The sequence below is a fragment of the Elephas maximus genome, chromosome 18 (genome assembly GCF_024166365.1).
Source record: "Elephas maximus indicus isolate mEleMax1 chromosome 18, mEleMax1 primary haplotype, whole genome shotgun sequence".
NCBI classification, from domain to species: domain Eukaryota; kingdom Metazoa; phylum Chordata; class Mammalia; order Proboscidea; family Elephantidae; genus Elephas; species Elephas maximus.
The window spans coordinates 73,892,046-73,964,134 of NC_064836.1; positions in this window are offsets into that span (position 1 = coordinate 73,892,046).

The following is a 72,089-nucleotide window of genomic DNA, read 5'->3' on the forward strand; positions in this document are numbered from 1 at the left end:
ATTAAAGGTATCAGGATATTATCAACAAAATGAGTACTGTTTGGTTCAAAATAATGCCCTAGGTACCATGTGTTTCTTTCGAATTTTCTGCAATTGCTCAAAACATTTAGTGTACTATTTTTTGGAAATTACTATTATAGTTGGAAGCATGTTCTTTTCAATATTTTAAATTATGATAAACCTATTTTTTGTCTCGTATTCGATTAGTGATAGCAGCAAAAAGTCACTAAGAAATTTTACTGATTACTCTGGGTGGTCAAACTGGGTAATTTTTTTGGTTAATTTTTTTTTTTTTAATAACTTAAGAATAATAAGGCTTTTTTTTTTAGGGATCCTGATAAGATGTCTAATTTCAGTTGGTAAATAAACTTTTTCATTTACTGAAGTCTTGCTTTTTATAAGACATAGTGATAGATAATTTAGGAGTAGATAAAGTGTCTTCTTTCTATGACTTCTTTTGAGAGAGTACCCAGAGTGTTTTGAAAAAATGAGAAAGGTAAAAATGTTGTATATGTTCCCATGTGGCTGATTACTTTAAATCCAGTTCTTGGTATGTGTAAATTGGGGCATGTTTGTTTGAGAAATAAGTGGTTACGTATATAACGTTACCTTTCAAATATACCACTAACACTTGAGGATATTCCATACAAAATGAATTCATTACAGGCCAATCCATGGAGATTTGTATACTGAAACTCGCTGCTATTTACAGATGTAAATAAAGACACAAAGTGTGAAAAATGTGTACAGTAATGTATATTTAATAATTGCTTATAAAGAGCGAAATGGTAGAAAAAGCATAAACATTTTATAATATAAATGGATGAATATCTCATTGCACAACCAAAGTATGCAGCCAGAATTAGAAAGAAGTCCATGAAAAGGGTGGCATGATATAGAGTTTTAAATAGGATAATAAAGTTATAGAATATATTTTTGGAAAAAAAAATTCTACATAGAGTAAATGTGTGGAAAGTATTTGCTGTTGTTAGGCGCCATCGAGTTGGTTCCGACTCGTAGCAACCTTATATACAACAGAAGGAAACATTGCCTGGTCCTGCACCATCCTCACAGTTGTTGCTGTGTTTGAGCCCATTGTTGCAGCCACTGCGTTAGTCCATCTTGTTGAGGGTCTTCCTCTTTTTCGATGATCCTCTACTCTACCAAGTATGATGTCTTTTTACAGGCACTGGTCCCTCCTGATAACATGTCCAAACTATGCAAGATGAAGCCTCACCATCCTCTCTCCTAAGGAGCATTCTGGCTGTACTTCTTCCTTGCAGATTTGTTCATCCTTCTTGCAGTCCACTGTATGTTCAATATTCTTTGCCAACACCACAACTGCAATGTATCAACTCTTCGGTTTTCCTTATTCATTGTTCAACATTCACATGCAGAAGAGGCCATTGAAAATGCCCTGGCTTGTCTCAGGTGCACTGTCATGGGTTGAATCATGTCCCCCAAAAATATGTGTCAACTTGGCTAGGCCACGATTCCCGGCATTGTATGGTTGTCCTCCATTTTGTGATTTGATGTAATTTTCCTACGTGTTGTAAATCCTAATCTCTGCCTGTGGTTAATGAGGAAGATTAGATTTTGTTAAAAGAGATTACGATGGGATGCAATACCCTTACTAAAGTCAGAGCCCTGATCTGATGTAAGGGGTGTTTTTCTGGGGTGTGAGCTGCGTCACCTTTTATTTTACAAGTGATAAAAGGAGAGAGATGGGAGCAGAGGGAAGGGATCGCCTTTGGATCTGGGGTCCCTGGGCTGAGAAGCTCCTAGACCAGGGGAAGACTGATGACAAAGACCTTCGCCCAGGACTGGCAGAGAGGGAAAGCCTTTTCCAGAAACTGGTGCCCTGAATTTGGACTTCTAGCACCCTACAGTGAGAAAGAATAAGTTTCTTTTGTTAAAACCATCCACCTGTGGTATTTCTGTTATAGCAGCACTGGATAACTAGACAGGCACCTTAGTCCTCAAAATGACATCTATGCTTTTTAACACTTTAAAGAGGTCTTTTGCAGTAGATTTGACCAATGCAAAATGTCATTCGATTTCAACAGCATACTGTTAACACCGGTTACTTCAAGAGGGTGAAATTGAAAAATGGAGTAAAGAGTTAAATTTTTCTTGATATTTCCGAAAATTATTTTAAGTTCAAGGATGTGAATCATATATGATTGACAAGAGACTTAAAAAGTTATATTTTAAAAAACTTGAAGTAAAGATAAATGCAGAAAAGAAAATGGCATTCTTCCCATAGAGAACACACACAGCATGATTTCTGAGGATTCTTCAAAGTGAAGAATGAAATTATCAGATTGATGGACTTAAAAAACCATAGCTATTGGTTTTTTAATTGAGAACATGCTCCAAACATAATGCAAAACACTTTATATGTATTTTATTTTTTATTTTCTCCACAATCTCATCTTGATAAAATTGATATTTATAGAATTAAGTAACTTTCAAAATAATATACAGAACTAAATGCTAAAGCCAGGATTTTCAATCTTTTGAGTCAAGGAGATGTATTCTTAACCACTGTACATATTGCCTTCAAGTTTTTCCAAAAAGCCCGTTGTATTTCCTTCCAAGATTCTTTCTCTTGCTCTCTCTCTCTCCCCTCCCTTTTTTCCTTGTACTTGGAATAGAAACCCTTAGTTGAGATATCTTTCTTGCTGTCCTGTTGCATTGCAAAACTGTTTCATTAAAAGGTGCCTAATTTTATTATATCTAGCTTGGCATTTCTAGAATATTTTTGCAATTTAGCACTGGATTTAAAATTTTATTCTTTGCTTCGTTTTTACCATACTCAAATACATGGATTCATAGGATAAATTTGTCTATGTTGTTGCTGTTAGTTGCTATCAAGTTGCTCTGACTCATGGTGACCTCATGAACAATAGAACAAAGCACTGCCCAGTCCCACACCATCCTCATAATCACCAGCATGCCTGAGTCCATTGTAGCCTTCCCACCTAAGGGCTCAACGTTCTGTTGTGATCTATGGGTTTCCACTCACTAATTTTTGGATGTAGATAACAGGCCTTTCTTCCTAACTGGTCCACCATGGGCGACCCTTTTGGTATTTGAAATACTAGTGGTTTATTTTCCAGCATCACAGCAACACACAAGCCACCGCAGTACAATAAACCAACAGATGGGTGGTGGAAAATTGTCTGTAAGGTACCTTCATTTTTGTGTATCCACATACACACGTGCAGTATAGTCTATGCATTTCTCATTCAATCAGATTCATTTTTAAATTTTTACTTATTTGTTTTCAAATATCATTTCTGATTCAATCAGCAAAAGCAAAAGTCCACCCCAAGAATTTTATCTATTGCAACAGACAGTTTTCATAGATGATTACACCTTTGTTTTGTTTTATAATCTTTCAATTCACTTGACTTTTAGAGGAAAAGGTGTAAATAAATATACATTACTCTTTTACCAGTCTTTGAACTAGCAAAACTTTTGAGTGGCTCTAATGCAGAAAATCTATGTATACTCCTTGAATATAGTCATAACTATATACTTATATTGATTCCTACCCTCTAACATTTACAAAATAGAGAAGCCAAGGAAAATTAAATAGCAGTATACATCTTTACTACTTTTACTCCCAATAGCAAATAGTATTAATAAAAAGAGAGCCACCTCCTTAGTGTGAATCTCTAAAAGTTGATTTTTTTCTGGATTATATTAGTGGGATATAACTTATAAAGTCATTGTGTGTTTCTAAGTGTTTGTTATCAATAAATCTTTTCTATGACACAGCATTTCTCAGCAGGAACAGGTGCTAAAGTCTAGACTACTAATATGTGGGTTTGGAAGTAAACCAGTTGAGTAATATACAAGGGGGAAGTATACTGAATGACTCAATTAAACAGTAATTGGATTTTTGTCATTTTTCATAAGTTTTTATCATGCAGAAAATTTCAAATATTCTCTTTTCTGGCATGAACTTTACATTGGTTCCTTCATTCTTTTTGTCCCAACTACCTTGTAATTTTCTTTTCCAACTTTATTATTTAGTAAAGTTTGGTTAAATTGATTTAAATAGATTTATGTTGAGTTGAAGTATTATGTATCTCCAACAGAAAAACATGCAGTTATGTTTCTATGACCCTTCATAAGGTTAAATGATTGAAAGGGGAGGAAAATGAATCCATCCTTGGATCTTTTGACACGGCAATTTTGAACATAATGGAAAATAAATGTTAAGTGTTAGTAACTTGCTTGGTTAAAGAAAACAACAAGACTCCCTTCCTTTGACCCATCTCTTTCAGCGTAGCACAACATGCTGCTGAGTTACCTTGACCTCTGTGGTATGTGGACATGAGGAACAACTGACTCAGAATGAAGGAAGGCATTTCAGCAATGAACTGAAACATGTTTATTCCAGGAGAAGAGAGACCAGAGATAGAACTATCCATAAGACTATTTCTATATACACTTAAGGGAAATAGAAAATTGGCTATAATTTCGGTTTTAGGTTCTTAATTGCCAGTGTAGTCTACTTCTTATGGTTTTGAGAATGTAACTTTTGTTTAAAAAATTTCTGAGAAAATTATTCTTATACAAATATTTTTCAACCCTCCCCCCGCCCCACAGATTTAGACTGCAATTTGATGCTTCTCAAAGTGAGAGATGGGTTATACAAACTGATAGTTCAGAAATAATCTTCTTATATTTGGATTTCAAGTTAGAGAGGCCGAGAAACAATAAATGATCCATTTTTTTGTAATAAAAAAAAAGTAATAGGATATATATATGAGGAGTTTTGGCTGAGATAACCACCACAAAGTTTTATTTTGTCTTTTTGGCCCAGGGAAATAATAAACTGATTATTCTACAAAAGTTTCTATTCAAAATACAAATGTTGATAATACAAAAATTATTTTGGATATATGAATCATTATTATATATTTTTAATTTAAACTCTGACTTGTTCCTGAAATAATTAGAATTTACATCTTCTTGTTGTTGTTAGGTGCCTTCGAGCCAATTCTGACTCATAGTGATCCTATATGACAGAGTAGAACTGCTCCATAAGGGTTCTTAGGCTATAATCTTTATAGGAACAGATCTCCAGGTTTTCCTCCTGCAGAGTGGTTGGTAGGTTCAAACTGCTCACCAGTCAGCAGCCAAGTGCTTAACCATTGTGCCATCATTATATACCATAAAAAATCCATCGCTGTCATGGTGATTCCAACTCATAGCGACCCTATATGACAGAGTAGAACTGCCCCATTGAGTTTCCAAAGAGCAGCTGGTGAATTTGAACTGCCAACTCTTTTGGTTAGTAGTCGTAGCTCTTAACCACTATACCACCAGAGTTTCCATCATTATATATATATATATATATATATATATATATATGAACTGCAACAAGATTACAAAGATATTTCTTCAGTGAAGGGCAACGATCACAGGTTGTTACACTCATGTCATCCTGATGGTCTGACTTGAGATCAGTTAGTACAGAGGTCCAATTGTACGGTAGCATGAGCTGTGAATGAAGCTGATATCTGTACTTGGCACTAAGGTCTTTATTTACTAGCATAGAGAAAATTTTTTAATTTAATTTATATATAAAAAAACTCTTACTGACTTCTTTACTACTTGTGAATTTTTTCTTAAAAATGAAGGAGCTCAATGCCTGTTGGCTAAATTGAATTCATATGTATTGGATGGGTGATACTCCAAATATATGAATAATAGAAGCAAATGAACAACCAGAGTTTCATAGGGATTGTGGATATCCATTAAACAGAAATCACTGAAGCCCTTAAGAACTGGCATTGTTGAGTGGGCATTGTGAGGACTAAATCAAAGGAGAGAATAAAAATGGATGCAGTTGGTCCAAAAGCAAGTCTTGGTGGTCTTGTGGTACGTTGGACTGGGGAGAGTTTAACTTGAATACCAGCAAGGAGTTTATGTGTGTATGTTTGCTTATCGAGGTAAGATATTTATCCAACAAAATGAACAGGTCTTATGCATTCATTTCAATGAGATTTTTATAATTGCACTATATAACCACCACCTAATACAAGAAATGGAATATTCCCATCACTCCATAAACTTTGCTTGTACCCTTTATCGTCACCCTTCTCTCCTCAGAGGCAATCACTATTTCACATAAGTAGAATTACACATTTTGTACTTTTTCGTGTCTGACTTATTTCTTTCAACATAATGTTTTTGAGATTCGTCCTTGTTCTTTGCTGCCTGTCGGTCGTTCCTCTTTAACGCTGAGTATCAGCAGTCGTATGACGACATCACAATTGGTTTATCTCCTCTCCCTTAATTGTTTCTAGTTTGGGCTACTGTAGGGAGGGCTGCTGTAGGTGTTTTTTACCGGTCTTTTGCGGACATATTTTTTCCACTTCTTGGTTAAGCCCTTGGGGGTGGAATTGCTGTGTCACCAGGTCGGCAAGAAACGGCCAAACAACTCTCCAAATCTCTTCCACTCTACATTCTCATCAGCAATGTATAAAAGTTCCAGCGGTGTATCTTTCGTCCCTGATGTCCTTTTTTTCTCAGAAATTGTGTAGAGCTTTTTGAAAAATGTCCAGATCTAACACACTAAAATCTCTCTAAGAACGCAAACAGCACTTCTCTTCGACTCTGTCTTATTTCAAAAGTGTGACACAATTGAAGTCACTGGGAAACTTAACCTTCTCAACCTTCTCTTCTGTACCATTTACCATTAGACCACATTGTGAAATGGTTCATAACAGCAGCCAAGGTATTACCAGAGGAATCTGCATGAATAAACTCACCCAAAATGTCTAGTATAGAAATGTAGGAGCTGATAGACTCTCTGAGGTGGACGAGCGTGACAATAATGACTATTTGGATGCACATGTGAGACCACCCCTGATGATGCCTTCTACTAACAGGGACTGAGCTCATCTGGGATTTCAGAAATTCTACAAAAGAAGGCTGAACCATTAAAAACAAAAATCATCATTGCTGCCTGTTAGAATGCTAAGTAAGCAAATATTTAATATCTAGTTGGATGTGGGATTCTGCCTGATAGAGAGACAGACACGTGCTTTACGTACAGCCTGAAATGCTCTGTAAGCACTTGACTGTCAGAAAACAATGGAAAGGAAAATGATCCTGCTTCATAAAAAAGAGGTCACTTATTTATGACTTTCTTTAATATCTGTTTCTAAATAGTTATAGTGGTTAGGTGGTGGTAGAATGAGTGTTAGGGTTAACACTTCAGTTGACAACTGTGTATTTTGCTGAAATAAAATGCTTTGTGATGGTCTTTGGCTAATTAGCTAGCATAGAGTAAATTAAAATAAACTATGTTTTTATCACAAAAATTATATCTCTTGAAATTTCTAATAACTAATCTAGAAAAAGTCACTTACTCCAAATTATTTATGCAGAAAATTTTTTTTACAGATTAAGTAAGTTATTGCTTTTGCAAAGCAGTTATTTCAAAGATTTTTAATTTTCAGTGATATAAAATGCAGACAACCTTGTATTTATGCATTTTTTTTCTCAAAAGTTCATTTGCAAGTTGGCTAATTAAGACTCTGGGTATATTTTTACATAAATTAAATGCCTCTGTGGTTATTAGGTCAAACTCAAAAATCTATATATTATCATCCGTTGAAGTAGAGTAAAATAAGAAGATGCCTGGGTTGGAAAAAATCACAGGGTCATTTTGAGTCAGAACTGACTCAACAGCAATGGTTTTATAATACCACTTCTAACATTGTGATTATCATGAAAATAACTCTAAGCTCAAATTTAGATTTCAGAAATACATTTGCCATATCCTGACAGTAGTCATTCAGATTCTCATGGATTTCTTGTACCAACTTGTTTTGCTACTGTGGCATCTCTGGTAACTGAAATGACATCCAGGTGCTATATGGCCTAAGCTATGAAGAAATAAAGGCTGTATCAGTCACCCATTAATTCATATGTATTATTGGAAGAGATAATATCTTGCAAGCCAAAGTAACATCCTTATTAAACTAACTGTACAAGTTAAAAATGCATTCGAAAGTTCAGGAAGGGCCTGCATGAATGCCTGAACTGGAATAGAGAAGATATGTAGTTAATACAAGTAAAACAATCATTTAACTTCAGTCAAGCAGAGCTTGAAACTCTTTCTGTTGCTCTCACTTTCTCTCCCTCTCTCTCTTCCTTCTTCCCCCCTCTTCTTCTTTGTCTTAGTCTTCTTCTCTTCCTACTGCTATTTGTCTTCATCTGTTCATATTTGTTGTTACGTGCTGTCTATTCTGACTCACAGATCCCATTCCCAAAATTCTTGGCAGCGAGAACAGCTTGAGAACCTCATCCAAGTTTGCTAATGGAAAATAAATGGATTACAACCACTTACTCCCTACTTCTTTCACTCAGCTCAAGATTCAAAGTCCCAGAAAGAAAGTCTAACTGGTCAAGTTAAGGCCACTTCTCCCAAAAGACATAGAGAGAGAAAGATCTGGAGGGAAGACAACTGTCGTCAGGAAATGTCAGTAGGGGAGGTATAATTGTAGTTCTCCAAGAGGTAATCTAATATTATTAGGAAGAAGAACAGAGCCTCTCTTCCTCACCCTCTTCTCCTTCACTCCCCGCTGCCATTATGGACACAAAGGTTCTGGGCAGGAGCAGCTCATGGGACAGTGCACGCAGGTATGCATGGAGTTCATGGGTAATGCCAGCTGCTCCATCATCCGCAACTTGAAAAGCCCCATATGCGAGGTTGACATACTCCGTTGAAGTCGGAGCAGGAGACTTGGAGGCTGTGCTGAAGCTGCTGCTGGCACCTGGATATTTGAAATGACCACTTGGTCCATGGGGATGAGCTGTTAAATAAAGCATTCATAATGTGTATAAATAATAAATAAATAAATAAATAGATGGATATTAGGGTCCTCAAACAAACAAAAAAATTCACAAAACACAGTTTCTCTTCAAGAACTAAAGATAAGCAACGTTCAATTAGCACGCACATGGGTTTTTTGAATGCATATATATTATCTGTAGTAAAAAAGACAAATTATAAAAATAGCAAAAATGAACATAAATGTACCAGGCATTGGGCAAGTATTTTGTGTGTTGGTTAAGAGCGTGAGCTTTTTTCATCAACCTGGCCTGGTATAAATCCTGGCCCCATCACTTGACAGTTTTGATTACCTTTTGGCCCTTAGGTTCATTAACATTAAGTGAAAAAAACTTCCTTTCTCAAATGATTATTGTTCATAATGAACTTGATAATATATGAAAGTATTTTGCACAGTGCCTGGCACAGAGTCATCTTTTAATAGATGATAGTGGGTATATTGTTGTTATTATCTTACAACCATTCTCTATTTCTCACTACCTGAGTAATATGTTACTGTTATTTTTATAAGAAAGTTGACTGAATATTATTAAGTAAATTTTATAATTTCCAGGCCAGGGAGAAGAACAATCAACTGCTCCATTTTCCTTAATCTTCTCAGAAAAGTGTTATCTACCCAATAGATCCCTAGGAAACATCTAATTTCCCTTCAGGGTAATATTTCTGATCACTTCCATCAATCAACAGACAAGGATTTTTTGAGCACATACAATGCTGAAGGGAATGAATAAATACAAAATTAGCAAGTGGACATAAGCAGAATGGATATTATTTATTCAGAATACCAGAGTTCTTTTTTTGTCTTCATTTTTGCTTTTTTTTCAGGATTTGTGTTGTGGAGAACTTTGGATTTATTCTTCATAAAGATATTTTATTAAGATAGTCATGTCCTCTTATCCTAGTATGCAGGCAGGTAAGAGATTCTGCTAAGAAAACTGAAACTGCGAATTTCAGGGTATTAAAAGCTCTCTGGAAACCTGTTTAAGGAAACCCTGAACTAAAGATCCTTACTCACTAAGAAAGTATTTACTACATTACTTTTCTCTCTAGGCTCTTAGAATTGCACATTAAGTTGTAGAAAAAAAAAAAAAAAAGATTGTTATGAAGTGTTTTAAAAAATATACTTCCTATGAATTTTTAAAGTGAAAGGAATTCTTTATCAGCAACTTGACACTTTTTCTTTAATCTTGACTATTTTTCAAATAGTTTGTAAACATAGTTCATGGCTTGTTTTTTTTCTCCCAGCGTAGCAAGATCTTTGTTGGCCAAATCGTATTAGTTAACTATCAGGCAATAGTTCAAAGAGATGCAAGGCCACTCTTTGATTTATTAAAGGGTCTGTTGTGCATACTTTATTATGAAATTATATTGTGATATTAGAAACTATTATCAATCCTTAACAGGGCCTGTAAATTAAGTGAAAAAAATACTTTAATAGTGGTGCCACAACAAACTTAAAATACACAAAATAAGTGAAAATAACTGCATTTCCCTATAGTCCTCTAACTTTCATAGCCCTTTTAACATTTATAAATCCTCTCTATCAGAATCAGCCTCTTGGCCTGCCATTCAATGGACGTTACCAAAGGTCTGTAACATCCTACTTCAGCGTTTGTTTACTGATGAACGATTGTTTCCATGTTAATGATAGTCTCCCTTTGTGCATGCAGGTCCATTGCAGCACGTTGGAATACGTGAAGGAAATCTATGCTTATAAAAATTGCCTGGTGCTTAGACAGTAGTCGACTTACTTTAAATCTTTGTACAATATAAAAAATCAGTACGGGACAGATCAAGATGATAAATTATCTATTTTGACCATTTTAAAGATTCTCTAAGGAAAGTGCTCCTTTCATAAATGCCAACTATGCTAAAATGCAAAACATCAGCCTAATAAAAGAGTGCATATGGCCATTCAATTAGATTATCCTCTCCCTCTTAAAGGAGAACTGCAACTAATGGGCCTAATTGCCTCTGAGAGCTTGGGAGAATTTTGTTTCCCCCCACATGTGTTAGATTTCATTTGAGCAACAAGAGCTTTCTGTGATAATGCCCTTGCACTTTAATTAGAGAGCTGAAATCTGATTTTAATGCTCACACAGCCCACCAAAATGGAAATTATATATATTTGTGAAGAAACACCAGCAGAATTGTGCTAAACTCTACTGCTAAAATATAACATGTACTAGGCTTAATGATCTGTAATCCATCAGAAAGGCTACATACCTGGCAACAATGCTGAACAGATGTAGAAAGACTAGAGGAGACTGTCTTGCTGAAAAGCTCCAAAGATTTTGCTCAGGCAGTATATATACAACCTCCTACTGGTGGATGTGCTACTTTCTAAAAATTGTGCCAAACATTCTGAATTTTGCATGAAAAAATGAATTGTGGAGTCTGTCTTCAGAGTGGAACCAGGTTTTCCCTCCCCAAAGTTTAAATTGAGTCTGGTGTTTATAATATATGTAAGTAATGGTTTGTAGAATTGTGTTATCAGATGAATCTAGGGAACAAAGCAATTTCAGGAAACACACCCAAAATAAAAAGCCCTTTGATGTGTTATCACTGAAAAAAATCAGAATATATGTATAAATAGACATGCAAATTAAACACATGTAACTTGCAGAGATGTGTGGATGTGTGTTTCATTATTATCTGACGGACATATCAAACTCACTGGAAGTATGTGGTCACTGGATGTGGGTGGGAAGTACAGGAAGTAGGATGACTGCTCTGCTTAAGTTTTGCTCCCTTCCGTAACCCCATATTCTTATTATACATGAATGGTGAGGTGAAGATACCCAAAATACAAGTGGCCAAAACTTCACTTGCCTGCTCCATGGCAAGACGCTGTTGAAGGAACTACCTTGATGGTTTCACTGCATCTGGTGATAATCCAAGCCTCTGTCACTAATATCTAGGCTACGTGCTAATTTACCATGATGGGAATGCCCTACAAGTGAAGAGCTGGCAAGAAAGAAAGTGAAAGGAAATTTTCACTAAGGAAATTCCATTTTTTAGTTTTTGTAATTAGCATTTTGTAATTACTATGAGTGCTCTAACAAAGTCTGTTTACCCTCAAGAATCAATACATCCCACACAGGTGGTTCTAAGTTTCTATAAGTAAGGGGCTCACTATTTCTGTTCTTGTTGTATATGTTGGTTTTACCTTTCGCTGCCATTCCATAACAGTAAAAAGAAGAAGGGAAACAAAAGAATTGATGATAAAGGGAGGAATGGAGAAGAAGGCATAAGGGTAGACAATAAAGGGAAGGAAAGAGAATAATTTGGAATTAGTAAGGGATATAAGAGGAAAGACCTGGCAACCTGCTCCCTAAATATTACAGCCTTGGAAACCCTATGGGGTAGTCCTACTCTGTCGTATAGGGTTGCCGTGAGTCTGAATCTACAGCACACAACAACAACAACAACATTAGAGAAATGTCACATTTGTGATCTCATTCTATTTGCCTTGCTTCCAGTTTGAGGATACCATATATGACCAGTATGGTTAAAGTGCTTGGCAGCTTACAGAAAAGTTGGCAGCTCAAGTCCACCCCGGCATACCTCGAAAGAAAGGCCTGGTGATCTACTTCTGAAAAATCAGCCATTGAAAACCCTATGGAGCATAGTTCTACTCTGACACTTCTGGGGTCAGCAATGAGTTGGAGTCAACTCAAAGGCAACTTGTTTACTTTGAATGACATTAAGTCCTGAAAACAACAAACACAAAAAATCAGGTGTGTCAGAAACGGGCTTTGGGTATAAGAAAAATCCATTTAAATTTGGAAGAAATCCTAAGGATGTGAAAGTTCAGAGATCTACAGAAGGCCTTCTCAAGTACTAGGCAATCTTCCCAAGTCCTATTTAGTGTAATCTCCCTCCTTACAATGCTTACTTAGTTTTTAATTTTGTTCAGGGAGAAGAGCAAAAGCAAAACAGAATTCTCTAGTCCTCATTAAGCCCAAATCCTTAATCAGAATGTTCCTCCTGTGGTCTGGCACAGAGCTGGTTTAACAGTGCTGTTGTGATAATAGTGTAACCTTCTGGCAGGGTAACTTTTTTTTTAGACCCTTGAAATGTGTTTGTTGAAACATCTCAGTAGTACTGTCAATTCCTGGAATATTATAAATATATTTTTTATATTATGGACTTCTTCCTTCAGTACTATTAGTTCTTGATCATATGCTACTTTCTGAAATGGTTGAATGACGACCAGTTCTTTTTGGTACAGTGATTGTGTATTCCTTCCATCTTCCCTTGGTGCTTCCTGCATCCTTGAGTATTTTCCCAATAGAATCCTTCAGTATTGCAACTTGAGAGTTGAATTTTCTTCTTTAGTTCTTTCAGCTTGAGAAATGCCAAACATATTCTTCCCTTTTGGTTTTTTATCTCCAGATCTTTCCACATTTCATTATAATATTTTACTTTGTCTTCTAGAGCTGCCCTTTTAAATCTTTTGTTCAGCTCTTTCATTTCATCATTTCTTCCCTTCACTTTAGCTACTGGACTTTCAAGAGCAAATTTCAGAGCCTCTCCTGACATCCATTTTGTTTTTTCCTGTCTTTTTAATGATCTTTTGCTTTCTTCATGTATGATTCCCTTGATGTCAACCCACAACTTGTCTGGTGTTGGATCAGTAGTGTTAAATGCATCAAATCTGTTCTTGAGATGGTCTTTAAATTCAGGAGGAATATACTTAAAGTTGTATTTTGGCTCTCGTGGACTCGTTCTAATTTTCGTCAGCTTCAACATGAACCTGCATATGAACAATGGACAGTTTGTTCCACAGTTGGCACCTGGCCTTGTTTTGACTGATGATATCCAGTTTCTCCATTGTCTCTTTCTATAGATGTAGTTGATTTGATTCCTGCATATTTCATCTGGCCAGGTCTAGTCACTGTTTATGTTGTTGAAAAAAGTTATTTGCCATGAAGAAGTTGTTGGTCTTGTAAAATTCTATCATGTGATCTCTTGCATCATTTCTAACACCAAGGTCATATTTTTCTACTACTGATCCTTCTTTTTTGTTTCCAACTTTCACATTCCAGTCACCAGTAATTATCAATGCATCTTGATTTTATGTTTGATCAATTTCAGACTGTGTAAGTTGGTAAAAATCTTCATTTTCCTCATCTTTGGCATTAGTGGTTGGTGCGCAAATTTGAATAATAATCATATTAAGTGGATATTACTCTTATTATTGACAGCATTGTACTTCAGGAGATCCTGAAATGTTCTTTTTGACCATGAATGTGATGTCATTCCTCTTCAATTTGTCATTCTTGGCATGTTAGGCCATATGACTATCCAATTCAAAATGGCCAAAACCAGCTCACTAATGCCCAGGATATCCATGTTTTTGCATTCCATTTCATTTTTGATGACTTCCAGTTTTCCTAGATTCATACTTTGCACATTCCATGTTCTGGTTATTAATGAATGTTTGCAGCTATTTCTTCTCATTTTGAGTCATGCCACCTCAGCTATTGAAGGTCCCTAAAGCTTGACTCCATCCACATCAAAATCAACTCTTCTTTGAAGAGGCAGCTGTTCCCCAGTTATATTTTGAGTGCCTTCCAAACTGAGGGGCTCATCTCCTGACATTATACCAGACAATGTTCCACTGCTGTTCAGGAAGTTTTCACTGGCCAGTTTTTTCAGAAGTCCACCACCAGTTCCTTCTTCCTTGTCTGTCTTAGTCTGGAAGCTCCACCGAAACCTCCCCACCATGAGTGACCAAGCTGGTATTTGAAATACCAGTGGCATAGCTTCTAGCATCAGAGCAACATGGAAGCTATCACAGTACAACAAACTGACAGACGCATGGGGACTGAGATGTTGTAATAAATGGTTGCAATACTGTAGGTGTTCAGTTGTCTATCTCAAGAAATTTGAAAGACAGCTTCCTGGCCATCCAACTAGAAGAGATCCATATTTGTGTCCATTCCAAATAAAGGTAATCCAAACTGAATGCAGACATTATCAAACAATATCATTAATATCACACACAAGTAAAATTTTGCTGAAGATCACTCAAAAGTGGCTGCAGCAGAACATCAGCAGGGAACTGCCAGAAGTTCTTGATGGATATGGATGAGGTTGTGGAAAGAATGATATCATTGCTGGTGTCATATGGATCTTGGCTGAAAGCAGAAAATATCAGAAAGATATTTACCTGTGTTTTATCGGCTATGCAAAGACCTTTGGCTGTGTGGACCACAACAAATTATGGACAACACTATGAAGAATGGGAATTCCAGAACACTTAATTGTGCTCATGAGAAACCTGTACATAAAAGAGGAGGCAGTCATTAGAACGTAACAAGAGAATACAGTGCGGTTTTTAAGTTAGGAAAGGTGTGTGTCGGGTTTGTATCCTTTCACCATACTTACGCACTCTGTAAATTGAGAAAGTAATCCAAGAAGCTGGACTATATGAAGAAGACCAAGACATCATGATTGGAGAAAGGCTTATAAATGATCTGCAATAAGCAGATGACACCACCTTGCTTGCTGAAAGTGAAGAGGACTTGAAGCACTTCCTGAGGAAATCAAAGACTACAGCCTTCAATATGAATCACAGCTTAATATAAAGAAAACAAAAATCCTCGCAAGTGGACCAGTAAGCAACTTCATGATAAACAGAGAAAAGACTGAACTTGTCAAAGATTTCATTTTATTTGAATCCACAATCAACACCCATGGAAGCAGCAGTCAAGAAATGAAAGGACATATCGCATTGGGCAAATCTGTTGCAAAAGACCTCTTTGAAGTGTTAAAAAGCAAAAATGTCAGCTTGGGTACTAAGGACTGACTGACCCAAGCTGTGGTGTTTCCAGCTGCCTTATGTGCATATGACAGCTGGACCACGAATAAGGAAGGCCAAAAATAGTCGACACCTTTGCATTATGCTGTTGGCAAAGAACACCGAATATACTATGGATTGCTAGAATCTGTCTTGGAAGAAGATAGACAGAATGTTCCTTAGAAGAGAATGGCGAAACTTGGTCTCATATACTTTCGACAGGTTTCCAGAAGGGACCGGTCCACAGAGAAGGAAATCATGCTTGGTAAAGCAGATTGTCAGTGAAAAAGAGGAAAACCTTCAACAAGGAGGATTGACACGGTGGCTGCAGCAACGGTCTCAAGCATAACAACGATCCTGAGGGTGGCTCAGGACCAGACACTGTTTTGTTCTGTTGTACACAGTGTTGCTATGAGTTAGAGCAGACTCTATGACACCTAATAACAACAACAGCAACTGCGTTTAGATGTTTGTAAAATTCTGCTTCTGGCCAGTCACTGCCTATGGATCATTTTAAAATGATTTCTATTCAATACCCTACCTGCACGATGTGCTCACTGATTACTTTCACAAACATCTCCAGCAATTTCTACTATTAAAACAGAAACCCTTCTTTCTCTTTCTCTTTCTCCCTCTTTCCCTGTGTGTCTTTCTTTTGGCTTGATCTCCCTGCACTTGAGACTTTGTTTACAGTCTTCCTCCCATCCTGATCTCTTCTTTTTCTCATTAAAATCCAAACTACCTTCTTGACCAAATTTATGTCCCACTTCTCCATGATGTTATCTTCTATGTTGTTAGTTGACCTGGAGTGGATTCTAACTACTGACGATCTCATGTGTGCTGAGAACTGCTCCATAGAGTTTACAAGGTTGTGACCTGTCTTCTGAGGCTCCTCTGGGATGGTTTGAACCACCGACTTTTTGATTAGTAGTCAAGTGCTTAACCATTCGCACCTCCCAGGGACTCCATCTTCTGACTATACTCTCCAATAATCATTTTCCAAGCTCCTACTATACTTTCTTACTGGCCACTGGCAAAGCACTTGCATATTGGTGTTAAACTTCCCATGGATGAGTGTCTTACTTCCCTAAAGAAATGTACGTTTTTGAGATCAATGATCTTAACTCTACATATTTTTTATAATTTATAGAATCTGGCAAGGTATGATATACAAAACATGTACTTATTAATTATCAAATGAGCGAATATAGATTTTAGCATTCTTTTTGTTTGGATCCTGCAGATAAATATTGCAGGCTAAAAATTAACTATAACTCCTAAATGGAATTTAAGCATGTAATAAGTACTAAAAATCCATACTACTTTATAAGTGCATGTGAGTTGCTGTATGTTATAAAATAAGGTAAGAATAAATGATAACATTTCAAATGCAAAATGAAACTTCTGAATTCTATTCCTGGTGTGATGTTGAAATCAATAAAAGGAAAATTCATGATGCTTTTGGCTGGATTACAACACTTTGCATGAAGTTCACTACCAAAATTAAAAAATAATAATAAAATAAAGTAAAATAGTAGGTTGGCCAGTACAGTAGTTAATGATATCAGTCCCAGAATGCAAACTGTTATTCCTAAGGAAAATATGCATTCCTAAATATATTTAAATAAAAACATGCATTCCGTTTATGGGAATGAGTATTATGGCAATGGATGTTAGTGTTGGTTGCACAACATGATTGATTGGTTTCATTGAATTGTACAAGTGAAAAATGTTGAATTAGAAGATATTGTATTACCTATATTTTTAGAACAATAAAAACGTGCATTCTTACTTTTCTAAAGAAAACCAATGAACCCATGTAATATTTGCAAATTGGCAAAGCCTCAGATTAACTCTTCCAAGGTCTGAAAGTTCCCAATTCAACTGCTAAAATAACAGAATTCTGTTTTTAATGCCAGTATCACAGAAACCAGAGCCCTGGTGGTGCACTGGCTAAGAGCTCAGCTGCTAACCAGAAGGTCGGCAGTTCGAATCTACAAGCTGCTCCTTGGAAATCATATGGAGAAGTTTTATTCTGTCCTATAGGGTCACTGGGTTTTACAGAGTCACTAGGAAACCCTGGTGGCATGGTGGTTAAGTGCAACTAACCGAATGGTTGGCCGTTCAAAACCATCAGGCACTCCTTGGAAACTCTGTGGGGCAGTTCTACTCTGTCCTATAGGGTTGCTATGAGTTGGAATCGACTCAATGGCAATGGGTACTTTTGGTTTTATAGGGTCACTAAGGGTCAGCATCAATTCGAGGACAATATTTTTTGGTTTTTTGTTTTTTAATCAGATAAACTGTACTTTGAGATACATTTTACAAACACAGTTGTAGGAGAAATTATCTTTTCTTATTATAGTTGATGTAAGAATGGCTTCTCCTATGTATAAGAAAAATGCAGCTAGACCATTTTTCTCTTCCTAATAGAAACTTTAAAAAGATCTCTTTGTTTCTCTTAATCACAAATACAATCTGGAACGGAAGCCAAGAATAAACTTAATCTCTTGGTGAGTTTCAAGTATTTGACGATTATATAGGTTGCTTCATCAAGTAGACATTGATCGTTAGCATTAGGCAGGAGTATATAAACACTTATAAATATTGTATGCAGAAGGGAAGCTGCGCTTAGATGGGTGATTAATAGTCCTGTTGCTGGTAATCTATTCTATCTCTTTTGCATGGAAAAAGCAATTAGAAACACATTTCCGACGATCCCAGCCAGACTTTAGATGCTTCATAGCGGAAAATTAAAATTTTAGACATCACTAAGAGTATAATAAATACACTGTACCTTCAGTCACCACATGATAGTAGTACTTGGGGGACTTGGGCAAGCTAATAAAACCACAATTTGGCTTATTTTTCTTCTTTTTGATAACCTATTTTTGTAAAATTATGAAATTGTATATTACGATAGCGGATTTGTGTGTGTCTGTGTATAAGTGTGTGTGTGTGTGATTAGAAACGTTAAGTGTAAATGCACAAGAAATGGCAATTTTGAGAACTGTACTATAAAAAAATCATATGCATACAGGTCAGGAGTGTAAAACAACAGTCTGGAAATGAATTTTACTATCAAACTTCCAAAGTCTTATTACAACCTTTGAGTAAAATTGATTTTTTTAAATATGAAAAAGTGCCTTTATTACATTCCGGGAGTTTTTTGGTCTATCCACTACAGATTAGATATTATAAATCAGGGAACTCATTTTGGGCTAAAAACTGCCATATCAGGTTTCTGTCTGGAAGAGAATTACGGTTGTACTGTTATCACCGTCACTTACACTCAGGAAATGCTCACATTCTAGGAAAACTTTAAAAAATCCGTTTAAGGTGAGCAAAGCATATCGAGCTAAGCTCCTGTTATTAAGAAATGATTACATCATTCACAGGCATTTCCTTTTCTTCCTTTTTAATTGCTGTAAACACAAAGGGAATTTTTACAGCCAAGGATTGAGCCTACCTAGGACAAAGGTCTGACTTCAATTTCTCCATGGTTACATGTTACGTGCTCACTATACCTGTGAAATGAAAAAATTAGACAATTGTTTTAGAATTACTAGGTCGGTCCTTGTATGGTATTGTATACCAAAAACACAAGACACAGTTTCATATATTAACTTCTAAATTTTAATTTCAAAATTCCTATTAACATAATGTACAAGTAGAACTCACTGATAACATAATATGACAAAAAACTCATTCAGTACTTCTTTCCTTGCTGGAGCCCTGGTGGCATAGTGGTTAAGAGGTCAGGCTGCTAAACAAAAGGTCGGCAGTTCGAATCCATCAGCCACTCCTTGGAAACTCTGTGGGACAGTTCTACTCTGTCCTATAGTGTCCCTATGAGTCGGAATCTGTTTGATGGCAATGAGTTTGTTTCCTTCCTATTCTTTTTCTCGGTTACTCCCAACCCATAAACAAGGTTTTAAATTGGATAAAGGTGAGTTTTGAGGCTCAGAATAATGGATATTTGAAGGGAATGGATGCCAATTCAACTTGTTGATAGAACTTGGACATGTGTTTTATTATGTGTTGTGATCACTGTATCTGTCCCTTGGAATCCTAATACCCCCCCATATTAGGTTCTGTGTTTGTGATAACAAGAGTGATTTTGGAGAAAGAAAGGCAACACTGACAAGAAAGAGAGAGGGAGCAGGAAGTATTCTTATTTTTAATAAAACCATGGCACTTTCAAAAACACATCTGATGCATACTTCCCCATAGTTAAAATCTGCATTCAATTGTGGCTATTACAGTATTCCCACCTGGGAATAAAATAGTCCTAAATTAAGTAATTTTTTTCTGTTACTTGTAGAGTATAATTTCTCCTTAGTCTATGATAAATTTGAAACAAATAGCTGTAAATTTTATGACTGATAAGGAGGGTTTATCAGGTAAACCAGAGAATATGAATCTTTATGGAACTGATTTCCTGGTAACTAATTTTAACTTGGAAACCGTGGTGGTGTAGTGGTTAAGAGCTACTACGGCTGCTAGCTAAAATGTGGGCAGTTCAAAGCCACCAGGTGCTCCTTGGAAAGCCTACGGAGCAGTTCTACTCTGCCCTGTAGGGTTGCTATGAGTCAGAATCAACTCGGCAGTAGTGGGTTTTCCCTGGTTTTAATATTCATAGCAAGATCCAAGACTAAATAATACAGCTTTTGGATGATTTGCTATAAATGATTTTCAAGCCTAAGGAGCTAGCCAATCTAATGCTTCAGTAGGGCCAAAAAGCTCAACTCAATGGCGGTCATCAATTCTCATCGGAAAACAGGTTACTAAGATAGGCTTCCTTTGAAAAAAAAACACCTCTTCTCCTCTCCAGACAAAGGTTTGAGAGAGCCAGAGATATGGCTTTGGTATTGTGTCTGCGACAGTTTTGTGGCAGAGCAGTATTCCTTAATTGCCATCTAGCTGGGAGAAAGCTTTATCAGACAGACACATTTGTTGTTCCCACTGTAACTGGTGTTCTGCAGTATCACCCTCCAAGTCGACTGCGTGACTGTTTTTCGTGCTATGTGAATAACGCCCCAGTGAAATGACTACTGGCTATTTTGAGTATAGGAAGAAGATAATATTGATTCTGTGACAATATAATGTTTGCTAAGAATTTAATTATTATTATTTGCTTATGAAAAGTAGAATCAATACATAAATGGGTGATTTCATGTATCTGTTTTGCGATATACAATAGCTGTAGAAGCCACTTTTAGAAAATTATGGTAAAACATTATGTGGCCAAAGTTTTAATCACAATTCTCAGATGTGCAGAGAAACATACTGCCTACCTTGCCAAGCCACATTCCTCTGCATGCTTTCCTTATGTCATTTTAAAAATGACTTCCTTTCTGAATTTTTAAGGAAAGCAAAGCTTTGAGCCACTCCATCTCTGAGAATGATTCTATCCTTAGTGGTTTCCAATCCCTCTAGTGTTATTTTTCTGAATGGATTTGTTTTTGTTTAGTGATGTTTAGAGTGTACAAACCAAACTGCATGTGAAATATCACCCACCTGCAAAAGCTCTCAAAGGGCACTAAATGAGGTAACCATGCCACGTAAGAATAATTGTTTCTGGGGTAAGAGGATGGGACTATATAAAAACAATAATTTCTGGGTAAACCTGAAATGACTCATTTGACGTATTTCAAGAGGCAAACTGAGGAGTTTAAAAATAGGCTTGTTCAACAACAGAAAAGGGAAAAAAAAGTTAATACAGCTTGTTCTACTTAGATTGGTCCTACATAATCAGCCCTGTATACCAGCCTTCCCTGTTTCACTATCCTCCTTCCTTCAGTTTTTTCTCATCTCAAAAATTTCTCCATGTAAACCTCTCCTTTTAAAAACATGTGACAATACTTCCAAGTTCACTGTGCTCTCTTTCCTTTACATTTCTATGGAAATTATTTAGATGTTTAATTTTGCATTTGCCTGATAATAATTCCACAGTGTTTATTACCATAATTCTTTCTCTGTAATCTATGTCATATAAACAGAGAGAACTATTTGTAAATGCCATTAAACATTTTTTAATTATCAATATCTGTATTACCCAGACAAAAAATAATCATTACTACTAATTTTAAAGCTCCTGTGTGAAATGTCTATTCATGTCTTTTGCCCAGTTTTCTGTTAACCTTTCTTCCATTGATTTGTAGAAATTAATTTTATATTCCAAATAGACTACTTCCTCAATAATGAGAATGAGGAAATGTATGTCACATAAAATCTACTGTTATTTCATCAAACATGGCCTTTGCCCAATATTTCTAGTCTCAGATACTCAGAGTGTGATTAGATGTGGTTTGAGCTGATTCACTCTATTCTTCATGTTTATACACATATATATATTTTATCTCTTCATTTGAGTAATTTCTATAGAACTATGTTTCACTTTAGTAATTCTTTCCAAAACTGTGTCTAATTGGTTTTAAGTTGAAATTTTGATTATTATTAAAATTTGTGATTTTAATATAAGTGGTATATTTTTCATTTTAAGAAGTTTAATTTGTGTTAATTTTCAAAATAGTTAAAAATTTTTTTGATTGTCTAATGTCCAATCTAATGTTTAATGGTTACAACCTCAAACACACCAACGATTGTGAGGATATTGCAGGATCAGGCAACATTTTGTTTTTATATATGAGATCCTATGAGTAGGAGCCAGCTCCATGGCGCCTAAAAACAGTAACAACAATGTCCACCATACCTCTGTCCCTTTTATGAATAAATATTTTTATTTCATGTTTTTATCTGATGATTTCAATATCTGCAGTGTGGGAACCTGATTCTTTAGTTTGATTTTTCTGCTAGTGCTTATTCATTGGTACGTGAGCCTTGATGGGTTTCATTATTTTGAATAGGGGCTAGTCTTTGGAATTTTGTCAGTAGGAAGAATTTGGGGCCTTTGTTTAAAATATTTTCCTCCAAATAGCAATTCTATTTGTTTTCTCCAAATTTCTTCCAGCAAACAAACATGTGGCCACATTAGACTACATTTTGGTCTCCTGGTGTGAAGGCAATGATTAGCACGATTCAGAACACAAGCTTGTGTGGTTGTGAGCTTGTGGTGAAGAAAGATTGTTTTTCTTTCCTTTCTTTGTTTTCTTCCTGATCAGTCCCAAATAAGGCCAAATCAGGCACAAATCCTCCTGGAGGGTGAATTTGTTTATTCTTTGTTTTCCTAATTTACCTACTGATTGTATTATCCTTTAAGGGTTCTGGCTTGATGTGGAGAATTCGGAGCCGATATTCTTTCTTTTCAGGCCTCAATTTTTATCCATTTCCCTCATACACTGTGATGGTTAAAAATGTGTGTCAACTTGGCTGGGCCATTATTCCCAGTGTTTATATGTGATTACCGCCGTGATGGGATCTGCTGTGAGTAGCCAGTCAGTTGAATGGGAGTTTCCTTGGGCGTATGGCCTGCATCCGAATATAAGTGGATGTTCTGGCTTTTGCCTGCTCTAGATCTTGAAGCTGCTTCCTGTTGGAATGTCATGGATTGAATTAAAAACCAAAAAACCAAACCCAGTGCCATCTAGTTGATTCTGACTCACAGCGACCGTATAGAACAGAGTAGAACTGCCCCATAGAGTTTCCAAGGAGCACCTGGCAGATTTGAACTGCCGACCCTTTGGTTAGCAGCCATAGCACTTAACCACTGTGCCACCAGGGTTTCCAAATGATTGAATTACGTCTTCTCAAAAATGTGTGTATAAATTGGGCTGGGCCATGATTTCTGGTATTGTGTGATTTTCCTAAATTGGATTGTGCCTTGAGGCAACCTCTTGAGACATAAAAGAAACAAGCGAGCAGAGAGACAAGAGTACCTCATATCGCCAACAAAGAGGCACTGGGAGCAGAGCAAGTTCTTTGGACCTTCAGTCCCTTTGCAGAGAAGCTCCTAGTCCAGGGGGGAGATTGGTGAGAAGGCTGACAGAGAGAGAAAGCCTTCACCTGGAGCTGACACCCTGAATTTGGACTTTTAGCGTATCTTACTGTGAAGAAATAAATTTCTCCTTGTTAAAGCCATCCAATTGTAGGTATTTCTGTTATAACAGCAGTAGTAACCAAGACAGCCATGATCACATAATATGTGATCACTCCCATGATGGGATCTGCTGTGGGCAGCCAATCAGTTGAGTGAGAGTTTCCTTGGGCTAGTGGTCTGCATTCAAATATAAGTGGACATTCTGGCTTTTGTCTGCTCTGGATCTTGCAGTTGCCTCCTATTTGACCTCCGATACTTGGGACTTGAGCTAGCAGCTTATCTGCTGATACTGGGAATCGTCAATCTTCACAGCCTGTGAGTATGAGCCCTGCTCTCCAACCTGTCGATCTTGAGTTCACCAGCCCCTGCAGCTACGTGAATCAGGGGAAGCCTCTATCCTGATCTGCAGACTTGGGATATTCTAGCCTCTATAATTTTGTGAGCCATTTCCTTGATATAAATCTCTATGTAGATGTATACACTTTAGTGGTTTTGCTTCTCTAGACATACATGATCTTGTTAATCTCTGGTATCTGGTCTCTAAAGACTGACAGATGACCTTCAGCCAAATGCTGATTTTATTACCAGCTAATACTTGTTTATTAGTGCTTCCTCCTCTTTCTGGCTTCTATTTCCCTTACTATATTTCCAGTGAAGGCATTATTTAATATACATATATTAAATATTACAGGATTTTTGTGTTTAGGTGCAAGGAGTGGTTTCTCTTTTTTGCCTCTACCCCATTTTAGAATTTTTTTCCCCCTCAAGGAAGTTATTAACTTCTTTAAGATACAAATATTGTCATATTTTTCATTGGAATTCATTTTATATCTTGGTTAATGTTACACATTGAGAAGATGCTAAATAACCTTTCTAAGATGGATTATTAATACTTATTCAGCGGACTGGAAATCTACTGAGTAATGTAGCTGAGCTGCACTCTACATTCAGGTGTTTTAGAGATATATATGAAGTCAATGCAATCTCTTTGTTGAGCATTTATTATCTTTAAGGTATTGTGTCATGTGCTGTGATCAAAAGGGACAGCACCTGGATTCAACTATTTAAAGATATTTTTATTTGAATCAGAAACCCTAAAAAGGTGAAGAGAAAATGTCTTAATTATTTCAGTATTAAGTTTTTATTTATTTTTGTTGCCTGCCATGATCCCTGACACTAGGAAGAACTTAAAAATTGTATATATGCCAAACCTAATTGGGGTAGCATACCCAATTGAAATATACTCATACTATTTTTTATTTTTTATTGACTAGTAAAAAACCTCAAATAGATGTTTTAATTTATTTCCAAGTTAAATTTAACAGAGTGCTTTGCCTCTTTGGAGTTGATGTAAAGATTTCAATGTTTGAGAAGGTTTGAGGATGTTGGTGGATTCAAACAGTTGCTCACAGAATGAAAAACCAGCTTGCCTTAATCTACCAAGATAAGAAACACTAATGTAAGAGTTTGAATGCGACTTGCTCACCTGAATCAGAGGAGAAAGCTGCTAAGATATGACTTTGGAAGTATGATTACAGCACAATATGTTGCAAAGTCAAGTTAACCTCTTTAGTAAAACTCAGCAAAACGGTCATGTGAAGGGCACATTTATCTTTTCACAGTGAAATCATGAGTTGAACAAGCTTCAATCTTTGAATATGGATTCTTTACTTTTTAAATAAATTTATTATTTTAGCATTGCCAGAATGGTACATAAATGGACTCACAAAGTAATTAGCCTTTTTTGACTGACTTCCTTCACTTAGCAATATACAGTATATTTAAGGTTCATCCATGTTGTTGTGTTAATTAATAACTAATTCATTTTTAACATTGAATAATATTCCACCGTATGAATGTAGCACTTTTTGCATTCACCTAACAAAGGACATCTTGATTGCTTCAGTTTTTGATGATTATGAATAAAGCTCTTATAAAATTCATGCTCAGGTTTTTGTGCAGCATAAGTTTTCAAATTAGTTGGATAAATGCCTAGAAAAGCAAATGCTGGATTGCATGGTAAGACTATATTTAGCTTTATAACAAGCTACCAAGATATCTTCCAAAGTGGCTGTATCATTTTGAGTTACCACCAGTAATGAATGAAAATCCCTGTCACTATACAACCTGGCCGGCAATTGGTACTGTCAGGTTTTTTTTTATTAGTAGTATTAATTTTAATTATTCTAATAGTTTTAATTTGTGATTCCTTAATGACAAAGACATCGAAAATATTTAATATGCTTATTTTCCATCTGTGTATCTTCTTTCATGAGGTATCTGTTCAAATATTTTGCTTATTCGTTAGCTGGGTTGTTTCTTTCCTTGTTGATGAGTTTTAGGAGTTCTTTGAGTATTCTGGATACAAATCCTTTCCCAGATATGTGATTTGTAAATCTTTTATTCCAGTCTGTAGCTTGTTTTATCGTTCTCTAGCTGCATCTTTTGCAGAGCAAATGTTTTAAATTAAGTACAGTCTAACTCTTGAACTTTCTTGCATATATCATGTTTTTCATGTTGTATCTAAAAACTCATCACCAGCTCCAAGACCACATAGATATATTACTATGTTTTCTCCTAGAAATTTTAAACTTTGTATTTTTCATTGAGGTCTTTAACCAATTTGTGTTAATTTTTGTGTAAGGTATGAGGTTTTGTCTAAGTTTCATTTATTTTTCTTTCTTTATTCCTTCTTCCATCCCAGCCTCCCTTCCTCATCCTCTCCCTCCCTCTCTTCGTTCCTTCCTTCCCTTCCATTCATTAATATGTCTACTTTTTTCACAAATACTATGTTGTACTCAGTCTTGAAATCAGATAATGTGAGTCTTTCAATATTGTTGTTTTTTTTTCATAATTGTGTTTGCTATCTTAGTTCCTTTGATTTTTAACATAAATTATAGTATTTCTTTACCAATATCCACAAAAATTGCTGAGGTATTGATTGAATCGTGTTAAATTCACAGATCAATTCAGGAAGAATTTACATCTTAACAGTATTGAATCTTTCAACCCATAAACATGGAAGATATCTCTATTTCTTTAGAGATTTGATTTGTTTCATCAGTGTTTTGTAGTATTCTGCATATAGAACCGATTCATATTTTGTTAGAGTTAACCTGTGTATGCCATATTTTGGTACTATTGTAAATAATAGTGTTTTCAAAATATCAAATTCTAATTTTTTATTGCTCTAGGTATTGCTGGCCTTATAAAATGAGGTGGAAAGTCTTCCCCTCTGCTTCTATTTTCTTCTATTATTTCAAGTATACTGAGGAGAATGGTATTATTTCTTCATTAAATGGGTCATATAATTCCTCAGTGAAAATGTCTGGGACTGCTATTTTCTTTCAAGATTTTTTAACTGCTAATATTTTTTTTAATATGAGTGCAGAAATTATCGAACAATATCATTAATATTACACACAAGTAAAATTTGCTGAAGATCATTCAGAAGTGGCTGCAGCAGTATATCAACAGGGTACTTTCAGAAATTCAAGCCAGATACAGGAGAGGATGTAGAGCCAGGAATATCATTGCTGATGTCAGATGGATCCTGGCTGAAAGCAGGGACTACCAGAAAGATGTTTACCTGTGTTTTATTGATTATGCAAAGGCATTTGACTATGTTGGATCATAACAAATTTTGGATAACATATTGAAGAATGGGAATTCCAGAAAACTTAATCGTGCTCCTGAAGAGTATGTATGTAGAACAAGAGACAGCTGTTCGAACAGAACAAGGGGATACTGTATGGTTTAAAGGCAGGAAAGTTGTACATCAGGGCTGTATCTTTTCACTATCAATATTCAATATTCAATCTATATGCTGAGCAAATAAGCCACGAAGCATCAGGATTGGAGGATGACTCATTAACAGCCTGTGATATGCAGATGACACAACTTTACTATTCTGGAATTCCCATTCTTTGCAATGTTACTCATAATTTTTATGATTCACACAGTTGAATGCCTTTGCATAGTCAATGAAGAACAGGTAAACATCTTTCTGGTATTTTCTCCTTTCAGCCAGGATCCACTTGACATTGGCAATGATATCCCTCGTTCCACACCCTCTTCCGAATCTGGCTTGAATTTCTGGCAGTTCCCTGCTGATGTACTGCTGCAGCCGCTTTTGAATGATCTTCAGCAAGATTTTACTTGTGTATGATATTAATTAATATTGCTCCATAATTTCCGCATCCTGTTGGATCACCTTCCTTTGGGATAGGCATAAATATGAACCTCTTCCAGGCAGTTGGACACGTAGCTGTCTTCCACATTTTTTGGCATAAGCGAGTGATCGCTTCCAATACTGCGTGTTTTTGGTGAAACATCTCAATCGATATTCCATCAATTCATGTGTAGTGCTACTGCTACTTTATACGAGAGCATCCACAACTTCTTCCTGCCCTCCATTACGGCATTGCTGTCATTTTCATTTCCTTCTTCTATTTGCTGTGATCACACAATGCATTGCTATTATATTATTATTATTGCTTTAAATGGTTATCTTTTAGATCAACTAAAATAAGACAAACAAAATTTTTTACCCTCACTTTATTACTTCACTAATGTTCTTCCTTTGTAAAAAATGTAAATATAGATCCAAGTTTCTGTCTTACATTGTTTTTCTTCTCCCTGAAGAACTTCTTTTAACAGTTCTTGAAGAGCAGATCTGCTGGAGATAAATTCTTTCATTATTTATTTGTCTTTATTTCTCCTTCTTTATGATTTTGTTATTGTTGTTATGATCCATAATTTTTCTTATAATTTATTTTATTTTTTGTTGTTGTAGTGGAGAACTGGTGGTGCAGTGGTTAAAAGCTCAGCTGCTAACCAAAAGGTCAGCAGTTCAAATCCATCAGCCATTCCTTGGAAACCTGATGGGGCAGTTCTACTCTGTACTATATGGTCATCATGAATTGGAATCAACTTGATGGCAATGGGTTAGTTGAGAATATACACAGCAGAAAACACTCCAATTCAACAATATTTACATGTGCAACTTAAAGACATTGATTATATTCGAGTTGTGTATCCATTCTGGCCCTCCCCTTCCCAGTTGCTACTCCCATATTAACATAATCTCACTGCTCCCAAAGTTTCCTATCTAATCTTTCGACTTGCTGTTGTCAATTTGAACCCATGTAAATAGTTCTTAAGTAGTTCTTAGAAGAACACAATGCACAAGGCAGACTTTCTTTACTAGTTAAACTAAACTACTGTTCACTTTTAAGAAGACTTCAGGGGATATTTTTGGTTTAAGGTTTAAAGATTGAAGGTTATCTCAGAGCAAGAGTTTCCAGGGTTCATTCAGCCTCCATGGTTACAGAGAAACTGGATTCCTTGATAATACAAAATTCTGTTCTACATTTTCTCCCTTTTGATAAGGATTCTTCTATAGAATCTTTGGTCAGAATATTTAGTAATGGCAATGGGGCACCATCCAGTTCTTCTGGTCTCATGGCAAAGAAAGCAGTTGTTCATGGAGGAAATTAGCCACACATTCCATATCTTCCTCCTTTTCCTAACTGTCCTTCTTTCTCTGTTACTCTAGGTGAATAGAGGTAAATTATTGCATCTAGGATGGCTGCTTGCAAGCTTTTAAGACCCCATGCACTACACAATGAACTAGGAGACAGAACAGAGGTACTGTACATGTTGTTAGGCCAATTAACAGGGGATGTTCCATGAAAGCATGACACTAAACCTACAAACCAAGAAACTAAATCCCATGAGGTGTTTGTACATAAGCAGCCTCAGCAGCTGCTCTTCTTTTTATGTTGTTTTAAATACATCTATCACACAACTTTTGTCAATTCAACTTTTTACAGGTGTGCAACTTATTGACAGCAAGTACATTAATCAGCTGTGTAACCTTGCCCTTAATCAATGAATTTTTTATCACCGTGTACTGACACTCAGTGCTCCATAATCAATAACTCCCTCTCCTTTCCCTTCCCACTCACCCCTGGTAACCACTAATAAACTTTGGTCTCTATGCATTTGCCTCTTCTTATCTTTTTCTTATAAGTGAGGTCATTTCATTTAAGTGATGTCCTTTTGTGAATAACTTATTTCATTCAGCATAATATCTCCAGGCTCCATCCATGTTGTATCGTGCATCAAGACTTCATTTCTTTTTCTGGTGAGTAGTATTCCATTGTATGTATGTATTACATTTTGTTTATCCATTCGTCCATTGATCGAAATTTAGGATGTTTCTACCTTTTGGCTATTATGAATAATGCTGTAATGAACATCAGTGTACATGTCTATTTGTGTTGCTGCTGTCAAGTCCCTTAGCTATATTCCTTGCAGTGGAATTGTTGAGTCATATGGTATTCTTATTTTTAGTTTTTTGAGGAACCAGCACACTGTTTTCCACAATGGCTGTACCATTTTTCACTCCCACCAGTAATGAACCATGGTTCCAATTGACCCACATTCTCATCAACATTTAGTATTTTCTGATTTTTTTTTTTAATCTAAGCCATCATGATGGTAGTGAAATGGTATTATTTCATTGTGGTTTTGATTTCCCTCTCTTTAATGGCTAATGATGTTGAGCATCTTTTCATGTGCTTGCTGGCCATTTGAATGTCCTCTTTGGTGAAATGTCTATCCAAGTTCTTTGCCCATTTTTTAATTAAGTTATTTGTCTTTTTGCTGTTAAATTTTTTAACTTTTTATATATTTTTTGGTTATTAGACTATTATCAGATATATGGTTTCCAAAGATTCTCCCAGTCAATAGCTTGTCTTTTCACTTTTTTGGTAAAGTCTTTTGATGAACAAGTTTTTAATTTTTATGATGCCTCATTTATTTTGTCTTTTACTCTTTTTGCTTTTGTTACCATATTAGATAATTCATGTTTAAAAGCCAGGCCCAACAGCCTTGTCCCTGCATTTTCTTCTAAGAATTTTGTGGTTTTAGTGTTCACATTTATGTCCTTAATTCATTTTGAATTTGTTTTTGTGTATGGTGTGAGGCACGGATCCTGTTTCATTTTTTTGCACATGAAATCCAATTTCCCCAACACCATCTATTGAAGAGGGTCTTCTTTCCCCATCCAATGGACTTAGCACACTTTTCAAAAATCAGTTGACCATAAATGTGTGGGTTTATTTCTGGACTCTGAATTCTATTCCATTCGTGTATATGCCTATTATTATACCAGTACAAGGGCTGTTTTGAGTACTGCAGCTGTACATGGTTTAAAATCAGAAAGTATGAGACCTCCTACTTAGTCGTTCTCCTTCAGTGTTGCTTTAGCTATGTGGGCCTTCTTGTCACTCCATATAAAGCTGAGGTTTGGTTTTTCTATTTCTGTAAAGAAGCTTATTGGGATTTTGATTGGGGTTGTGTTGAATCTATAGATCGCTTTGGGTAGTATTGATACATTAACAATATTAAGTCTTCCAACCCATGAACACAGAGATTTTCTATTTAAGTCTTCTTTAATCTCTTTCAGCCATGTTTTATAATCTTCATTATATAATTCTTTCAAATCATAGTTAAATGTATTCCTACGTATTTTATTCTCTTAGATGCTATTGTAAATGGAAACATTTCCCTAATTTCCTTTTAAGATTTCTCATGGCTGGGGTATAGAAACCCAACTGATTTTTCTTTGTTGATTTTGTGTCCTGCAACTTTTCTAAATTCTTCTATTAGCTCTAGAAGCTTTCTTGTGGAACCTTGTTATCTGTATAAAGAGATAATTTTACTTCTTTTTCAATCTGGGTACCTTCCTTTTTTGTGTGTGTTATTGCATTGGCTAAGGCTTCTAATACAATACTGAATAGAAGTGGTGAGAGTGGACACCCTTGTCTTGTTCCCAAATTCAAGGGGAAAGCTCAAATCTTTCCCGACTTAGTATAAATGTTGGCTGTTAGTTTTTCATATAGGTCCTTGATCATATTGTAGAACTGCCTCATAGGGTTTCCAAGGAGCACCTGGTGGATTTGAACTTCCCACCTTTTGGCTAGCAGCCGTAGTAGCTCTTAACCACTACATCACCAGGGTTTTAGCTGTTCTCTTCTTGCTGTTTGTTCGTTTGCTTTGCTTTGTTCTTTATTTCTCTTTGTGTTTCAGTTTGGTAAGTTTCTATTGGCCTATCTGCAGGTTTACTGATTTTTTCCAATTGTATTGACTATACTCATGAGTCCACTAGAGGCATCCTTCATTTCTGTTATTGTGGGGTTTTTTCCGGCATTTTCTTTTCAATCTTTTTAGAGTTTCCATGTTTCTGCTGATATTACTCATCTGATGTTGTCTATTTTTTTCCCATTAAAGCCCTTAACATATTAACCATATGTCATTTTTAATTCCATGTCTGATAATTCCAAAATCTGTTTATATCTTATTCTGGTTGTGATGTTAGCTTTGTCTCTTTAGACTGTAATTTTCCTTGTCTTTTAGTGTGCCTTGAAATTTTTTTTTTTTTTTTTTAAGCCAGAGATGTTGTATCAGGTAATAAACACTGAGGTAAAGAAGCCTCAAGTGTGAGAATTTATGTCAGTTTTGCTGGGAATTTGTCTGTTTAATAGTCGTTATAACTATAGATACCAGAAGCTTCAAATTCCTTTAGTGTTCTTGTTTTTGTCTACGGTCTTAGTTTGGGGACTTTTATTTTTTCTGAAAATCAGAGAGAGTTCATGTCTTGTGCTCTTTCAGGTTTAATCTGCAATTATTATATTGGAGTCTTATTGTTGTGGCTAAATGGTTTAGGGGAGTGAAGCATTGAATAATCTTTTCATCAAGCCTCAGTCTTTGGGTTTTTTTTTTTTTTCATTTCAAGAATGTAGAATCCAGGGATATAACTTTGTATTTCACAGTCTTTTACTCAATTCCCTATGTGCAGTTTTCCCAGTCCTTAAATCCCTATACTCTGTTGACTCACCCCTACCCTCCCAGCCCTGGCTTAGACTAGACAGGAAAGCTGGAGCTAGGAAAGAATGTCCTTCCCTCAGCTGATATAAAGTTTCAAAATTGTCCTCAGGGAGTTCCTTCTCCTGGAGACTAGATGTTTGTTAGGAGGTGGGTAAATAAGATAAAGTTTAGTCACCCAATTGGTGGACATTGTAATTTACCACCTAAACTTCCTTTAATTATAAGCCATGATTTCGAAGGTACTGAGAGTGCCATCAGTAGATAACCTTATTATATGTCAGAGCTTCAAGGATTGCCTTTGAGGAAGAGATGCTTCCTGGGCTTGCCACATCCAGTGATACCCAATGACTGCTTAATTCAGGAAGATAAAGTCTTGGCCCACTTGGCCCCTCAGGACTTCTATGAATCCCAATCTAGATCCACAGCTAGACTTTCATGGGCCTGCCTCACAGATTGACTCCTCCCTCTGCACAATCCTGTTTTCCTTCTCTTCTTTTCAAAAGATTTGATCCCAGGGTTGTTCTTTAATAAACATCCTTCACTTTGTTCTCTGTCTCAGATTCTGCTTCCAGGGGAAACCAATTTGCTACATACAAGGTGGAGAATCTAGTAGGAAAGTTTGTGTATATCTTGGTGTAACAGGGACCCCAAAGTGTAAACAAGGAATAAATCCAGGATGCAAAAGGGAATTAAAAAATAAACAAATAAATAAAACAAGGCAAAAATAACAGCAAAATCCTTTGAAAATTTTCACCACAAACTAGCTGTCTTAGTCACCTAGTGCTGTTGTAACAGAAATATCACAGATGTGTGGCTTTAAAGAAGAGTGATTTATTTTTCTTTATAGTTTGGAAGGCTAAAAGTCCAAATCAGGGGTTTGGCCATATTGATTTCTACTTTGTAGCTAGTCGAGGATTTCCTTGTTCCTTGACTTGTAGACAACCCTCATATAGTGTCTCTCTTCTCCTGTTTGTGCAAGCTTGTCTCTGTGTCTATATTGCTCTTTACGTAACTAAAAAAGGTTAGGTTTAAAATCCATCCTACACTGGTATGACCTTGACTGAGTGGTTATATTGGATTACATTATAGAAAGTGATTACATTACATCCACAGGGATAAAAAAAGATAGGGGACAGAATTTCAGTACATATTTTAGGGGACACAGATCAATCCACAACACTGACCCTCGTAAAGTTTTGTTATATAAAGCCATTTAATATGTGAAAACCAAAAATTCAATCCTACTGTTTCATGTAGTTTTAACTCATTTATTTCCACAGATATATAACACATCATTGTGTGAATATGCTACATATTTTAAATACATTTACTGGTGTATAGGCATTTAGCATGTTTCTATTAACATGTTTATTATGTATAATTTTATATTTATAACATTAACATATTTCTTAATGTACATGTCAAAAGAGGCAAATCATTGGGTTTGAGACAGTTTTAAAAGTAGGAGGTGTAATTAGTATAGTTGCACACTGAGACTGTCCCAGGGCAACTTGACTGTATGATCACTCTAGTTGTTATGCTTTGTATTTTCAGTAATTTACTGCTATATATCAAACCACCCCCAAATTTTTCTGATTTAAAACAATAGCTACTTTATTTGCTCCTGGTTCTGTGGGCCAGCAGTTTGGCCTGGGCCCAGCTGAACAGCTCCTTTGCTGGTCTTTTCTGGGGTCACGCATGTGGTTCCATCACTTGGTGGCTCAACCAGGGCTGGCTGGTATAAGAAGTCCCTCCAATCTGGTAGTTGGGGCTTACAGTTGTCTGAGTCTATCTCTATGTGATCTCTCATCCTCAAGGACAATAGGTATTTTAAATAATTGTCTAGGAATGACAAAGAAGGACAAGGTCCAATATGTGCCTGGGTTTTAAGGTTCTTATTTTGTTACTGCTAAAGTCCCAGTAACACTGGTGGTGTAGTGGTTAAGTGCTACGGCTTCTAACCAAAGGGTTGGCAGTTCAAATCCACCAAGCGCTCCTTCGAAGCTCTATGGGGCAGTTCTACTCTGTCCTATAGAATTGCTATGAGTCGGAATCAACTCAACAGCACTAGCTTTTTTTTTTTTAATGTCCCGATGGCCAAAACAAGTCACATGGACAAACACAGCTACAGGGGTAACAAAGTAACTCCAGCTCTTGGTAAGAGAAGGGGCAAAGCCACATGGCAAAGGTAAGTGTACACAGGAGAGAGAGGTATTTGCAGCCATTAAACAATCTAGCCCAGTATATGAATGTTAAACTTTATAAGATAATGTCTAAAAGATTACTAGGTGTATTTTTAAACTATTTAAAATTGCTCTAGCAGTGTATAAGAGATTCCATTATTTCACTGATCTACCCTATCCAACATTTGGAAATGTCTGAATGCTTAATTTTTGCAGATTGAAAGGGTGTTATACGAAGTCTCATTTTAGTATCAATTTGCATTCCCTGATTACATATTCTGAACATCACTTTATTTATTTACTGTACATGCATTTTTTCTTTTATAAGATGCCCTTTTAGATATATTGAATCTTTTGCATTTTTGCCTTAATTGTTTATAGCTCCCATATTCTGGAAACGATTTTGCTAGTAATAGTGTTTTGAATATTTTCTTCAAGTATGTGGCTTAATTTTTGAGCTCCATTAAGTTGTCCTTTGATGAAAAGATGGGCTTAATCTTAATGTAATCTACTATTTCAAATATTACTTTTTTAAGAAAAGTATGCACTCATATTTTAACAGTTTCAGATTTCAACATTTAAATCCTTAATTTATCTGGCATTAATTATCTTTCTTCCTCTCTCCCTCCTATGAGATTTATCACTATATCAGGGGAAGAGCATAGCATAGTGCAGATAGCATTGACTGTGGAGTAAGTCAAGTTGGGTTCCAATCATATTTTCTCCATTTACTTAATTTCCAATGCAACTTTGCATAAGTTGTTTACCAATTCTGAGCCTTTCTTTCCTGTGAAAGATAATTAAAATATTTACTTCCACATTACAGTGTTGCTGTTAAAATTAAGTTTTGCAACAAATACTTTTGGAAAAAATTTGAAGGAGATCTTTGTGTTTGTAATATTTCTCTTTTGAGATTTAATTCTTAGGTTGACTATATAGCATTATTGACATATGCTGTTATTTCAGAGAAACAACAGAACCATTCCACGAGAAAATTGATTTTTGATGTTATTTGAGATAAAATCATCCATTGATTGACTGTATTTTTCACTTTTCAACTGAAGATGGACAGTTCAACCTAATCTAAGATTCTCAGAGTGTGTATCATCAAAGACATTTACATCTCTGAATTTGCAGCTGTGATTCTTATTTATATCATTTTTATGTTTCTGGGAATGATTATCAGCAGGAATGAAAAAAATGACACTGCAGCATGAGCTGTGTATAAGAATGCCTGTCATGGCAATTGCTTATTCAAAAATATTTGAAAATCTGACTTATGCAGAATCCAAATAAGAGGATCTTAGAGTACCTTAAATATTTTAATGCCTAAAACAGGCCAAGTTCTTGCAGAATTCTAAACATACTCAATGAAATGCTTTTGCAAATGAAATTAATTTGAAATCATATTTTCTTCATTTCATGAGACAGAATAAAGCAGAATTACATTTCTTTAACTATTCTGTCAAGTACGTATGAAGGCTATTTGGCAAGAACTTTAGTGATACTAATAATACTGCCTTAAATTTCTGAAATGTTCTTAAGATTTTGACCTACTGTATCTGTATGCATGGAAATTACTGAAATTTTAATTTGTTTCATCTGGTCTCTTATAGGCTATGAAGTGTACTGTTAATCCTTTAAAGATAAGGGCCATAATAACTATTATATAATGTCCTCTTGGATAGTGGTTCCTGAACCTGTCTCTCTATCACAATCCCGGGAAAAGGGGGGTGTTTGTTAAAATATAGATTGTTGGTTCTTCTTCATGGTGATAATAATAATTCCTTAACCTTGGAAGAGTAATCAGAAATGTGTTTTATACATCAACATTTCAGGCGTTTCCGTTGTAGGCAATCTGTACACTGGATTTGAGAATCTCTTCTCTAACACATCTTGAATTGTTCTGATTTGAAGTCAGCTACCAAATAAGGTCATCAGACATAGAGATTTTTCAGAAGTTTACAGCACACTGATTGTAACACAATGGTAGGAAAACATTCCTTCCAGTTATCAGGCTCACATTTATCATTGGCAAATGCTGGCTTGATTTTATTTCACTTTCTTTGATAAAAAAACAATTCCTGGTTTATCTATTCAATAAAGGGTTAAGGGTTACTTTCATCTTTAACTGAGCTGGGAAGCTGTTTTCATATCACATGCTTTTTTATCTCTCTAAATAAAATCAATATTCCACAGGTAAATCCCAAAGTCTTAGTTAAGTCATAGTATCTAATATATGAAGTAATACAAGTAACCTAAGGCCTACTGACCACTTAAGGCCCATGAAGCTTCACAATTTGTCCCATGATAATTCCAATACAATACCAGAGGAAACGTGGTCTGAGAGATGAGGTGACTTTCTTTGTGTCATGCATTGGGTTACAGGCAGATGAAGGCTTAGCCAGTAGGCATTCATAGATTTGATTTACCTGGCACGGAATTCTGAGAAACGGGATATAATGAAAATATTGTGATGTTGGTCAAATTGGTACAAGTATCCTGGATGGCATGACTGAAGAAAGGCTGAGGCTTTAGTCTGCAACGGTGTAAGAGTTTGTGTGAGCCATGCTGCTGACTTTCCAATGGCTGCTCTTCTTCGAGGTGGGATGGGAGATGAATCTTTCCTGGGTCCAAAACGAATGGGGGTAGGAAAAAAAGGAAGGCCAAAGAAGGGAGAATCAGGTTCTGACTTGAGCCTAAATGTGGGAACAGAGAAAGAATTTCCAGAGCTCCAGTATAATCCAGAGGGCCCTGAAATGGGAGCTGTCTCTCTTCTCTGAGTACTGGGGAAAATGCGTGTTTTTGTTTGTTGCTATTGAGTTACCTCTGACCCGTGGTGACCTCATGTATAACACAACAAAATATTGCACAGTGCTGCACCATCCTCCAGTCCTTAGTACGTTTAATCGCATTGTTGCTGTCATTATGTCAGTCCGTCTAATGGAGGGTCTCCTTCTTTTTTGCTGACCCTTTACTTTACCAAGCATGATGTCTTTCTCCATTGTTCGGTCCCTCCTGATGACATGTCCAAAGTAAGCAAGACAAAGTCTTGCCATCCTTGCTTCTAAGGGACATTCTTGTTTTATGCCTTCTAAGACTGATTTGTTTGTTTACCCGGCAGACCATGGCATATTCTGTATTCTTGACCAATGTCACAATTCAAGTGTATCAACTCTTTTTCTGTAGTCCTTTTCCACTGTGCAACTTTTTTGTGCATATGAGACAACTGAAAAGAACATGGCTTGGGTCAAACATACCTTAGTCATCAAAGTGACCTTTTTGCTTTTTAACACTTTAATGAAGTCTTTTGAAGCTGATATACCCAGTGCAATACTTCGTTTGATTTTTTTGACTACTGTTTTCATGGGCATTAATCACTGATCCAAGAAGAAAGAAATCCTTAGCAACTTCAAATTCTTTGCTACTTATCATGATGTTATTTATTGGTCCAGCTTTGAGGTTTTTTTTTTTTTTTTTGAGCCCTGGTGACATAGTGGCTAAGAGCTTGGCTGTTAACCAAAAAGTCAGCAGTTCGAATTCATCAGCTGCTCCTTGGAAACTATATGGGACAGTTCTACTCTGCTCTATAGTGTTGCTATGAGCCAGAATTGACTCGACGGCAACCAGTTTGGTTTTCTACGTTCAAGTGTAATACATATTGAAGGCTGTAGTCTTTGATCTTCATCAGTAAGTGCTTCAACTTATCTTCTTTGTTTGCAAGCAAGGTTGTGCCATCTGAATATCACAGACTGTTAATGAGTCTTCATCCAATCCTAATGCCTCATCCTTTGTCATACATTCCAGTTTCTCAGATTATTTTTTCCGGCATACAGATTTAATAAGTAAGGTGAATGGATACAACCTGCTGGACATTTTCTTTTTTATTTTAAGCCACACAGTATCCATATGTTCTGTTCAAATGACTGCTTCTTGCTCTGTGTACAGGCTTCACATAGCACAACTAAGTATTTTGAAATTCCCATTCCTCTTAATATTATTCATAATTTGTTATGATTCACTTAGTTGAATGCCTTTGCATAGTCAGGAAAACACAGGTAAACATATTTCTGGGATTCTCTGCTTTCATCCAGGACCCATCTGATATCAGCAATGGTATCCCTCGTTCTATGTCCTCTTCTGAATCTGACGTATACGTCTGGAAGTTCCTTTTGGTGTTTGACTGCAGCTATATTTTTTAATTTTCTTCAGCAAAATTTTGCTAGCATGTGATATTAATGACATTGTTTGATAATGCCTGCATTCAATTTGATTGCCCTTCTTTGGGATGGGCACGAATTTGAGTCTCCTCCAGTCAGTTGACCAGGCAGCTGTCTTCCAAATTTCTTATCATAGATGAGAAGGCATAGAAATATCATAATTCTAAATATTAATAAATGCATTTGTTGTAATGTTTATAACAAAATTAAATGATTAAAATAGGACAACTTAATTTAACCAGAAGTATATACAATAGTAAGTGTCACGGTAAAGGCATATTTCACAATGAAATAGCAAAAGGAATAAGCTTCAAAATTGACATTTAACATCAAAATTTTTTCAAAGGCATAGCATTAAAATTGAACACTGTGGTATGTTCCTGTCATAGAGCTCCTGACATTTTACCCAGCGAGATAAAACCAGCCAGTGAAAGCGAAATACTACAAGAATACTGAAGCACAGTCGTGGATATTGCATTTCCTGATTTTAAAAATCTAAAGCTTATTTGAACATAATGGTATTTCAAGAATTAATTTTACCTAGTGTAAAAACTGTGTTCCTAGCTGGCATGGAAGACAGTATCTCTGAGACTGCTGACAACGTCCAGGCCCTCTGTATAGAAAAAAACAAACCCATTCCCATCGGTCAATGGCTACTCATAATAACACTATAAGACAGAGAAGAACTGTGCCATAGGGTTTCCCAGGAGCAGCTAGTGGTTTTGAACTGCTGACCTTTCGGTTAGAAACCCAACGCTTAACCACTGTACCACCAAGGTCCCATCCTGTACAATGGCACGGTGTTATTCTTGTGCGAAATGTTAGGAATCACTTTACTTTCTGGGAATACTTTTACCTCTTCATTTAAAAAAAAGGACTTTTCATATTCTTAGAGTGATAATTTTATACAGAGATGCATCATGATGACTTAGATACAATGAAATGATAAAACAAATCTAGGAGTAATTGGTCATGTAAAAGCATTTTCTTCAGCTCCATTGGAGCAAAATAGCTTTTAAAGCCCTGTTATGTACCTACTAGCATCCTTTTATAGGCTATATCAGATTGCCCAAGAGACCTTGGGTTATGTCTTCATAAGTAAAAGGACACGAAAAGCTGAACAGGTTTTAGGATTTTTTCAGTAACACGATACAAAGCATAGATTTGGTTGCTGTTGTCTCTATAATGTTTCACCACACCTGGTGAGTTCCTCAGATACACACTCAAGCATATTCTTCTCTTTGTATAAACTTGACCCACGTTTCAAGGTCAAATATTTACTTAATCATTTATAATAGCCCTTTTCCATCTCATTCTAGAATTCTAGGATGACAAAATACAAAGTATTTCAATTCCTTAATTGTCTAAAAACAGGCCACTTCATCTTTATGCCTGGACATTAATGAGTTGTCTACATTCCTGTGGGAAGCCTTCCTACCACATCAACAGCCAACTCTTCTCATTTAAGGAAGATCAGTAGCTGCACACATTTTTCTTTTATGCAGTCCAGCTTACAACTCATTTTTAATATATTTAAAAGTACATAAGCAAATCCTACATGATGTTTTTATTACTGTTATAATATCTCAAGTTTAATTTTTGGCAGTAAATATAGTCTAGTGCAAACTTAGAAGCAAAAAAAAAAGAAAAAAGAAACGAGTTTGAGTATACTTTTTGATTTATACGGTAGTTTTTCTTTCTTCCAGAGTGAATTCCATCTTTGTTAAAAAAAAAAATCTTTGTTAAAGATACCCGTATATGTGACAAATCTTATGTAGTTTGACTTTCAAATGACCTCAAGAGGTTATATTCAGTTTATAAAAGATGCCAAAGTTTCAAGTTGTATTTTTGAAAGGTTTCATGGTGTTGTCGTTGGTACATTGGTGGATTTAATTGACCCAGCCTAATAACATATTTTTTCAAAAGCTCCTCTTTAATCGTAGCATATCGAAGAAACAGGTTGGTTCTTTTACCTTTGGAGACAGGTTTAATTATTAATGCAGATATTTGGAATCTGCTAGATAAAGGAGAAAAACTGGTTAACAGCCAGAACTCTGACATTGACACAAACATGGGTTACAAATTTTGCACTGGATCTTAAAAGTTGGGTAATAGGATAAAGATACTAATTCTCTGCGCATCTTGGTTTCCTTACATGTTAATCAGAGATGAAAATAGTCCTCTCCTCTCATACAGTTGCTGTAAGAATAATTGTAATAGTACAAACAGACTACCGATGAGTCCTTAGCTCATAATAAGCATGTCCTAATTGTTGTTTCCTGTTACTAGACACTTCCCTGGTCCATGAAAGGAACTGGTGGGAAGTGATGGAGAGGACAATATCCATGGTAAAATACAGAGGACTTGTATCCTATAAAGACGAGCGGAAGTCTAAGCCATCAGGGCTACCCAGAACTCACACCAGAGGACACCCTGGAATTATCTTGGGAATGTACAATGATGACTCCTAAACTTTGTAGGTAAACTCAGAAGCTGTGCCTCCTATAGGTTTCTTTTTCTGGCTCATGATTCTGGCACCGTGGAGATTCACTAGAAAATTAAATAGTGATGTTGGTTTGGGTTTTCAAAAGGTAATCACTGCCAAAACCCGGTAAAATATACACGTGTAAGATTCCTAATGATAATGGGGAATAGTGATAATGGAGTTCCTAGAGCTGTATAAGCTGCTTCATCTATAAATGTAGGACACTAGTATTTGCCTTTTTGGGGGGTGTCTCCTTTCATCTCTCATTTTTTGAGTTACAATGAAAGCCTATGGGGAAACCCCCAAAAGGCTTTGAAAAAAAGCAATGCAAAATTCAAAATATTATTACTGCCACTGCACTTCCCTATGGAGAATACTCAAAGCAAACACAGAAACAGTAAGAACTGTGGTATTACATGTGTACATTTCAAAGAACTGACCATTGTCGTTGATGTCATACTCTAAAACACTTTACTCTTCTTAATTTTATGTCCAAGAAAACTATGGATTTTTGACATGTTTCCATTTTGGTAGCTCATTTTGACCATTATGTACTTTAGTAATCCAATCAGCAAAGCTCTTAATTTCTGACTGTGTTTGGAAGCTGCTCTGGCCAAGGATTAGAGATCTAGCAGGGTGGCGCCCACTTTCTCTTGGCATCTAGTAAAAAATGGCTTATTAAGTGAACACTCACAGCGTGCTCAGGCCGAATCCTTAGTGCTGTGGGAAAGCCATGTGATTTACTTACTACACCCACCATCCAGCATATTGTATTATTTGTAAAAGGTGTCATGCCATGACTGTTTCACATCACATCACAGTAAAACTTGCTGCTGTCCGTAAGTTATCAGTTCAGGATATTTTAAAAAATAAATTGTTAAAGCATATTTGAATTTCAGTGTGGTTTTAAAACATTTTATTATGTAGTAAAATTGGTTATGTGAAGCATTTACATTAGAAATCAAATAAGTAAAAACATTTTATGGAAATGAATGAGAAGCCTGCGCCGTTGATTTCAATGAGACTTGACATGAGAGGAATAGTACGCCATCACGTTGCTTACTGTTGTGCAGAAGGGATCTGAAGGAAGTCTGTTAAGTTTGCGAGGCCATCTTTCATTTTGTGCTTACTGCTGCTGCCATGCATTTTGACCATTATGGTCATAGTGCTTGGTAGGCAGAAGTATTCTGCAAAACCTCAGAAGCCCTTTTCCTAAAACAGCATATCTTCTTTTCAAATCTTCGAGGGTGCTTTCACAGGACTGTATACTGAAAAAGGATTGGTACACCAACTTCTTTATTTGCTCCAAAAAACAAAATAAGCTTTGAAAATTATTTTTTATTTTATATGTTAATGGTTTATATTATATTTTCTGATTCACTTATGCTTTTCATTAAAATGTCACCTCTTAAGATAAAACTGACATCTATATTCATGAAATAAAGTTCATGAATATAGATGTTAAATTTGATAATAATAATTCCCTGTTTGATGGAAGTACATCCTACACCTTTTCTTACTACATCCATTTATTTCCTATTAGGATTTAATATGTGGGACTTTCGGGTATGGGCATTTGTATGGATGAAAGTCTCTATCAACTATCGAATAGTAATTGTGGATAGAAGAAAAATGGACCTTAAGAATATTAGCTAATACATTTTTCCCATTTTAAAAATTTATATTTTCACTTTGTTTTTGCTTTTTTTGCTATACAAAAATATGTTAATTTTAATACATACAGATCACCTACAATTACATTAAGAGAAGACCAAAACATAAAAAAAAGACAAGAAATAGGTGAGCAGCAGGCAGCCCATAAAAAACAAAATAAAAATCATGTTTAAAATAATAAAATTATGCTCATTCTCACGTGTAATACAAAAAATTCAAAACAAAACTATATTCGAACATCATATATTTAAACATATATGTGGTATTGAAAAATTCCTCCAATTTTAATAACTCACATTGTTGCCCAGACGGTGGGAAAGCAGTCATGCTTGTACATTGTTGGTGAGCAATCTGAACACTAGGGACATATAACCACTTTTCAAGACACTTTGGCAATATTGAACACAATTATAAATATTTCTATCCTTTGAGCCTGCAGTTGCATTACTTGGATTTAGCCCATACATACATTTCACACATGAGTAAAATGACTCAGGTAAAAGATGTTCATTTCAGCATTGCCTAAATAGCAACAGATTTGAAACAACCTACGTGTATGTCATTAGGAGCCTGTTTAAATAAATTCTGTTAAGTAGAAGCATAAGAACTTTTTTTGTGTGACCGTGGAAGGATCTCAGGATTTCTTGTAGAGTGCACAAGAATATTCGTTGATATTTATATGCTTACAACATGATTATGGAAGCATAAACAAGAGGCTAATAAATAACAGTGGGTACCCATGTGGAGTGACAAACAGGTGGTTGTGAGAAGGAAACTTTTCAATGTACAACCTTTTGTAGTTCTCGGTTTTGGAACCATGTGAATGTGTTATCTCTACAAAAATTTATTATGAAATTAAAATTAAAGGATAGAAGTGGAACACAAATTAGCTGGGGTATTCTCACTTCCAGATATGTGTTTTCTCAAGATATAAAGTCGATACTGATACCTGCATAAAATCATAGCCTTATAAATCATACCCAGAAAATGTATTAAAACACAGACTACTGTGACGATAGATTTCTCATAAATTGCAGACTTTGGCTGCTGGGATTCATATGCTGGGATATGAACATTCCATCTCTGTGTCTATGTGTGTGCTCTTCATTTTGTCTGAATTTTTCTTCTGCCTGTTTTTCTATACAAGGACCATGACTCATTTCCAAGGTCCAGTTCCAACATTATTTTTAAAAATTTTAAGCAGACACCCATAGTAAAATTAGTTTCTTACTTAAGAACTCTGATCATATATCTATTACAATACTTAAAATCTTTTATGGTATTTTTTTTTTTTCTTGTACTTTCTCCTAATATCCTGTGAACAACTTGAGGTCCTACATTATATCTTATATATTTTGTATTCCCAGCATCTGGCAATGTCTGGCACATAGTAGGAGCCCAATAAATGTTCTTAGAGTAATTGAATAATAAATAAAATACATAAGTAAATCAAAATGAGTGCATGCATATAAATTATTTTAAAGAAAAATTTATCAATATAAAATAAATTGCTTTTTTCATTAATTATGTAAATGAGTGAAAATGCTAATAAAGGGGGTAAGGCAGCAATGTTTACTTTTGAACGACGTGCTGAGGCCTTTATACTATTCCAGTTTTATAGATTCATTAACGAAGTGAAAAAAAAAATAAGTTAACTTCCCCCAAGTAAGCTGATCCAAATGTTGCAGAATTAGGGATGTGCGTGCGGTTCCGTGTTTCCTCAGACTCTGCATTCTGTGCACCACAATTCACAGATAGAATAAATCAAAAGGATGATAAAAATGACCGAAGAGGAATGTAGACCATAGGAACTACCTAAGGCTGCATCTACATTCATTTGTTCTACAAACTGGGAACCATTGGACCAATGAGAAGAGGAAGTAGGCGGCCGTAAGCACAATATCCTTCAGTTACGTTCAGCTGCTGCTTATAAGCGCTCTTAACGTTCATGGGGAGCCTTGAGGGCGCAGTGCTTCAGAGTTTGGCTGCTAACCAAACGGTTGGCAGTTCAAATCTACCAGCCGCTTCTTGGAAATCCTACAGAGCAGTTCCACTCTGTCCTATAGGGTTGCTAAGAGTCAGAATCAACACAACAACATTTTTTTTTTTTTTTTTTAATGTTCATGAAGGATGTAGTGGATGGCAGGATGAGACCAAAACCATGATTTTTATTTCAGGTTATTTTTCATGAGAGAAAAGGAAACATTGGGAATGGTAGCTAAGACAGATTGTGGACTCTCCTTGTGAATAAGTCTTTTTAAGAGTGTAGGGTTTTCTGCTGGCTGAGATGATTTGGGTTTGCTTTTGTCAAATGCTACGGTAGTGAGCCATTAAAATTTTGCTTTGTTATTCCTTAATTCAATCAGCATTCTGAGTGCTAAATAAATGCTTTTTGTCTTTATGTTACTTTTCCCTTTTTACCTCTATTTTTTATGTTTTCTTAGTAAGATACAAAAACGATAATATTGTTTATGTATTGCTTTGGATGTTTTTTGGCACATCCAATTAAATGTTTCTTCACTGTTTAATTGGGTTGTATTTGCTCAAATTAATTTTTATATTAATACATATCAGTGAAAAGCCATTGTGCGTTGTCGCAAACAAAATAATAACACGAAATAACTAAAAGCCCAAGATACTAGGCTCAAACTTGACTAGAAAACAAGACACTCCTGCTTACTGCATCCAGTTAAGCTGATATATTCAAATATGTTGCTTGATTTTTCTCTCCATGAATCTTAGATTTAACACAACTGAAAATAGAAAATAATGAGAAACAGCTAGCAAGTGCTAATTAATATATTTATTTTATGTTCTTAAAATTGGCAATATCATTGTGCCTTTAATTACAAGAATTACATGAAGATTCATTGATACCATAGCTCATAGGAAGGAGTAAAACTGCTGCATAAGTTTCCAGGGAGTGGCTGGTGGATTTGAACTGTTGACCTTTTAGTTAGCAGCCAAGCTCTTAACCCCTGTGCCACCAGGGATCCATTTATTAAATATCTGGATATAATTGAAGATAAGATCTACAGAGACATTTATGACTTTTGTGAGTTTCAGAAGCTTGACATGTGTTTACATTAGAAGTCATGGACTCTGACTTTGCGAAGCAGAGATACTTTTCAGATAAAACCTTCTAGACACATTAAAATAGATCGCTCAGAGATATTTGAGATGATCAGCCAACATATTCTACATTCTTAGAAAGGCTTATTTCCTGCTGAAAATTATCCTTTTGATCATATGAATTTATCAGAAGTCAAGGAAAGAGAAGAAAAAATTGTTTATTTATTTCAATGCTATCATCTAATGTTCATTCTTAAAAATCTGGCCACGGATCCCTTAGTAGCGAAGCCTTAGCTTGATATACCCAGTGACAACTGGAGCAGGAAAAGTAATGGATAAACTTATGTGGGAGACAAAATAGAAATTATTTCTATTTCCATGGTACATATTTTTGAAGGAGCTCAAGGCATGTGATGAAAAAGATCTGGCACACACTATACACAAATTAATTTCCTCTCAGAGACCGTGTGAAAGAACCAGGAAGGCAAAGTATTCCCCGGCACAGTGTGTAGTGTGCTGAGGAAGTGCTGTAGGTCATTTGTTAACCTGAAATCAGATCCTGATACAATGCAGTGGTTAGGCGGTATTTCTCTGTTGATCCAAAACTCACTCATTTTTCACGGCTTGTTCAAACCTCTTCTTGCATGAAGTTCTCTTGAAAATGCTTCAACTCAAATTGCTTCTTTCTCAGAAATCCTGTAGATTTTTAGCCAGTCTTATATTATAGGCCTCACTAACTGACAGGTCCTTGATTGAAGGAAAACTCCAGTTAAACAGCTTTTGTTACAATTGTTATTTTGGGACTTTTTTTTTTTTTTTAAAGATACAGCATGTTTTTTATTACTATAAGGTCAGGGATTTTGTTAAGTGCAATCAATGATGAATAACCTCTTAAAATAACTTGTACACATCCTGGGCATTTAAGAGGAATTAGGATTGAGATCAAGAGAGAAAGAGAGAGAGAAAAAATAGAAACCATCACTGTCATTGTAGTTGGCTTCATCAAAAGTTCTGGTATTGGCTTCAGAATAAATTAAGCCCAATGCTTCAATACACTTGAGGAACACTAAGGAATTACGGGAAAAATCAGTTTGGTCCAGATGTTCAAAGGCAATTACATGGGGCAGCATGAATATAAATTTATAATCAAAAAGTAAAGAGCAAGCATACTTTTGCATTCTCTCTGCAACTCTGATTGACTGCCCTCCCTGCTTTTTTTGCCTATTCTTTCCATAGAAAGAATAAACAAGTGAAAGATATGGATACTTCATAGCTCTCCTCCATAAGATAGCATCCCTATCTTTTAAAATAATATGTGAGAAATGGGGGAAAGCAGAGTATTGAGGAGTCTATTGGATATATTTTGAAATAATGTACACCCAGCATTCAGATTTTGACCTCTGACTACAATTCCTCTCGAAAGGGAACCAGCATTGCTTGGATGAATGCCAGACTTTAGATCTGACACAGAAAAGATACAAAACAATACTGGGGCAGCATTTTTTTTTTAAATCTTGTGACAGAAAGTAAATAAGCTTTTAAAAATACAAAAAAATAATAATAAAATTAAAAAAAAAGAAAAGAAAATGAAAAAAGCCTAACAGGCTGTATCAAGAAGAAGGGGCTTCTAATGGCCAAAGGTGAAGGTATCAAAAAGAATAGATGATGCATTTAATTTAAACATATTGAATATCAATTAAGTTGTCAACGATAGCACTCAATAAAAAAGAGGAAGCCAACAAATAGACTTCAAACTTAACTCTTTAGACTTTTTTGAAACTAGTGGAGGTTTCAATAATTTGCTGTGATATTTGGATAGTTAAATTATTAAGCATGAATCCTTCAAAAACTGTATTTTAGGTTAATCCAATTGCCAGAGTTGAAGAAAATACCCTCCTTCCAGAGGAATTCTAGCAAATAAATGTGTATGGAATTCTATAGTTATAAAATCACTATTTTGAAGCCTCTAATAAAAGTTTTCTTTTCAAGGTGGGGCCAAGATGGTAGAATACCCAGATGCTTCCAGTGATCCCTCCTACAACAAAGACCAAAAAAACAAGTGAAATGATTATATTTATGACAAGCTTGGAGCCCTGAACATCAAAGGCAAAGTTAGAAAATGTACTGAGTGGCAGGGAGTGGGAAAGTTGTTTCAGAAGTGGAGTGGAGTTGCCAGGTCTGAATCACTGGGAGCCCTCAGGCACCATTTCCAGGAGCGGTTGCAGTGGGCTGGTAGGACCACACAGGCACAGTTTCCACAGGGAGAAGCAACCAGCCGCACAGCCTACACTCCTCTGGAACCAGAGAAGAAGAGGGCTCTCAGCAAAAGCTAAGTACTTGTGTATATTTTACCATGCCCCACCCCCCACCCCCAAGCCTGCTTCAGAAGATATTCATTTCCCTGGGTCTAAGATAGGACCTGTTAAGCACCTGGAGCCATTCTCCCGGCCATGGAGAAGGTATAAATTCACAACTGGAAGAAAAGATAATTTCCCAGCTCCACTAACCTGGACAGCTCCGGACAAAAGCGGCTCCTGTTCATTCATAAACAGTCCATGGGCTTTGAATACCTTTCCCCCTGCATGGACCTGTGTGGGTCTATCTCATGAAAATAGGCCCTTGCTGATAGACAGTGACCGTTTAAACAATGTGGTAAAGAGGTGGGTATTTGATGTTTGACATGGCTTGGCCTATTAAACAGGGTACTCATCTACCCACATCAGGGGCCTAAGGACTAGTGTCACCACTCAGGTCACCAGCCACCTGTGACAGGGGTTCAAGGATAACTGGTACCTCCCAGTCCTTACAACCAAAAGCATTGGGTGTCCATGGTCCATCTGTAGAACCCACTCACCTGTACACTCTAGAGAAGAGGAACTTCCTTTCCTCAGAGTTACTTGAGGGATGATTCTCAGCCCCCTGCCTTGTTCAGAGCATGATCCCCTGCTGCAATCAGATACCGGTACCTACACCAAACACCCCTGCCCCTCTAAGACTGTAGGACAGAGCCTGTACCACACACTTGATGACCAGCAAGCTGGGCACCTGAGCTGAATACATACAACAAAAGTGAATGGACTCCTAGACTGAAATACCTGATAACAGCTCTAACCATCTGGCGACAGGAAGTCAGAGCTTCAAAGGCGAAAATAATCAAGCTAGCTCACTCAAGCAACCCATTTCAAAAGAAAACAAAGCAAAAAGCTAGGATACAGTAAACAAACATAAAATAAACTAATACAATAACTTATAGATGCCTTGGAGACAACAGTCAATATCAAATCACATAAAGAAACACAACATGATCACTTCAACAAGCTCTCAGAACAAAGAATCAAGGGATCTTCTAGATGAAAGTGGCTTCCTGGAATTACCAGATGCAGAATACAAAAGGTTAATCTACAGAACCCTTCAAGACATCAGGAAGAAGATCAGGAAATATGCAGAACAACTCAAGGAACACACAGATAAAACAGCCAAAGAAATTAAAAAGGTTATTCAAGAACGTAATGAAAAATTTAATAAGCTGCAAGAATCCATAGGGAGAGAGCAATTAGAAATTCAGAAGATTAACAACAAAATTACAGAATTAGATAACTCAGTAGAAAGTCAGAGGAGCAGAACTGAGGAAGCAGAAGGCAGAATTGGTGAACTTGAAGATAAAGCACTTGGCACCAATATATTTGAAGAAAAATCAGACAAGAGAATTTTTAAAAAATGACGAAAACTTAAGAATCATGTGGGACTCTATCAAGAGAAATAATCTATTAGTGATTGGAGTCCCAGAGCAGGGAGGGATAACAGAAAATACAGAGAGAATTGTTCAAGATTTGTTGGCAGAAAACTTCGCTGATATCATGAAATATGAGAAGATATCTATCCAAGATGCTCATCAAAATCCACATAAGGTAGATTTTAAAAGAAAGTCACCAAGACATATTATAATCAAACTTGCCAAAACCAAAGATAAAGAGAGAATTTTAAGAGCATCTAGGAATAAATGAAAAGTCACCTAAAAATGAGAGTCAGTAAGAATAAGCTCAGACTACTTGGCAGAAACCATGCAGACAAGAAGGCAATGGGATGACTTTTATAAAGCATTAAAGAAAAAAAAAATTGCCAGCCAAGAATCATATATCCAGCAAAACTGTCTCTCAATATGAAGGTGAAATTAGGACATTTCCAGATAAACAGAAGCTTAGAAAATTAGTAAAAAACAAACCCAAACTACAAGAAATATTAAAGGGAGTTCTCTTGTTAGAAAATCAATAATATCACGTATCAAGCCAAGACTAGAAGAGTGGACAGAGGAATCAGAGGTCAACTGAGACAGGAGAATCACAAAAATAAATCAAGATAAAAAAAGCACTCAAAACAGGGAAACAACGATGTTATTATGTAAAATAAGACAACATTAAAACAAGAAAGAGAGACTAAAAAATGTAGTCCTAGATATTTGAAATGGAGAGGAAGACAAGACAATATAAAGAAATAAAAGTTAGGTTTAAGCTTAGAAAAATAGGGGTAAACATTAAGGTAATCACAAAGGAGACTATCCAACTCATCAAAATAAAACACAAGAAAAAAATAGAGACTCAGCAGAAACAAAACCAACAAAAACAAATAAGAGGAAAAGACAATACATAAACTACACAGCACAAGAAATTAAGTGGGAAAAGGAAACTGTCAACAACACACAAAAACTGACATCAGAATGACAGCCCTAAACTCATACCTATCCATGATTACAGTGAACATAAATGGACTAAATGAACCAATAAAGTGACAGAGAGTGGCAGAATGGATAAAAAAGCACGATCCATCTATATGCTGCTTACAAGAGACACACCTTAGACTTAGAGACAAAAACAAACTAAAACTCAAAGGATTGAAAAAAATATATCAAGCAAACAACAAGCAAAAAAGAGCAGGAGTAGCAATATTAATTTCTGACAAAACAGACTTTAAAGTTAAATCCACCACAAAGGATAAAGAAGGACACTACATAATGATTAAAGGGACAATAGACCAGGAAGATATAACCATACTAAATATTTACGCACCCAATGACAGGACTGCAAGATACATAAAAATAACTTTAACAGAACTGAAAAGTGAGATAGACACCCCCACAATTAAAGTAGGAGACTTCAACATACCGCTTTCAGAGAAGGACAGGACATCCAGAAAGAAGCTCAATAAAGGCACGGAAGATCTAAATGCCGCAATCAACCAACATGACCTTATAGACATACACAGCACTCCACCCAACAGCAACCAAGTATACTTTCTTTTCTAGTGCACATGGAACATTCTCGAGAATAGACCACATATTAGGTCATAAAGCAAGCCTTAGCAGAATCCAAAAAAATTGAAATATTACAAAGCATTTTTTCTAGCCATAAGGCCTCAAGTGTAGAATCAATAACAGAAAAAGCCAGGAAAAGAAATCAAACACTTGGAAACTGAACAATACCTTGCTCAAAACAGACTGGGTCATAGAAGACATTAAGGCTGGAATAAAGAACTTCATAGAATCCAATAAGAATGAAAACAATTCCTATCATAACTTTTGGGACACAGTGAAAGCAGTGCTCAGAGGTCAATTTATATCAATAAGTGCACATGTCCAAAAAGAAGAAAAGGCCAAAATCAAAGAATTAACCCTACAACTTGAATAAATACGAGAGCAAAAAAAAAAAAAAAAGAAAAAAAGAAACCCTCAGGCACCAGAAGAAAATAAATAATAAAAATTAGAGCAGAATCAAATGAAATAGAAAACAAAAATAATCAAAAGAGTTAAGACCAAAAGCTGTTTTTTTGGAAAAAAACAACAAAATTCATAAATCATTGGCCAAACTGACAAAAGAAAAATAGGAGAGGAAGCAAATAACCTGAAAAAGAAATGAGATGGGCCATATCACAACCGACACAACTGAAATTAAAAGAATCACATCAGATTACTAAGAAAAGTTGTACTCTAAAAAATTTGAAAACTTAGAAGAAATGAATGAATTCCTAGAAACATACTACCTACCTAAACTAACACAAACAGAATTAGAACAACTAAACAGACCCAAAACAAAAGAAGAGAGTGAAAAAGTAATTAAAAAAAACTCCCGACAAAAAAAAGACCTGGCCTGGATGGCTTCACTGCAGAGTTCTATCAAACTTTCAGAGAGGAGTTAACACCACTACTACTAAAGGTATTTCAAAGCATTAAAAATGATAGAATACTCCCAAACTAGCTCTATGAAGCCAGCATATCCATGATACTAAAACCAGGTAAGGACACCACGAAAAAAGGAAATTACAGGCCTATATCCCTCATGAACTTATATGCAAAAATTCTCAACAAAATTCTAGCCAATAGAATTCAACAACGTATCAAAAAAAAAAAAATTCACTGTGATCAAGTGGGATTCATACCAGGTTTGCAGGGTTGGTTCAACATTAGAAAAACAATTAATGTAATATATCATATAAATAAAACAAAATGCAAGAAACACATGATTTTATCAATTGACGCAGAAAGGCATTTGACAAAATAGAAGGAAAATTATTCAACATAAAAAAGGGCAATTATACAAAGCCAACATCATCCTAAATGGAGAGAGTCTGTAAGCATTCCCTTTGAGATCGGGAAGCAGTGAGGAATGCCCTTTAACACCACTGTTATTCAACATTGTGCTGGAGGTCCTAGGCAGAGCAATTAGGGCATCCAGATTGGTAAGGAAGAAGTAAAAGTATCTCTATTTGCAGATGGCATGATCTTATACACAGAAAACCCTAAAGAATCCTCAAGAAAACTACTAAAACGAATAGAAGAGTTCAGCAGAATATCAGGATACAAGATAAACACACAAAAATCAGTTGGATTCCTCTACACCAGCAAAAACAATACTGAAGAGGAAATCACCAAATCGATACAATTTACAGTAGCCCCTAAGAAGATAAAATACTTAGGAATAAGTCTTACCAGAGACATAAAAGACCTATAAAAAGACAACTACAAGACACTACTGCAAAAAACCAGAAGAGACCTACACAAGTGGAAAAACATACCTTGCTCATGGATAGGAAGACTTAACATTGTAAAAATGTCTACTATACCAAAAGCCATCTATAGATACAATGCAATTCCAACCCAAATTCCAATGACATTTTTTAATGAGATGGAGAAACATATCACCAACTTCATATGGAAGGGAAAGAGGCCCCGAATAAGTAAAGCATTACTGAAAAAGAAGAAGAAAGTGGGAGGCCCCACTCTACCTAATTTTAGAACTTATTTTACAGCCACAGTAGTCAAAACAGCCTGGTACTGGTACAACAACAGATATATAGACCAATGGAACAGAATTGAAAATCCAGACATAAATCCATCTGCATATGAGCAGCTGATATTTGACAAAGGCCCAAAGTCAGTTAGATGGGGAAAAGATGGTTTCTTTAACAAATGGTGCTGGCATAACTTGTTACGCATCAGCAAGATTATCTACAGACTGGGAAAAAGTATTTAGCTATGACATTTCCAATCAGCACCTGATCTCTAAAATCTACATGATTCTGCTAAAACTCAACCACAAAAAGACAAATAACCCAATTAAAAAATGAACAAAAGATATGAACAGTCACTTCAGTGAAGAAAACATTCAAGTAGCTAACAGATACATGAGAAAATGCTCATGATCATCAGCCATTAGAGAAATGCAAACCAAAACTGAGACTCAACAAGGCTGGCATTAACCCAAAAAACACAAAATAATAAATGTTGGGAGATTGTGGAGAGACTGGAACACTTATACGCTACTGGTGGGAATATAAAATGATACAACCACTTTGGAAATCCATTTGGTGCTTCCTTAAAAAGCTAGAAATAGAACTACCATACGATCTAGCAATCCCACTCCTTGGAATATATCCTAGAGAAATAAGAGCCTTTACATGAACAGATATATGCACACCCATGTTCATTGCAGCACTGTTCACAATAGCAAAAAGGTGGAAGCAACCAAGGTGCCTATCAGTAGGCGAATGGATAAATAAATTATGTTATATTCACACAATGGAATACTATGCATCAATGAAGAACAATGATGAATCCATGAAAAATTTCATAACATGGAGGACTCTGGAAGACATTATGCTGAGTGAATTTAGTTGCAAAAGGACAAATATTGTATAAGACCACTATTATAAGAACTCAAGAAATAGTTTAAACAGAGAAGAAAATATCCTTTGATCGTTATGAGAAGGGCGAGGGAGGGAGGTAGAAAGGGGTTTTCGCTACTTAGATAGTAGATAAGAACTATTTTAGGTGAAGGGAAAGACAGCATATGATACGGGCGAGGTCAGCACAACTGGACTAAACCAAAAGCAAATAAGTCTCTTCATTAAACTGAATGCTTTGAAGGCCAACATAGCAGGGTCGGGTGTTTGGGGACCATGGTTTCAGGGGACACCTAAGTTAACAGGCATAATAAAACCTATTAAGATAACATTCTGCATCCCACTTTGGAGAGTGGTGTCTGGGGTCTTCAACGCTAGCAAGTGGCCACCCAAGATGCATCAATGAGTCTCAACCCACCCGGATCAAAGTAGAATGAAGAACACCAAGGACACGAGGTAATTATGAACCCAAGAGACAGAAAGGGTCACATAAACCAGAGACTGCATCAACCTGAGACTAGAAGAACTAGATGGTGCCTGGCTACAACTGATGACTACTCTGACAGGGAACACAACAGAGAACCTCTAAGGGAGCAGGAGAACGGTGGGATGCAGACTCCAAATTCCTGTAAAAAGATCAGACTTAATGGTCTGACTGAGACTAGAAAGACCCCGGTGGTCATGGTCCCCAGCCCTTCTGTTAGCCCAAGACAGGAACCATTCCCAGAGCCAAATATTCAGACAGGGATTGGACTGGACAATGGGATAGAAAATTATACTGGTGAAGAGTGAGCTTCTTGAATCAAGTAGACACATGAGACTATTTTGGCACCTACTGTCTGGAGGGGAGATGGGAGGGCAGAGGGGGTCAAAAGTGGGCTGAATGGACACAAAAAAGAGAGTGGAGGGAAGGAGTGTACTGTCTCATTAGGGGGAGAGCAATTAGGAGTATATAGCAAGGTGTGTATAAATTTTTGTATGAGAGACTGACTTGATTTGTAATTTTTCACTTAAAGCACAATCAAAATTAAAAAAAAATTCTTTTCAAGAAATGATCACCAATGGATGAAACTGTAAGAAGAAAAGATGATAGGCTGCTATGCAGTGGAAGAGACTGGCTCTCATTACCTGAACTCATAGAAATCCTTCTATTGTTAGGTGTCTTCCAGTTGATTACAACTCATAGAGACTCCTTGTGCCGGAAGAACTGTCCATAAGGTTTTCTAGGCTGTAGACGTTATTGGAAGAAATTTCCAAGTCTTTTTCCCCCGGAGCCACTGCATAGGTTCAAACCTCCAAAGCAATTGAGCACTTAACCCACTGAAATCCTAACATTCTTAAAAGTGGGACAATCACACATTGCCCTTCTCTTAATATTATGCAAAGTAAAACACTTGGCTGTCCCCTTGAGATATTCCTATTAATATCCCAGAATGTGAGTTTAACCTAGATAATGGCTAAATTTACAGGAAATCTAGGGACTAGAAACCAGAAAAGCAAAATTCAAACCCACTGCCATCAAGTCAATTCCTACTCACAGGGCTAGAAAAACATATTAAATAACACTTCAAGGAACCACGTGGAGAAACAGTATGTGCATCATTTCTGGAATTTAGTTACTGGTTTTGTTTTTGTAAACAATTAATGATACAATAAATGAAAAGGAAGAAGGAATGCTTGTAATTAAAAAAATTTTTTTTAAACATATAACAATTAAATGGGTTGTTTGAATCTTAGGTGAATCTTGTTCTGAATAAACTAACTTTAAAAAAAGATGTTTTTGACAGAAATGAGAAATTTGACTATGAACTAGATATCAAATCATACCAAAGACTTATAATTAATTGAGTCAGGTGAGATAATTGTTTTGTTAGAAAAAAATATATTATTCAGAGAGGCACACTGAAATATGAGAAAATATGATATGATTTCTGGTATTTATACTACCTCAATCCTTCTTCCTAGTCTGTCTTAGTCTGGAAGCTCAGTTGAAAACTGTCCTCCATGGGTGACCCTGCTGGTGTCTGAATACCAGCGGCATAGCTTCCAGCATCACAGCAACACGCAAGTCTCCACAGTACAACAAACTGACAGACATGTGGAGCTTCCAGACTAAGACTAGGAAGAAGGACCCAGCAGTTTACTGCTGAAAAGCATTAGCCAGTGAAACCCTCATGAATAGCAGTGGAACATCGTCTGATATAGTGCTGGAAGATGAGACCCCCAGGTTGGAAGGCACTCAAAGGATGACTGGAAGAGCCACTTCCTCAAAGTAGAGTCAACCTTAATGACGTGGAAGGAGTAAAGCTTTCAGGACCTTCATTTGCTGATGTGGCATGACTGAAAATGAGAAGAAACAGCTGCAAACATCCATTAATAATCGGAACATGGAATGTATGAAGTATGAATCTAGGAAAATTGGAAATTGTCAAAAATGAAATGGAATGCATAAACATCGATATCCTAGGCATTACTGAGCTGAAATGGACTGGTATTGGCCATTTGGAATCAGACAATCATATAGTATATTATGGTGGGAATGACAACTTGAAGAGAAATGATGTTGCATTCATCATCAAAAAGAACGTTTCAAGATCTATCCTGAAGTACAACACTGTCAGTGATAGGATAACATCATATGCCTACAAGGAAGACCAGTTATTAGACTATTATTCAAATTTACACACCAACCACTAAGGCCGAAGATGAAGAAATAGAAGATTTTTATCAGCTGTGTAGTCTGAAATTGTTAGCAAATGCAATCAAGATGCATTGGTAATTACTGGCGATTGGAATGCGAAAGTTGGAAACAAAGAAGAAGGATCTGTAGTTGGAAAATAAGGCCTTGATGATAGAAACAATGCCAGAGATCGAATGATAGAATTTTGCAAGACCAAAGACTTATTCATTGCAAATACCTTCTTTCACCAACTTAAACAGCCACCATACAAGTGAACCTCACCAGATGGAACATACAGAAATCAAATTGACTACGTCTGTGGAAAGAAAAAATGGAAAACCTCAATATTATCAGTCAGAACAAGGCCAGGGGCCAACTGTGGAACAGGCCATCAATTGCTCATATGCAAGTTCAAGCTGAAACTGAAGAAAATCAGAGCAAGTCCAAGAGAGCCAAAATATGACCTTGAGTATATCCCACCTGACTTTAGGGACCATCTGAAGAATAGATTTCACACATTGAACACTGGTGACCGAAGACCAGATGAGTTGTGGAATGACATCAAGTACATCATCCATGAAGAAAGCAAGAGGTCACTAAACAGACAGGAAAGAAAGAAAAGACCAAGATGGATGTCAGAGGAGACTCTGAAACTTGCTCTGGAATATCGAGCAGCTAAAGCAAAAGGAAGAAATGATGAAGTAAAAGAACTGAACAGAAGATTTCAAAGGGTGGCTCGAGAAGACAAAGTAAAATATTATGACATGTGCAAAGAGCTGGAGATGGAAAACCAAAAGGGAAGAACACTCTCAGCGTTTCTCAAGCTGAAAGAACTGAAGAAAAAATTCAAGCCTCGAGTTGCAATAGTGGAGGATTCCATGGGGAAAATATTAAACGACACAGAAAGCATCAAAAGAAAATGGAAAGGAACACACAGAGTCATTACACCAAAAAGAATTAGTAAGTGTTCAACCATTTCAAGAGGTGGCAAATGATCAGGAACCGATGGTACTGAAGGAAGAAGTCCAAGCTGCTCTGAAGGCATTGGCGAAAAACAAGGCTCCAGGAATTGATGGAATATCAATTGAGATGTTTCAACAAACAGATGCAGCGCTGGAGGTGCTCACTCATCTATGCCAAGAAATATGGAAGACAGCTTCCTGGCCAACTGACTGGAAGAGATCCATATTTATGCCTGTTACCAAGAAAAGTGATCCAACTGAATGTGGAAATTATAAAACGATATCATTAAAATCACATGCAGGCAAAATTTTGCTGAAGATCATTCAAAAATGGCTATAGCAGTACATCGACAGGCAACTGCCAGAAATTCAGGCTGGTTTCAGAAGAGGACATGGAATCAGGGATATCATTGCTGAAGTCAGATGGATCCTGGCTGAAAGCAGAGAATACCAGAAGGATGTTTACCTGTGTTTTATTGACTATGCAAAGGCATTTGACTGTGTGAATCGTAACAAATTATGGATAAGATTTCGAAGAATGGGAATTCCAGAACACTTAATTGTGCTCATGAGGAACCTGTACATAGATCAAGAGGTGGTTGTTCGGATGGAACAAGGGGATACTGATTGGTTTATAGTCAGGAAAGGTGTACATCAGGGTTGTATCCTTTCACCATACCTAGTCAATCTGTATGCTGAGCAAATAATTCAAGAAGCTGGACTACATGAAGAAGAACGGGGCTTCAGGATTGGAGGAAGGCTCATTAACTACCTGTGTTATGCAGATGACGCAACCTTGCTTGCTGAAAGTGAAGAGGACTTGAAGCACTTACTAACAAAGATCAAAGACCACAGCCTTCAGTATGGATTGCATCTCAACAAAAAGAAAACAAAAATCCTCACAACTGGACCAATGAGCAAATCATGATAAATGGAGAAAATATTGAAGTTGTCAAGGTTTTCATTTTACTTGAATCCACAATCAACAGCCATGGAAGCAGTAGTCAAGAAATCGAAAGATGCATTGCATTGGGTAAATCTGCTGCAAAGGACCTCTTTAAAGTGTTCAAGAGCAAAGAGGTCACCTTGAAGACTAATGTGCGCCTGACCCAAGCCATGGTGTTTTCAATTGCATCATATGCATGTGAAAGCTGGACAATGAATAAGGAAGACCAAAGAAGAATTGAAGCCTTTGAATTGTGATGTTGGCAAAGAATATTGAATATACCATGGACTGCCAAAAGAACGAAAACATCTGTCTTAGAAGAAGTGCAGCCAGAATACTTCTTAGAGGCAAGGATGGCCAGACTGCATCTTACATACTTTGGACATGTTGTCAGGAGGGATCAGTCCCTGGAGAAGGACAAGATGCTTGGCAAAGTACAGGGTCAGCAGAAAAGAGGAAGACCCTCAACAAGGTGGATTGGTACAGTGGCTGCAACAATGAGTTCAAGCATAACAGTGATTGTAAGGATGGCTCAGAACCGGGCAGTGTTTCGTTCTGTTATGCATAGGGTTGCTATGAGTCAGAACAGACTTGACGGCACCTAACAACAACAACATACTACCTCAATAAAGGGAAAAAATAGAGATAGTTGAAGCAAAATACTAATAGTTGTTAAGCCTAAATAATGGATAAAGAGAAGTTATTATACTGTTCTGAGTATTGCATATATCTGCATATACTTCTAATAAAAATAAATTTTAAATTTTAATGTGTTAACATCTATATTATTGCAGAAAGATATCATTTCATTCATCTAAACATGATAAAATTTTGCATTTCAACTTAAAAAATGCGTTAGGGCTACATGATATTTGAAAATTCTTTTAGAAAGTACAAAAGCAGAGAATTTTGAAGACTGTAGCCTAAATACGCCACCAAACCTATTGAGCAGTGCAGGTGGCCTGATCTTGAATTTATTTATAAAGAGGTCATTTTCAACAATCAATGCCCATGGAAGCAGCAACCAGGAAATCAAATGATGTACACCTTTTCAACACTTACTGACTATGTCATTATCTGATATTTCACATTTAAAATCTACTTTAAAAATTACTTAGAAAATCAACCATCTGACTATTTTGTGAGTTGACGATGCACATCTGGCAACAACAAATGCCACGATGTGAGGCAACAGTAATGCTGGCTTTAATGGTTAAGGTTACGTGTCAGCTTGGCTGGGTCATGATTTTCAGTGGCTTGGCAGCTATATAAGGACATAATTTCACAATTTTGTAATGATGTAACTTGGCAGTTATGTAATGATGTAACTTGGTAACCATGTAATGATGTAATTTGGCAGGTATGTAATGATATAGTCATCCTCCATTTTTTGATTTTATGTGGTCATCCTCCATTTTTACATAACATCAATTTTGCATAACAACCTGGCCTTTGGAACCTAACCATGTCAATAAGTGAGGAAAGTGTGTACTTCACTGGGCAAATCTGCTGCAAAGAGACCTCCTTAAAATCTTAAAAAGTAAAGATATTACTTGATAACTAAGGTGCTTATTACCCATGCCATGGTCTTTTCAATTGCCTCATATACCTGTGAAAGCTGGACAATGAAAAGGGAAAACCAAAGAAGAATTTACACATTTGAATTACAGTGTTAGTTAATAATATTGAATATACCATGAATTGCCAAAGGAGAGAACAAATCTGTCTTGGAGGAAGTATAGCCAGAATACTCCTTACAAGAGAGCATGACGAGACTTTATCTCTCTTGCTTTGGATGTGTTACCAGAAGGGACCAGTCCCTGGAGAATGATATCATGATTGGTAAAGTAGAAAGTCAGCGAAATAGAAGATGCTTGATGAGTTGGATTTACACAGTGGTTGCAACAATGGGTTCAAATATACCTACTATTGTGAGGATGGCACAGGACTGGATAATGTTTTGTTCTGTTATACATGAGGTTACTGTTAGTGGGAACCAACTGTGTAGCACCTAACAACAAGAAGAACCATTTAGATACCAAACCCAAAACCCATTGCCTTCAAGTCTATTCTAATAGCAACCCTATAGGACAGATTAGAACTGTCCCACGGGGTTTCCAAGGAGCGGCTGGTAGGTTTCCACTGCTGATCTTCTGGTAAGAGTCTGAACTCTGAACCAGTATCCCCCCATGGCTCCATACCCATAAAAACCAATTAATATGGCTGCATAAATTCTAGGGCCATACTCTTATTTTCCTGTATATAGATTAATTTATTGACTTGACATCTAGAGCTTTGCTCCGAAAGTAAGTGAAAACTCGTTCCCTGTCACTTTTCTCAGAACAGATCCTATATCTCTTTGCAGCTAAGTCCTGGGTTTTTTTGTTTTTTGTTTTGTCATTCGTCAGTTTCCTGTGTAGACTTGAACTTAACGTTGTAAATTCCTTGCTTCCTACTGTGGCATATGCAAATCTTAGTTATCACTTTAAAGTGGAAAGCCGGGTTATGGTGTCCATTTATTCACAAGACCTCCTCTAGTCCACTAAAGAAAAGGTATCTCTGAATATGGCACACATTGGACAAATTACATGATAAAGTGCTATACTTACAAGAGCTTTCCCTTAAATACCTGTGTTTTTTTTTTTCCTGAGTAAATGTCAGGTTTTGGCCAGACATAGGTCTCGTTATACCATCAAAATATAAGTTCCAAATTGTTTTGCAATGAAATGCCATTTATTGGGCAGTAGGTACAAATAATTTGGGGGTGTTAAGCTCTCAAATTCTAAGATAAAAATATTCAGTAGATTTGGTATTTGCACTTCTAGCACACACTGTACCAGAAATCTCGCTTGAATAGGGCACAGCTGCTACTGTATTAAGTCATTTTAGTGCTATGAAAGAGAACAATTCAGTGAAAGATGTGTGAGCCTTTATTTCTCATTGAAACTGATTTTTATTGTACACTTTGGAAAAGATTTACCACATAAGATATATGTTATGGTAAACCTGGAACATGAAGTACTGGCGTGCTTTTCTCCCATCATATCAAAGAAAAAAGCCATGGGGAAACATAGTTAAGGTGAGGATGTTGGGTCCATTAACATGTTGACCTCATACTAGAGCTTTGAAGCAAAGTATATACAAAGCCTCAGAAACAGCATGCCTGAGAGGTAAAAAGGCGTGCTGCTGCTTTCATAAAGCACTCTGTACCCCATGCTCACATCAGATCTACACAAAGCTCATGGAAAAGTAATAGTTCACAAATTTAGACATCTGAGTGCTCCAAGGCCATCCAGGGCACTCTAAGGCTGAGAGGGCATTAGTGGGCTTAAAAGAAGCATCAGACAACTTGTCACAAGGGTTTTTTGTCCTCAGAAACTGTAGAGGTGAGTCTTGATTTAGATACCCCATTCTTAGATTCTGACTCATAGCGACCCTACAGGACAGAGTAGAACTGCCCCATAAAGTTTCCAAGGAGCGCCTGGTAGATACAAACTGCTGACCTTTTGGTTAGCAGACATAACTCTTAGCCACTGCACCACCAGGGTTTCCTTGATTTAGATACAGTCATTAAATGGTGCTAACAAAGACCTTGTGCAGAATGCACACCGTTAGAGTGAGGCTTACCTGTAGGTGAAGAAGAATGTTTCATGCAATGTGAGTTAGAAGGCTTTCCAAGGACTCTCACCCCAAAGCGTCCTTTCTTTGCTACACACTCACACCCCCACACAAGCTTGCTGTACATACACTGAACTTCTTGTAGTCCCTTGAACACACCATACATTTTCATGACTTTAAAACTTAACTATTCTTTCTTCCTGGAATGGTGTTCTCCCTTATTCTCATCTGACATCTGTACCCCTTCTTACCCTTTAAGATGCTATTTTTAAAAATCCACTAGGAGAAGATATTTAAAACCACCCTACTCATTTCAGTTTCTTACCCCTACCTTCTACTTTTCTCTTTCTTCACTAAGAATACTGGAGGAGGTTTTCACGGTTTCTACTTTCCAGTACTACACTTACTCATCTTCACACTCTTCCATTCAAAGGAAGCTGCATGCCAAAGCAAAACCCCAGATAGGCCCTGAAGTTTACCCTCGCTTGCCTTCAAGAGGACACTGTTCCACATGTTGCCCTCTTATTTCTTCAAACTCTGCTTCTCTTCTGGCATTTTTTTTCCCCTTATGAAAGTCACTCCTATCTTAAAACAAAATTCTCTTCTGACTTCCATACCCATGTAGTTTTTAGTATATGTATCCTTACCTTCAGAAATGAGATTATTGCTAAAAAGAGTTCTAAACCATTTCTCTACTTCATTTCATATTCACTGAATTTCTGCTTCTACACTACTACTCTACTGGGACTCAATGAAATTTCTACAGTTTCTAAAACCTGGCAAAATCCCCGTGCACAGGGCACATATGTCAAAATATGTACTGACCAAAGGATATTTTGATTCACTTCTGGAGGTCCTGTAAATCTCTGTGTCCATTCCTATTTACCCTTGATCACATTTTATTAGATGCTTTGTTTTGTCTCCCCACTGGACATTTAGACTGATAGAGTAAAAGAACCATGCTTTGATTTTATTTTTATTTTTCTCAATTGCATGGTAGAATATTAAACAATGGATGAGGATTTTTCTAGGACCCAATGGTCCCCAAAAGGTACATAAGATAAATGAGAAAATGTGGGTATATCTGTGCATTTAGAAATGACAGTAGACTAACCAAATGAATTCACACCAAATGTTGTTGCCGAGGTATTTACATGTCAGATGACATAAGAAGTTCTCTGTTAGTACATTGTTCATGACACCCTTATCGTCATTGTTCTCATAAGTGCTTTAGAAGAATCCTTATTTTCCTTGTAAAGCCCAAAAGCTGTAAAATAAAGCAGGGATGGACCCATCAAATATGCATTAAGTGAAAAGGAAGAGGAGAATAACTTGGTAGGCCTAGTTGCACATTAGTGCTTCAAAATCCAGGAGCTCCACTTTTTTTTTTTTTTTTAACTAGTAATCACATAGAAATGCATAAATTCTAACTGAATTCTATGCAAAAAAATATATTTTTTTCAAGTTATATTGGCTCTGAAGTTACTCAGCTGTCCATTGGACAAATGTTATCAGTGAGCAGAATATTTTAATATCCAAATATTGTTTGTCTGGTCTCTCTTCTTTTCTTTAAATGTGGTAATTCTCACTGACATACCTGAAGTCAGGAAGCTAGCCAGGTGAGACCCAGAACTGTTCCTTTCTTCCAGGCTGTGTTTACATATTTTCTTCTCTCTCTGCTACGAAAGAAGCAAAATAAAGAAGCTTATTACCACTCAAGAAGACTCTTCTGGTTAGTTGATGTGGCATGTTGGGTTCTCCAAGAATTTGAAGACAGGTTGGAATTAGATGTGCAAGAGATTTCCTCAGGAAAACATCTGTGAAGGATAAAGCATCCAGTGTAGTGAACTGCAGAATATTAAACATAAAGACGTCCATGGCATCTTGACCTCACATCCCACTGAATAATTCCATCAAGGATGAGAAAGGGATAAAGGGTAGGACAAAAAGAAAAAAAAAAAAGTAAAGAAAAAAAGTCAAAAGTACCAAAAAGAAGACTGAGATGGAAAGGCAAGGTGGTTCCAGCTCTCCAAGCTGAAATGTACCACTGTCTTTTCTGTGATACCGAGATTTTCTACCTCCGTAATGAATGCTCTCTGTGGATATTTCTTAATCTACCTAGTGCAGCATGGCTACTTAAGAGAAGCAACGAGATCTTATCAAAAATTAGATTCCCTATAATACTTACTACAGCATTTTAATTGAATGGAATAGAAGCATTAGGGCGAAAAAGGGGGAAACATGTCCGTTGCTATCATATAAAAAATCATATTTCACAGGAATATTGTATCGCTTAAAGTAAGGTAATATATGAATGCTTTTCAAATGGGTTTTACTTGTAAGATACAGGGAGGAGAGATGGAGAAATTACGTGGTTGAGGGATAATATACCACACACCTTTTACAGTGTCTGTCAAGTCTCCAATATCATCCTTAACTAGCCCCTCAATCATGAGGTCCTAGCAGCCCTATTTATTGAGCTCAGGAAGCTAGCCAGGCGAGATCCAAACTCTCCATTTGCAATTAAAAGGACCAGGGACAGCCACCTGATTCTTGCTTCTCTAGTCAGAGTCCCTGCTGGTAGAATTAGAACCAAGAGAGATTCAGACATTTTGTGTATGTGAGCCCATGACGTGTAAGCTCAGAACTTAATAGCAGCTAGGTTTAGCTATGCATACTATGAACAGATAAAGTCTATTTGCTTAGATAGAAATCAAGAGATGAACCAAGAAAGGTAAAGAAGAGAGATAGAAAGTGTTTATCAGGGGAGGGGCCTCAATGACTTGTCAATTCCCAACTTTTAGTTCTTCCAGTTGACTAGTTCATGTTTTGGCACTGAATTTCAAGAAATATACTTCTATCATTATGATATGTTATTCTCTGTTGTTTATTAAAGCTTTCTCAAGTTGCTTTCTGTTACCTATAACCATAGACATTTAATTCACTCAAGTAATGTGATAACTTGGTAAGGAGATGATCATTGTTTTTTCCATTATCTTGTGGCTTTGCCTGTGTATTTATTAAACAAACAAACAAAAATATTGCTGTTGACTTATGGGGACCCCATGTGTTACAGAATAGAACTGCTCTACAGAGTTTTTTTTTTTTTCACAGAGTTTTCATAGCTATAATCTTTATAAAGCAGATCTCCAGGTCTTTCCTCCATGGCACACCAGTGGGTGAGTTTGAACTAACAGCTGTTAAGTTAGTAGTTGTGTGCAAACCATTTATGCCACCCAAGGATACTTTACCATGTTTAATTTTTTTTTTCTGAGAATCTGATGGATTAATTTTATTAACATCAAAAATGAAGGATGTTTTCATAAAATGGAAAAGAAGCTTTCTTAATTTTTATGATGAAAAAATATTTTTTTCATAATAAGATGGAGTCATATGAAAACTATGAGAACTATAAACAAATTTATTAATTTGTGGAATACACTTCTACTTACATATTGGGACTTACAGCCACTGTCTTACTGCTTCATCAGTTCCACTTGAAACTTTAATATTTAGATAAACACTAAATAAAAAAAACAAAAACCCACTGCAGTCAATTCCAACTCTATAGGACAGAGTAGAACTGCCCCACAGAGTTTCTGAGGAGCACCTGGTGGATTAGAATTGCCCTCCTTTTGGTTAGCAGCTGTAGCACTTATCTACTATGCCACCAGGTTTCCAAATGCTAAATATTGGATGTTTATTATAACCTAGTTTCAAATCTTGTCTAGCCCATCTTCTCAATCCCATTATCAATAGAGTGAATTGATTGACACAGCACCTTTGACAAGAATAAAAACCATTCATAGAATTAGAAGCTGTATCTACAGGCATAATAAAAAGAACACTGTGTTTAATTCTGAATTACATTTCTGGTAGAAAAAAGGCAGCTAACAGCACAGAAGTGCTGTTCAACAAATGAGAAGCAAACAGGCTAAACAAATAGCTCGTTCAGTTATAGAAAAAGGTGACATTTAGGTAGAATGGAGGTAAAGTTTGAGATGAGACATTTAGCTGTGTATTTCCAGAAACATTATGGAACCGAGTGATGATAATATTCTCACAGCCACAATACAAAATAATTTTTGTAGAAAGTCCTTTTGATTCAGAGGTAAAAGATAATGTTGGTATATATATGATTATTGAGGAAGATACATTCCCTGATCAGGATGAGAAGGAAGACAGCCTGAAAAAAAAAAAAAAAGCCTTTTTAAATTCTTATGAAAAGATTAAAATATTTATAAAAGTGTTATAGCAGAAAAGTCTTTTTCTTTGTTTTTATATTTATCTTTTCTTAACATTTCACTTCTCTTTTCAAACTTCATTTCCCACCTCCTGATCATCTTTTTCATTTCCTCTGGTGCTCCAACTCCTTTCTTCCAACACAATTTCTATTTTATTAACACAGCTATTTTTAGCCAGTGTTTAGGAAGAAATCTGTCCAAGTAATTTAAGTCACTCGGAGATGTAAAATGCAACTTAACAAGATCCTCCCTTTACTTGTTCCTTCAGCAACCAATTACTAAATTTCTACTGGGAGCCTGACACTGATACTTACTGAGTCCCAGTGTCTGTCCTGCTGAAAAGCACCTGGGGGCAGATATGAAAAAGAAAACCTGCTACAGACTGTTGGTTGTCTTGGTAGAAGAATTCATATAAATAGATGTGGAATTTGAGATGTGGCTAATTTTAGCTGGGGGACTATTATGAATTGAATTTTGTCACTAAGAAATATGTTTTGACATCCTGACCCCTATACATATTGATGTGTTCATGTCTGGAAAAAGGGGATATTCTTTTCTTATGTTAATAAGATCGCACCAGTGTAGGGTGGATCCTAAACCTAATCACTTCTGAGTTATAAGAAGGAAATAATAGACATGGAAACATACACAGAAAGGATGCACATGGACACACACAGAGGACCCTTTTGCCTTGATGCCAAAGAACACCGAGGAACGTCTGGGGAACACTAAGAAACTCCAAGGACCTCATGGGCCTACTGACAAGGAGGATTTCCTCCGGAACCATATCTTGAGTTCAGACTTCTAGCCTCCTGAATTCTTAGGGGAAAAAAAAAAATTCTGTTCTTTAAAGCCACCAGCTTTTCTTACAGCAGCACTAGGTACTAAGACAGGGTGGATGTTGGGGTAGTTAATCCTTAATATTTTAAGATTGAATTGGTTGCCTTGTGTAGAAGAAGAAGCATTAAATTCAGGAAAAAAAAGAATATGTAAACATTTGTAAAGTTTCGGAGGTAGCAAATACTCCAAGACTCCTGACAAATAATTTGCTTTGGCTGTATCATAGAGTGTGCAGGCAGAAAGTAGGTGTAAGAAATGACGTTATAGGTAGAAGAAATGGTTTAATCATAGTAGATTGACATAATATGATAAGGTATTTCAAATTGGCAAAGGAAGCTATGGAAGATGTTTAACTCTGGAATAGAAATACATGATGCATATTACAGAGGATTTAGATTTAGACTGGGGAGTCAGATGAAATATCTTTTGAGCAGTGTCATGGGCTGAATTATGTCCTCCCAAAATGTCTGTCAACTAGGCTAGGCCGAGATTCACAGTATTATGTGATTGTCCAACATTTTGTCATCTGATGTGATTTTCCTATGTGTTATAAATTCTACCTCTATGATATTAATGAGGCAGGATTAAAGGCAGTTATGTTAATGATGCAGGATTCAATCTACAAGATTTGGTTCTGTCTTAAGTCAATCTCTTTTGAGATATAAAAGAGAGGTGCAAAGAGAGAGACATGGGGACCTCATACCACCAAGAAACAAGAGCCAGGAGAATAGCGCTTCCTTTCGATCCAGGGTCCCTGTGCTGAGAAGTTTCTCTAAAGGGGAAGATTGATGACAACGACATTCCCCCAGAGCCAACAGAGAGAGGAAGCCTTCCTCTGGAGCTGACACCCTGAATTTGAACTTCTAGCCTCCTAGACCGTGAGAGAATAAATTTCTCTTTGTTAAAGTCATCCACTTGTGGTATTTCTGTTATAGCAGCACTAGATGAATAAGACAAGCATGACATGCTAAAAAATAACTTTAAAAAAAGGTAAAGTCATCAATTTTGTTCAACTATAAACATTAACACACATTACATTTTTTTTTATTTAATTAATGAAGGCACCACACGTATGTTATAACAGGTTGAGAGGCAGAATATTCAAATGGACGATGGCCAGATTATACATGATGATGGAACTCTGCCTACAACTTCTGCAGAAAACAGTCAGGGAAGCCAAACCATATCTGTAACAATTAACCCAGAATGGTCAGGACTTAGTCAGAAATTGTTATCTTTTATTTATTGATTTTTGTCCCCGCTTCCAACTAAGGACCTACCAGAGAAAGCCAAATATGCCCTCAGACCAATTACATGAGATGCCCCACTTCTAGTTAGACAGCCTCCCGCTTCCTTGTGCCCAAAACCTCCAATCAGAGCATACCTGAAGCCTTCTCTTTTGTTAACTATAAAGCTTCCTGCCTATTTTGCCTGTCTTTGAGTCTCTGCCAAACACAAGTTATGGTGACTGACTCCCCTGATATAGGAACCAAAAATAAATAAGTATCCTTAGTTTATTCTCATTTGGATGGTCTTTTTTTTTTTTTTCCATAGTTTTCATGGGGGTTCCATTGAGATATGGTCTTCAGTGCTCTTCAACCTTGTTGGAAGGGACTTTATCTGTGGTCATGATGTTGGTCCATTGTGTTCTATGCAGAGTCTTATATGCTTCTGTACAATTGTTCTCTCATCAGATTGTCACAATGATTCTATAACAACAAAAAGGTCAAGAAGATTTAGAAATATTGTTGACTGTGGAGATGAATGCCCAATCCCTGAGTGATGAAGATCTGAATCTGTAGCCTTCCTTAAATTGGTCAACCTCTTGCAAGCAAGCAAATGAACAAAAGAGGGTACTGAGAAACTGAATATACAAACAGAAATCTCTGACCCACAATCTCTGCAGCAACCAACTCAGGAAGCCAAACCACACTTCCGCAGAATGGTCAGGACTTAGTAAATGACTGTCAGCTTCCCTATTATTTGCCCCTTCTTCTAACTCCGGACTCACCATAAAACCAGATTTATTTTCCCAAGTCAATTACATAAAATGCTCCACTTCTAAGTTATCCAGACTCAACTTCACCATGTCAGGAAATTCCAATTTTTTCACTGTAAAGCTTCCCTACGATCTTTGGGTCTCTGCCAAACACAGGAGATGGTGGCTGACTCCTGTGCTATATAAAAAGCTCTGAATTAATAATGCCTGCTTTTTTCCTCATTTGTTCACCTTTACTAATACATGATTCAGAAGAGAACCTAAGAAAAATGTACATTTATAGATTAAGAATATTAAAATAAACATGTAAATAAAGCCAAACTGGTTTTTCATGGGGCTGAAGGTGTGTGTTTGGGAGGGGGGGGGTTCAAATGACCCTCTATAGCACAGAATATAATTTGCATGCCTATAGATAACAACTTTTTTGCATCATTAGGAGATATTTAAAATTAAGAATTCTAAAATAATTTCCATAGAATTGCCATCAGACAACACTGAGGGTGTCTTCTAGGATCCAGGCAATGCACAGTTTTCCACTGTAGCACAATTTTTTTTCCTGCTCACCCTTTAGCTAAACTAAGTGTTGAGTAGGAAAACCTAAATGTGGGACAGGAGTTAGTAAGACATTATTTCCACCAACAAATGTAAATTTGCCTAATGCAATAAGTCATTTGATTTCTTAACTGTTCCTTCCGTGGGCATTGGATTGTGGATCCAAGTGACATGAAATCTGTATGCTGAGCAAATAGTCTGAGAAGCTGGACTATACTAAGAAGAACACAGCATCAGTATTGGAGGAAGACTCATTTCCTAATAACCTGAGATATACAGATGACACTACTTGTTTTCTTTCCTGTTCTTTTTTGTTGTGTTTAGGTGTGTTTAGGTGAAAGTTTACAGAGCAAATCAGTTTCTCATTAAATAGTTAATACACAAATAGTTTTGTGACATTGGTTGTCCATCCTGAGATGTACAACACTCTCTCCTTCTCTACTCCATTTTCCCTGTTTTCATTCCTCCAGTTTTCCTGTCCCTTCCTGCCTTCTCATATATTTGCTTTTGGGCTGGCATGTCTTGTATACATGATACACGACAGAGCATGTTCCTCACATGTGTTGTTGGCCCTATCCCTTGAGTCAATTCAACTCATAGTGACCTTATATATACAAGAGAGTAGAATTGCCCCAGAGGATTTCCAAGGAGGTTGGTGGATTTGAACTGCCAAACTTTGGTTAGCAGCCTGAGCTTTTAACCACTCCTCCAGCCATGGAAGCAGCAGTCAAGAAATCAAATGACACATTACATTGGCAAATCTGCTGCAAAGGACCTCTTCAAAGTGTTGAAGAGCAAAGATGTCACCCTGAAGACAAAGGTGCGCCTGACCCAAGCCATGGTATTTTCAATTGCATCATATGCATGTGAAAGCTGGACAATGAATAAGGAAGACCGAAGAAGAGTTGTTGCCTTTGAATTGTGGTGTTGGTGAAGAATATCGAATATACCATGAACTGCCAAAAGAATGAACAAATCTGTCTTGGAAGAAGTACAGCCAGAATGCTCCTTAGAAGCAAGAATGGTGAGACTGTGTCTTACATACTTTGAACATATTGTTAGGAGGGATGAGCTCCTGGAGAAGGACATCATGCTTGGCAGAGTACAGGGTCAGTGGAAAAGAGTAAGACCCTCAACGAGGTGGATTGACACAGTGGCTGCAACAATGAGCTCAAGCATAACAACGATTGTGAGGATGGCGTGGGATCGGGCCGTGTTTCCTTCTGTTGTGCATGGGGTAGCTATGAGTTGGAACCGACTCAACAGCACCTAACAACAACAACAATATGTCTATTCCTATGACAGCTCTTATTTCTCTAGAATATATTCCTCGGAGTGGGATTGTTGGAGTGTATGGTATTTCTATTTTTAGCTTTTTAAGGGATTGCTATATCATTTTCATCGTCACTGTACTATTTTGCTTTCCCACCTGCATGCATAAGTGTTCCCATCTTCCTGCATTGGTTATTTTCTGGTTTTCTGATTCACACAAGTAATGTCAGGGTGAGATAGTACCTCATTGTAGTTTTGATTTGCATTTTTCCAACAGCTAGTGATCATGAGCATTTGCTCATGTGTCTGTTAGCCACCTGAATGTCTTCTTCGATGAAGTGTCTACACATAGTATTTGCCCATTTGTTAATCAAATTATTTGTATTTTTATTGTAGAAGTGTTGGATTTTCTTATAGATTTTAGAGATTAAACCTTTGTCAGATATGTCATAGGAAAGTTTTTTTTTTTTTTTTCCCAAGTCTGTAGGTTCTCTTTTAACTCTTTTGGTGAAGTCTTTTGATGAGCATGAGTGTTTAATTTTTAGAAAATCCCATTTATCTCACTTCTAGTGTTTATGATGACT